This window comes from Macadamia integrifolia, chromosome 1, assembly GCF_013358625.1.
Source record: "Macadamia integrifolia cultivar HAES 741 chromosome 1, SCU_Mint_v3, whole genome shotgun sequence".
NCBI lineage: Eukaryota > Viridiplantae > Streptophyta > Magnoliopsida > Proteales > Proteaceae > Macadamia > Macadamia integrifolia.
Genome location: NC_056557.1, coordinates 20,642,646 through 20,706,136, shown reverse-complemented (window position 1 = coordinate 20,706,136; position 63,491 = coordinate 20,642,646). Strand labels below are relative to the sequence as shown.

The following is a 63,491-nucleotide window of genomic DNA, read 5'->3' as shown; positions in this document are numbered from 1 at the left end:
CTTTGTACTCTGATGGTTTTTGATGATTTCCTGTCTATACTTGGTATTTGAATCATATTCTTTTTGTGTATATATCATGCCTTCGGGCCCAAATGTATATAATTATTGTATCACAATTCGGGTATCAAGTATATGGGATTTATTCACAGGTAAAACTTAGTCTTCCGCTGATCTGATGAACTTATGTTAGTGTGTGTATGCTGTGGTGGAATACAGTATCTGATGATCCTGGCAGGTTTGGGTTAACCGGTGTTAACTCGGTCACCGCTCCGGTTCAGGGTGAACGGGGTGTGACAATATGACCCATGGAAACTCTTACTCGGGTTGCCCAAGTCAGCATAAGTGTTGGACCTCTTCCAGAGCCATGGTGTGGTGGAAGGCTCTCCCTTTTGCTTATCTTCCATAGTCTTGGCCTTCTGTACAATCTGGGCATAATCAATCAAATCCATAGCCCCCAATACCATACTAATGGATACCTTCAACCCTTTTAAAAACTTCTTTGCCTTCTCCTTCGTTGTTTTCATGTGTGGAGGGGCAAAATAAAATAAGTCCTCAAACTGTTGTTGGTACTCAAGGACAGACTTATTTTCCTGAGTTAAGGCCATGCACTCTGCTTCCTTCCGATCTCTGAAGCTGTTGGGATAATAATTTGACAAAAATAATTCCTTAAATTGTTCCCACGTTGGTTCTAGGTGGGTTGTTGTTAAGATGGGCTTGGAAGCTTTCCACCATGAGTTAGCCTCATTCAACTGTAAACCCTCACAAATGAGTTTCTGGGCTTCTGTGCATTCAACCACCTCAAATATTTTCTCCATTTCTTAGATCCACCAATCCGGCTCTAAAGGATCACTCCCCACCTTGGTGAAGACAAATGGCAAGTGCTTCTTAAAAGATTCCACCACCTTTGCAGTAGTAGCTGTCAGTGGGTAATATGGTGGATAAACCGGATAGTAAGAATACGGAGGTGGCATCATGTATGGAGGAGTGCCAAAAGGTGGGAACCGTGGAGTCACCACGGGAGGTGTACCCCCAGGTTGGTCTTGTGGTGGTACTGCAGGAGGTGTACCCCCTTGTGCATCTACAGGTGGTGCTCAAGGAGATGCACCCCCGATTGAACCCCGGCACCCGGCACAATAGGAGGATCTTGTGGAAGGGTTACTTCATAGGGATGTTGACCCATTTGCATAGGGTTCAAGTGTTGATGCACAGCATTCATAAAAGTTTATTGCTGCTGGAGTAACTGCTACCGAAATGCTTGTTGCGACTGTTAAATGAGTCACAATATAATTTAGAGTGATAATGGAGGAGGATCCGGAATTTCATATATATGTGGGTCCTCAAATATCTCTTCTTGCCTAGGGCTCACACGAGGTCGAGGCCCCCGAGAATTTGGTGGTCATCCAACAGGATGGGGACCATGTGGGGCTCCTCATGCATTACTACTAGATCTAGTGCGTACCATGATGCTTTGTACTTGAATTGCATCAAAGTTAAGTATTGATTAAGTGCTACATTTATTACATGTAAGCACAAAATCAAATGCACATCATGCCTCTGATCACATTATCATACTGCATTCCATCATTGTAGTGTGCATCCATAGCATTAACCTCCATAAAGTAACATAATCACCCCATATGAGCATGCATGAAAATTTATTACACAACTTACAATTCATGCAAAAGTGGGGTCTAATAGGCTTGGGGAACCCATTTCTAAATTTTGGGACATTTTGGGCCCAAAAACCCACACCGGCAGGTAATACCGACGGGTGGGCTGGGTTCAGGACCCGTTGGTTGTGCCCACCAGTCGCACCCGCAGTTCTGATATGAGGCAAGAAAGCCCTCATTTCAAACACTTCTCATTTTCTTTGTTTGCCCTCTCTTCTCAAACTCGTTTGAAGAATCAAGGAGAAGGTCAAGAAGCCCTTACCAAGCATTCTACTTGCCGACATTTGGATTAAAGTTCTCAACATTAACCTCAAAACTCAAGTAAGTGATTTTCTCTACATTTTTCTCTTTTACACCTTGGGATTTCGGTTGTTCTTGTTCCATATCCTCTAGAATTCGTTTCTCTTTTGATTCTTTACAACTAGAATGAATGTAGCTTGTGGGTATGTCATTTATTCCGTGATTCTCTTCTTTAATCACCACATTTGTCATTTCCATGAGTGGTTTAACCCTATTCTTCCCAATTTTGCTATTTTAGGGTTTTCTTATTTTCTCTCTTTTTCCTTGCACAATGTATGACCCAAATGAGTTTATCAACTCACATTTGGTTGCATAATAATTGTGAGAATGTCACATTGTACATATGCTTCACTTATCTCTCTTTGGTATGAATTTTTACTATTCTTACGTTAGGGTTCTTGTGAAATTTGGGGGTTTTTCCTTGTTTTGACCTCAATAATGTTAAGATATTACAATTGTATGATATGGAACCCTCCTTTACATACTATTGCCAAATTTCCTCAATGCTATGAAGATTAATGGCTTATGCTCTTCTCCATGAAATTTTCCCATTTTCCCATCTCTTGGAGATCTATATAATGTTTTCGGATTGATGATAGCTTTGGCATTTGCATGGATCTATGATTTAAGTAAATACTCCCACTTCTTGGATTTATTTGTATAATGTGCATCAAAGAATCATGACTCCATGATGTTCACTTTATCAATACATTGTATTTGTCAATACATTACTTTGACAATTTTTCATTCATATATGATCACACTATGACTATGGCATTGCACTATAGGGATTTTCTCCCCTTATTTGTCATCCAATGTACATTGCCCTTCACAACATACCCAATATGAGTGCCATTCACACAAATTTTCCTCCTTATGATCCTATTGCATGGATCCTCTTTTATCCCTTGTTGTAACCAATTCCTCCTGAAATCTTTATCAGTTTCTCATGTCTTCCTCATGGATTTTACAGAATGTCTTCACGCAAGGGTAAAGAAATTACCTCCTCATCCCAGAGTGGAAATGCTCCGAGTAGAAAAAGGAGGGTTGCAGCCTCGAGCTCTTTAGCACACAAGGCCCATGCAAGGAGGAGTACTCCGGTAGACCCAGAAGAGTATGATGAATGCCTGTTCCGGAGCCTTGATGCAGTAGTTTCCTGGTCCACTTTCTCCAGAAGACTCGTGCTCATGGAGAAGACCGTAGTGGTGGGGGACTTTGCCCAGGTACGGATGCTAGAGAAATTTACAGCCCTTGGTTGGCAAGTTATGCTTTCAGTTGATTCCCCCTACTATCCTGAGCTTTGATTACTATGACTGTGGCCTCCACGTCAACTCAAGGTCCTGTGAGGGAGAGGTCATAGATTTAGATGATGATTGATGGGACAAAAAGTTAGAATATTTTGATGTAATTTGTTTTGGGGAAACTTTTTTTTTTATTCTGTTCTTCTTCTTTTCTCTCCTTTTATTATATAACTTTCTCTTGTCTAGAAGCTTTTGTACTCTCATTTTGGGCATGCCACATGATGAAATTTTAAGTTTTATGTCATCATAGCTTTTATGTGAAGTCTTTCACATTTTCCCCAACCCCAATCCTATTATAGATTCTACAGGGTTTAATCTTATAAGTTGTGTGTGATTAGAGCATCGCACTCTAATACCACCATTGTTATGCCCCATTCATATTGAACTGGACCGGTAACCTAGTTCCCTCCGGGTAACCCAAAACCACCAGAATCATCTGATACAGTAATCCAAAACATAGTACGCCACACATAATCATGGAAGTATAATTATGAGATTCGGCGGAAGTCTTATCATATATAATTACCTGTAAATCCCCACTTACTCTTGATACCCAAATTGTTATACATAGTATATTTACATGTGAGCCCATAGGCATGATAATTACAGAAGAAATAACAATTTAATTATTGAGAGCACAATAAGGGGAGATATACCAAAAAAATAAAAAAGAAGCATTGTAATTGGAATTAGTTACTGTTGCTCCGCAACACAACTCTCGCACTTACATCCAGCTCTGTGACCAAACCCCTCGGGGACCCACCAATCTTCCATTGGAGATTCGTCGATGGACCCCGACACTTGTTCCTCTATGAAAAATCCTGTAAAATCATCTAAAAATGTGTGTACATGAGGGGTGAGCTCACTAGCTCAATAAATGGAAAGAAAGACTCACACAAGCAATTGCAATTCAAATGATACTATATGCATGAGATTCATTTTAGTCCTATCCACCTAAGCAACATTACTACGCCATAGGTTACATGCTACTGACAACCACAGTGTGCATATGCCCCTGGTTCGAGACGCGTTCTCCATCCTGTGATACACCCATAGGGTTGTCGGAGAAGGTCAGTCGTGAGTACTCGAAAAAGTAAATTGTGGCCGAACCACAACAGAAAATAAATACAGTACTATTGGCCCTCTGAATGTATCACCAAGGTTTCCAATTGTCCTAATGATCAGCTAGGCGTATTACTAACCACCACGGCGGTCCATGACCGACTCTTGCCCCCAGTGATAACCCAACACTTAAATCTATGTTGGGAAGGGTCGTACCACGAGAAAATGTTAAATCCTAACCACATGCTCCTATATGAGATAGTACGACTGCATAGTACTTCCATGTCCCATTTCGTGGTGTACCAATGTATTCATTTCCAAGCCGACTACAACATCTAATCTAGTCATTCAGTACATGCTCGACTAAGCATCATTAACCAATAATTTAAATAATCCATACTCATGATTCAAAACAAGTAGCAAGTATTTGGAAATGTAACGATTTTATATGACAATTAATATATGCATCCAGCAGTAGTCAAGCATATGCATGAGAATGGCATTCATAATGTCATGATAATATATATGAAATGAAGATGATGTCATAAACACTCACAAAAATAAAATCAACGTCCTGTCCCCACTTATTCTTGTACGAGAAAATGCACACGTGGTACAAGTAAGATTCGGCATGTGAAAATGAATGTCTCAAAACCTAATATAGATAAGAAACTTAGATTATGTCCATTTCAAGACTATAAAATGATGAACAATATGGTCTCAATGCATTTAATAGTGCAAAGGAGGTTGTCGATGAGTTTGAATTCAAACGGAGCTCATTTGAGCCACAGATGGGTTATACAGGTGGGTAGGAGGACCCACCTGTGCAAACTGCCCAGGCAGACAGCACTTAGACACACACCGACAGGTCTAGGTACTCACCAGTCCTACCCACTGGTAGGACCCCGGGGTAAACCCAAAACCAATGGGTTGCTACTAACGGGTACCAGGTCTGGTACCCACCGGTAGGACCCCAAAGCCTAGTCAGGACTAGTGGGTTATACTGACGAGTCTGGGTACCCATCGCTCTTACCCGCCTATAGGCTCCGAAGCCCAAGTAAGACTGGGGGTCACACTGGTGGGTCTGGTTACCCGCCGGTGCTACCCACCACTGTTCAGCGGGTTCTGCTAAACTTTTTCTCTTCTTCATTCCACCTCTTGGCAATCTAAGGGTGTTGTTCCAACCTCATTTTTCACACATTTTAGTCTTTATCCACTTGATTATATCATAGATCTAAGTTCAATCAAGGTTTTTGGGAACAAAATCATACCTTAGCTCAAGAAACCCCAAAAACTTAGGATCATTTTCCCCAACTCAAAATGTCACCAAGAATGCTTTCAAATCTTGGTTTCCTTCCTTAAACCTTCAAAGAAATCACATAAGGTTTCTATTAACTCTTTGATTTGACCACACACAAGAGGGTTTCATCATATTCCAAGGGTTTATGGCGTTACTTACCTCAATACACAGATCTTAAGGCACTGATCACTATTCCGACGATGAAAAGGTAAGATACAGCCTCGAAAATCAAAGGGAACACTTCTTCCCCCTTCCTTCTCTTCTCTTTCCTCTTTTCTCCCTCTTCTTTACTCCTCCACCAAACTCTTGCTAAAATCATGAATGGGAGAGAGAGAGAGACAAGTAAATGCTATTTATACCTTGGGTTATAAATATCTACTAAGGTCTGTTTGGTTTTTGTCCTTCTATGGTGCGAAACGCATTAAATTGTGATATCGGGCGAAATAGCCATCATTATCGGGGCACACGTGACTTCATTACAACGGGGAACCCGAAATAAGCGTGCTCACCCAAGTTAGGCTTGCTAGGGCCCACTGTTCCCTACGAGTGGGTCACACTGGGGGGTCGCACCCACCAGTGACTATCCACCAATTGGCCAAAACAAGGCCAACCGTGCTGTATTTTGGCGGGAAATGGGTTCTTAACGCATATCTCACACTCGCCACTCATCGTGGACCAAGTTGTCATTATCCAATACGATAACATACCTTCCCTACTCGTACATGGCCTTATGATACGTGCAAGGGCAGGACTTAGGTCTGTGAACCACATTGGGCACCGGTTCAATCTTGTCTGACCATCCCGCATTTGATGTCACCTTGCTGTCATATACCATAGGGTACCTGCATCAACTCTTTTTGGTTCGGACCCCTTTTCAGTTCGGACCCTGCACCACCAAACAGAACCAACTGGTCATTCGACTGAGTTTAGGGAGCAGTGCTCTACAACTCCTCTCTCAACTCAGGGTGTGGCATACGCACAAGTATCGCAATCAAGTTGGAATCATGCTCCTTAGGCTTTGGTGTCCACCAGTCATCGCCATACTCAGCTATGGAACTGAATGTATTGCTGCCCAACAGCACGACGGTACCTACATCATCATCTAAAAAGCAACACACACAAGGTGTGAGCTCCAATTAGCTCAGTGAGGGATGGGGTTCATGTAAACACACACAAATAGGCCATAATGCAAGAATGATGCAATTCATTTTACTTCAACCACCGAGCATACAACTAAGTTGGGTTCATGCTACTACGATGCATTAGGTTGTATCCTTGGTCCTGAAAATCACAGATCGGTCACCCAACGATACAAACCTTAGTCGTGATTAGAAGGATGTCAGTCCCAAAATACAACCTTCGGTCACCCAGAAAAACCCTGATAACCCCTTCTTGGTAATCACGACACCGAAATTACCATTAGACATGCCGTACTAGTTTTAGCCTCTGACAATAATTATATCGTACTGTAGGAGTGGCATTTTGGAAGGTTCATCGAACATAACACAATTGGGTTATCCAACACCATACAAACAGTTTAATATTGGATACACAGTACCGGAATTACCATCGGTCACACCACGTACCCATTTGTAAGTATGACTATAGCATACACAGTATTGGAATTATCATCGGCCACATCGCATATCCATAGCCAAAGCTAATTCTAATGCACACCGAATACATGATGCAATCATCCACACAACAATCATGATACTAGAATCCCCCTCAGCCACACCAGCCCCTCGTTCACACAATCAAATCATATATACAGTTCAAATTCAACAAAAAATGTTACACAATTCAAATATAGCATACAAGTGATTAAATTAAACAAACATGATTGCTACGATATGCATACAGTTCTAATAGTATAAAATGCTCCAAAAGAAAGTCAGACCACCACTCACCTTATCTCTTGATCAAGCGAGTAAAATTCCCAATTTGGATACCTGAATCAAACCCTGTTAGACCTCACCAAATTATGATCATCTATGTCCTAGTTGCAAGTGTAAACAAGCGTTAATACGTGTCAAAACTATCCATGGGGATCCAATAGGGGCTTACCCAAAAGTATCAAAAATGTCAAAATTGATAGCACAACAGACCCACCTGCAACAGGTCACTAAAAGGTAACTGTATCTAGCTAGTGGGGTGAAGAGAGGCCAATTTAGACCTCCAATGTCATCGGTCGCTGGTCACCAATTGGAGGTGGTTGACTAGCCCAGAAATTCAGCAACTTCACCAGACTTCTCCATCTCGGGCCCAATTGCTAGGGATCATTTCATGGGGATTGTAGGGATCTTTCCACCTTTCATCTAAACCTGATTGATCACATTTCCCGCCATTTGAGAGTTATGTCGAATAAACGGTCAAAACCCTAACTTTTTATTTTGATCAAAATAATTCCGAAGCTTAGGTAACTCACTTTGAGCTCGGGAAACATGTGGGGGAGTGCAATGCACACCAGCCCAGCTACCGGAAGTCACCAGTTTGAGACGTACCCCTCCAACCCGGTAAATACATGATCTACTACCTACCCAAAACTCAAAATGAGAAGGAAATGGAGTTAGGGAAGGTGCATGCTTACCTTTGGTGGCAACCAACAGCCTCCGAAGCAACCGAGAGCGCCCTTCCCTTCCTTCCTCTTCTTCTCCTCATTTCTCTCCCTCTCTCATGTTTTGTCCATGTGGAGACCAAACTAATTTAAGTCGATGGTCGAGTCACGTGGACCCACCACCTTAGACTCACAATGTGTGCAAGTCAAGAGGAAAGGTTCTATATAATGTGGGAGGATGGGTGGAAATGGCCACGACATGCACAGCAGGTCTCATGGGCAATTGAGGTAGTTCAACACTGCAAAGCCCACTAGATGTAAGCCATCGATAGGTGACTGTCCAATTGGTGGGTGTTATTGTGGCCTACCCAGTTGTTGTACTTCCAACCTTCAGCCCTCTTTTTCCAATAATTAGGGAGTTCTCTAGGGATTTGTGCAAGATTTTCCTGTCTCATTTTAACAAGGGGGTCGAATAGGGAAGTGTTAGGTTACTCACTATTTAGATTTGGAAGGTTCAAATCCTTTCCAATTTGACCGATAAACCTACATTGGCAGGTAGAGTCATTCTTTCCCTCGAGACAGTAGGTTTTGTTCATTGATCTCTTACTAGTAAATCAATAGCTAATGAAATGGCATGACCAAAAGGTTCCACTCAAGAGATGGAGTACAATGTCTTCTCCTTCAATATTTGGTCCTCTGTTCTCCACAATGAAAGGTTAGGATAAATTCGACTTGGGTTTATGTGATTTAGGAGAAAGGTAAAATAATCTACTCATATCCGTACTTAACAGAGACTGATGATAAGGGATCCGATTCAAATTGTCAATAATGTAAGGGGCGTTTTATTAATAGTGACGTTCTCTAAAGGGTGGCACCATAAATTTCCCATATATTTAAGAGAGATTAACAAAGAGTTCTCTGGGCCTATAGGATTTCACAGTCCTTATGCATTGTCACAACAATATTTTTTATTTATTATAAAAATAATAATAAAAAGGCAAGAGATCGTTGTCTAATCACATGGAACCTACACCAACATGGTGGCCAATGGGAGGGAATCAACAAGGATGAAATTTTTTATTTCCTGGAGGGATCATATGCTCCTATACCGAGCTCATGCTCCACGCAAACAGACCTCCTTTTCCTATATCAAATCATATGTGAGAAACGCATTGGGATTAAAGACATTTCCCCCTCCCCCACCAAAAAACAAAAATTGTACAAGGACTATTTATCCTAAGGATGTGAATTTGTAACAGAAATCGAACCAATCCGTTTACACCGAAACCACAAAACCGTTTAGTAAATGGTGCGGTTATGGTTTCAAGTTTCAGGCCGATTAGCTAAACGGGTTGGATCAATTTTAACCGCGAAACCCGTTAGTTTCAAACCAAATTGAAACCGTTTAAACAGAACCGTTTAAACTGATCCGATTAATCCGTATAACAATTAAATAAAGAAGGGATAGTAATCCGTATAACATTTAACAATAAAATTAAGTGCCCATCCTGCTTTGATATGATTTATTGCAATTCAATTCAAGTTTAGGCTTTAGATCATGAGCTTGTAATCCATATATGTTACTATGTTATTATATTATCATAGATGGGGTGTTTTGGCTGAACGACATGTCACTTTAATATTTTATGCTGTAAAAGGCTGGATTTGGATGTTGTATGATATTAGTTCTAAATGTTTGAGAATGGTCATGCAAAAAAATAACTCTAGATTATCAAATTAAGACATACCATCGTTAATATAGAATCTTTTATTTGTGGTTGCCAATTATTTTTTGATAAGCTTATGATCTTCATATTAGAGATGGTTGCAAGTTATAACAAACCGATTGTGAACCGTTTTACAAACCGTATGAAATAAACTGAAACCAAAATCGTTTAAAACTGAAACCGACACCGTTTAGAAACTGCGAAAACCGAAACCGTTTACTAAACGGTCACGGTTTCAAAAAGTGGAACAATTTAGTAAATGGTGCGGTTATGGTTTTAGTTAAATAAATATGAATTACATCAATCCGCACCGTTTAAACCGAGACCGAACTGATTAACACCCTTAATTTATCCCCTAATGGATTCGAAGTGACAAGTACTCAAGCCTTGGTTATGGTTGCAAAGTACTAGCCTTTGAAGAGTGTGGCGCTAACATTCCCCTTATTGCAATGTCCCTAGATATAATAACATTGTTGTTAGGCTGTGTAACATATGCTAGTGTCTTCTTGTATCTCTCTCTCTCTCCCTATTATAAAATGACATATATGCCCCTTACTGTGGGAGGAGAGTTATACACAAGGAGGTTTTATTTTACTTTTATTTTTTGGTAGAGAAAAGAACTTATATTAAAGAAGAGTTATGTACAAGACGGGACGAGCAACTGATTGAATATCAGCTATCAAATGAGGACAGCAAAGGGGGAGGGAGGATTCCCAAACATCATAAGTACCAGGATTACAACCATAAGAAGCAAAACAGTCAGTCAGAGATGTTTATATGCTCAATATGATCTCCATATACGTTAGTTTAACTTCAATGTAGCCCATGTATATTACTCACACTAGGGCCAAATATCTTCAGCAGATAGGGCCAAGATATGTCTGTACAAATCCCAACATCACTTCATGCCTCAAAAATAAGCTTTACCAAGCCAAGCATATCAAAACTTCATGGTAGTGGATGAAACCAGGCTGGGGCAAATCAGGCTCAAGTAGGCCCATCCCAAAAAGCACCCTAGCAGGAACTGTGATTAGGATTTGTCTAAAAGATAGATACTCTACTTGAGGGCAGTCATTAAAATGGAACCTAGTTTTCTTTCCATACCAAAGCAAAATTACCTTAAGGAAATCGAAAACAATTAAAGAATAAAGCAGCAATAGCATAGAATACCAGTACCTTCCATCCAGTCTTAGGTCACCCTCTTGCGCTTATAGGTCTTCCACTGTCTCAGTATAAATGAAACTCCTTCTTTCAGTGTAGCTTTCCTTCCTTCTTTGAAGTTCCACAGCTCAGATGTGATGTACCTTCCGCTTGGATTGTACTCATTTATCTCCTTCAGCGCTGTCGTAACAGCCTTGAAAACCTCATCACCCAAATCATTCTTCAGGCTTTTCAGTTTTTCATCCTCTTCATTGATTATTTCCTGTACTAACATAGAAAAACAAAAATCAAAATGTAAGAACTGCAGTGACAGGGACACTTTTCCTACATGGTCTGCTTGGGAAGCCCTTCCTACAGCAGACCCCTTCCTAAATGGCCCTAAACATCCACCATGTGGAAAATCAGATGTGATCCAAATTTTCTAGACAGGTAGACACATGGTCCCCTGCCCACATGTCAAAATTTCAGCCCAAAGGGAGGATGCCAACTGGAAAAATAGCAGGTTGAAATATTCTGGACCATGGGAGAGTACCATAGGCAAGCATGGTCATATATGGAGACGCACAAACATACATGGTCGGGTATTTGATTGAATTTTAGTGTGATTTTGTCACATGGCTAATCCAAACAAGTTGTTCTCTCTTGAATCAGAATAGCCACATCATTTGTCCATGTGGCTCTAAATGGTGGAGAGCTTTTGGGAAGACTTTCATAAACGAGACCGTGCAAAACGGTTTTTAGAGAAATATCGAAAGATGCTCAATTCATGTTTTCAAGTTCAGATAATAAAATGAACTAGCTAATAATAAAGGGTGTGATACCACCAAAAAAGAAGCTGAGGTTCTACAAAATGGATTGGCTTCAACATGTTATGAAGGCTCAAAAAACTCCGCCACTCCCTGTTATAAAACATGCCTAGACAAAAACCTAGTACCCTTTCTTGTTAAATCTTCCAAACTAGTCCCATAATCAGCCATCAGAACCACGAAGAAAGAGATTCTGCGTAAAAGAAAGCCATTGATGTTTCTCTTAGCAGTAGCAGATCCCGGTGGTTCTCAAAAGCCTGAAGATCTTCTTTCAGTCCAGATGGTCCAAAACTTGGCCTATTACCTGTAGTGGTTTGGAGCTTCTGAACTGGAAAAAGAAAATGAGATTTTGAATATCACGCAGACCCCACTTATACGGGCTCTGGAGGCTCAACAGCAAATGTCCTTTGGGTTTCTATATGTAAAAGGTTTTTGGATGTCTATTACAAATATTAAAAGAGAAACGAAGTTGTCACTAGTTTCCAGACAGGTTCTATAGCCTCTCTTTGGAGCTTATAAAATATAGTTTATAGTAAAGATTTTATAGAGAAAAACAAATAAATAAGCAGAATGGAAGGACCAACTAGCACATTCATATTTAAAAAGCACACCTGTGGTTTTCCATCAGCCGTGATGATCTTGAAGGGGTGCCATGCTGGTTCTCGGAGGTGCTCATCCCACTCTGAACACAGACCTGCAGCCTTTTCCTCTGCTTCTTCAGCAGAGTATTTCTTCTTGCAGGCATCAATAAATGGTTTGTTGTTGAGATCTCCCATTCTCTTGACTCCAATTTGAGCACGACCTGACAATTCTTTCAACCCCTATAAGACATAAGAAGTTAGTCTCACCCCCAAAACATGGAGGAAGATACATGTAAAATCAGGAAAATTTTGGGAAAAGTAAGGCTGGATTATAAAAAATTTGAGATACTTCACAGAAACTCTCTTATGTTCCAATAACATGAAACCTACCACAAGTACAGTGACTGTGTTGGCATAAGCACTGATAACTGCATATACTTGCATCATCATAGATTCAAAACTAAGAGAATATGGGATCTCGACTACATTATTTAAAATGGAAGCTCATGACCTAGTTTATTGGGCCGTCAAAGGATATAAAATGTTAAGATATCAACAAGCTTGCATCAGTTAAAATTTGCTTAAGATTCCACAGAAGCAAAATAAAAATTGTAAGCATTAAACTTCGAAAGAAAGACTTACATTAATTAATTCCTTACGAGCATCTTGCAGCTCATCATTGCTTTTGCGTTCCTTCACAATAAGAGTTTGGTTGAGTGATTCAAGGTCTTCCAAATCTCCTTCCTTATCCTCCAGCTCTTGCTTCATTGACTCCATCTTTTTCTGAACTTCTGCATCATCGTCACCCCCCATGTGTTTCATCACTTCCAATGTCCCCTTTAACCGTTCTATTTCCAACTCTAGTGCCTGTTTGGCATCCAATTGCTTTTCTAATTGAATTATTCTCTTGTGGAGTTCTTCTTTTTGCCTCTGATATCAAAAGTCACAGCCAAATAATGATATTTGATTCAAGTCACACAAAATTACATGCTTGTGGTAATCTTGATAACAAATTTAAACGCCCACTAAAACCAGACAAACCTGATGATCATCTGCCAGCTTCAGCACATTTTCGTCAGCCTTCTTCTGCTCTAGCGTTGCCTTTTGAAGGGAACTGTTTCTCATTGCGTTCTAAAAGGACCCATAAATAATATTATCAGCTATAAATATGAATGTCAAACACTTCAATAGAACATCATCACAAACTGCTGCAACTGCCGATGTAGTAGCCATGCAAATTTCAATATGTAGTATTATCAGAAAAGGGGAACAGTGATTGTTCAGTGAAAGTCAACTAGACTCGTACACAACACATGGGATCCATCTATTTTTTGTAGCCGCTAATAAGGATTTAGTAGAAATTAGAGAAAATGACAGTCTCCCTCTTCTCTCTCCTCGTTAAATATGTGGACCCCCGTATGATGCACCATGTTGCACCAAATGCACTCTTTTGCTGCTGGCTATTGGCTTGGCATGTAAGATGCCAATATAAGCCACCAGCATGTAGATCCCTTGCCCTAAATATTAGAAAGAACAGGGAAAATTCCGAAGACACAAGGTACCTTGTCCCTATCTTCCTGTAGTTTTCTTCTTTCAGTTTCATTTTGAGCCTCCCGCTTCTCCAACTCCTTGCCACGCTGCTCTAGCTCTTTCATCTGAGAATCTAAATTTCCCTTAATTTTTTGGTGTTCCTGAAATATTCTCTGGATATGGTTCTGTGCATCCTGGTGCATTTTTTGTATCTCTATCAAACATAAAATAAACATTAAGTAAGATTTTGTAGCTAAAAGGCTCACATGATATCAAAAAGGTGATAAAATGAATGCAATGAAGCGCATGAATAGACAAACAAAAAAATTATATATACATCCAACAGGATGCTATTCCACAGCCTTATGGAGATACATACTTTCATTATATTCTCGATTTAGCTCATCTTTCTCGTCCATCAAACGGCTGAGAGACAGAGAAGTCTCGGTGAATTTGCATTCCATTTCTTTCAAGTGCTTATTCTTGATTTCAATAACACTGGTAAGATTTGAAACAAGTTTCTTCTTCTTCCGTTCTTCTTCTGCCACAATATCGGAAATGGTTTTCAAATCTCCAATTTTTTGGAGTTCCTCCCCTATAATACCTCCAGATTTATAGTCATCTTCACGAGCAACCCAAGCATATAAACTGGACCCTTTGTGTTTCCTTCCAGACCAATCTCTTTTCCCATAATGATCAGCTTCATAAGCCTTCTCAAACGACATTGCATTGTTAAATCCAGGCCAATCTTTGTTGAACTCCACAATGGCAGTCCCTGAATGACCCCGATAATTCCACAAAGGACGGACCCTTACAGGGTTATATCCTCTCCGTATGAACTGCTCTCTCAGCTTTGAACCACTTTCCCCCACGTATCGTCTATCCTTGTAATCAGTTGGAATATTAACAACGATTCCTGTCCAAGGCCAAACAAATACATCATTGTCGCGACCACTCGGAGGTCCAGATACAGCCACATGCTGCAACAGAGAGCCTTCAGGGGCTATATCTCTTTCCATAAATTTTGCCAATGCCAGATGGTTTGCCTTCTGCTTGACACTCCTGGTACTCGACCCTTTACCCACCCCAGAAGCATGTTGGAGTAGTTCCTTGTAAAGGTAGTCTCTCTTTCTCTTGCCCAAGCAAAAAGGGCACCTGTAAGTGTCATTTGAGATTTTCACCTTGGGATCCCCACTCTTCAGCTTTTCATAAGACTTGTCTCCATATTCATTTATCTCAGACTCACTTAGATCTGAACTCTCGTCCATTGAACTTTCAGCCAGGTAACCTACAAATAAAATTTAACCAACACAAGTCAAAAGAGCAACATATCGGTCAAGGATGGATACCTAAGGTAGAGAATGTAAAAAATGTTACTCTCCATGAGTGGCATCTATATACAGATTCACAACCCATCCACACTCCCCACCAGAAAACTACATCAAAGCCACCTGGTTTGAGTGATCTTAGTAGTATGGACCCATGGTGTGGGCAATCTGCAAATTGGGTGGATTTGGACTTCTGCAATGATACAAAAAAAAAAAAAAAAAACTAGAGTGATAGATTGGTTTGGCAACTTATTTCGCTAGTGTGTAAGCATTCAAACATTTCTCAAATCTAGCAAAAAAACTTAAACCAGGATAATAAGTTTTAGGTACTTACCATACATGTGTATTTGTGGTTAGATAAGCATCATAAATAAGTCTCCCCTAAAGTTTCATTTTAAAATTCTTATGATTTCCCATAATTTTACCAAATTTCAACCATTTCGACAATTTATTCCCATTTCAGTGGGGAATATTTCAATTTCAACGCGGATCGAAATGACTTATCCTGTCGAAATCTCAAACCAACCTTGTGAGATGCTATAGGTGACACTAATAAAATTAATCTCGATGGCCCTGCTTGTATATCACATGTGCAACAATAGGGCAAAAAGATACTTTGCTGGAGTCCTTGTAGCTTGCATATTCTCCACAAATGAAAAAGAGAAAATAGTAAAATAATGTGTACTTACCAGAATAATCTTGACAATCGGATTAGAGTAGAACACAAGCAGCCAAACACCTGAGAACCTGAAATGCCAGCAATTTTGACCAGGATAAGGATTATATCTTGTAGTCTGAAATTAGATTTAACAAGCAAAATCAGAATTTTACTAAATGACAGAACATTCGTCTAAGATGACATGCATGACCAATAAGATGAGAACTTGAAAATGATCCAGGTCGAGAAAAAGCGGAGTAACATCATATGAACAGGGATAAACCTTCCCTTTAATACTAATGAAGAAATCAGATAAAACAACGAAAGTTAGAAATAACATTTTCTCCCTTCAAGTTTTGCTGATGGCTATACCCTCATGGGCACATAGCTCTTGAGTTGTGGCTCAGCTAGATCATGCTGGAAGGTAAGCTTCTCTTCAGCTTAGCTGTACTTATCCTATCTCCCTACTGAAAACAAATAGATATTGGCAAGTACAACTAAAGCAATACGAAAAAAAAAAACGTTTCCCTTCCTAGGCCAGGAAGGAAGTGAATGACGGATTGAAACCCCCCCCCCCCCCAAGGGATCCTGGACATGATGCAGGATCAATCCAGAGACAGGCCATTGGATAGTAACTATGGTTTAATTTTTTCTTCTATATGCCAGTTGGTCATTTTAATTTGTAAATGGTTGATTGGGCATTTAGACATGTGCTAAATACCAGTAATAGTTACTTGATGATTCGGTTTAGTCAGTGGAATCCGAGCCATAGTTGTCAAGGCGACACCTAGGTGTCTAAGCACACTTTGCTGGAAGGACGCCTAGGCATCTTGTTGGTGCAACCTTGATTTTATTTCCCTCCCCCAACACCAGGGTCACCTAGATGCCATGACAACTATGATCCAAGTTGTAGTTTCAGCTAATAATTAAGGGTAATTTTGTCCAGCCACGCAGTATTAGTATCAATTCAGTTTAGGTATCTTAAGAGTTGGTCCAAGTCCAAGAGGTGGTTATGAATACTGACATGTTTTGGGAGGAGTCCCTGCCACTGCCATTTGATGGGCAACCTCAGTCCTCTGTTTTGGGTACTGATTGAAGCTAATCTTGCTTTCAATCATGCAATCTCTTAGTTCTACCATTTAGAAAGTCCCTTATAATTGATTTTATCACTAGGAATCACTGAATTGATTCTTATCTTTGCTGTTTGATTTTATGCAACTTCTATATCCAATTTCTAATCTCGAAGCCTGTGCAATTTTGATGAAATCTTCATATCAAAATTCCATCTAACTTATTTTATAATTTCAATTCTGCTATCAGATTAAAGCTCTGGGGTTATTCTCAGAATCCAGAAAAATTGTTTTATTCTTTCAACCCTCTTTCAATAAATTGGGTTCAGATTTCAAGCAACTCCACTATTTGGTAATGTTTTTCAATTGTTAAATATTCTAGGTCATTCCAATCCATTAGCTTTACTGCTATTGTTGTGATTATGTTTAGAAATTTAGTCAGTTTTTCAACCTTATGTTGATTCTGGAGTTCCAACAGATCAAAAGCCTTTTCTATCTTGGGCCTGCACCAATGTTTTTTGTTCGAAGCTTTCTAATGCAGATTGATTCTGCATTATTGGCCACTGTTTTGCAAGCAAATGCACTTTACCAAAGGATTTTCTACAGTTGGCTATCATTGTGGGCCATGTTCACGAGTCAGCAATCATTCTACATCAGGATATCCCATTCCTTGATAGAGAATCCACCATATCATTGTATCATAGACCAACTGGCCAAGGATGGCACAAATGAAACAAGAACTTCAATCCAGAAGCCAGCGTCCAGTAATCTAAGACAACTCAAGGTAAGTGTTAAATCCACAAAGAACTTTGGCCCCATTTGGGTAGCAGGGAGTTGATGGGGTGGGAAGCAATAGTGTGGGAAAATTGCACAAACTTTCCTGGTAATACAAAAATAGGCCTGTTTAAATTGAGATGGGATGGGGGAGTTGGATTTCCAGTGTTATTCTTGTCGTTCCCTAAATTATGAGATTTGCTGGGGAGGTAAAGTTGTAACTAAGCCTCTTTCGGGTCCACCATCTCATCTCTCTCCTCAGTCCCTCTCACTGTTCTGCCTCTATTCTCTCCACCCCTTATCAGTTTCAAGAACTTGGTAGGCCACTGCATCAGAACCAAAGCCGCCAGACGCGAAGAGGTTATGTCGCTGAGATGGCTGAAACCGTTCAAACTGGGGTTAAGACTAGTGTTGGGAAGCCCAGAACCAGGTTGGCCATGAAGAATCGAGCCACTGCAGTTATGATTGTGATTCTGGAGAAGAACAGCAATTCCAGCCATAATTGTATGAAGGAAGCTTGAGAAGAAGGGAAAGGCCGTGGGGGAGGTCAGATTGCCAATCTAGGGAACAAGGTTTTGGCCAAGAATCATAATAAAGAAATGATGGGCATCAATGGTAGTGTTTTGAATGCCAACAAGGGTTTTAGGCAGCAAAATAGGTTCTTGAAGGCATCAAGCTTGGGGAAGCATTGTTTGTCAATGGGACCAGCCTTACAGTGATGGAATTCGATAAGGTAGCCTCAGAATGCTCTGTTTTCTATCAGATGGCTGACGGCATTGAGTTGCAAATTTAAAGAAAATAGGGATATTTTTGAATATTCAATAAAAAGTTGACTCTTTCTGTCAAATGAAATATTATCACACCCATTGGAAAATGGCAACCAAAAAGGCCTCGGAGTGGAAATTTTAACTTTTCCACTGCTTAACTATCCTTGCGATTCATCCAACCAACAGGTGGTACCCAATCCCCCAACTTTCCCACCCCACATTCCCTGCTAAACAAATAGGGCCTTAGGGTTATAGTTTGAGTATGAGAAATTGGGAAAATAAGTATGACCCGAGATTCAGGAAATTCAGAGTTAGAAGAATGCAAGCAACAATTGGGAGATTTTTGGGTGAGTAACGCAAGGGATTTGGGCTTATCTTGCGCGTAATATGACCATGCCTTTATCTAGTTACATCTGATCCATGAGATCTTAAATTCCTCGAATAAGGGAACTTTTCTCCTCATAGAAAAACCAAACAAGCAAATTCTGGGATCTGATAGTAAGGCCTAAAGCAAAGTGATGTTCATCGCACCCTGACAAAAACCCAGAATCTTAAGATGAAAAAGACAACTAAAAGTTAGTAATCAAAATTGACAATTTAAACTCGCAAAAGATAACATCAAAGGTGATATTACCGAACCCACCACCAAATACAAAAGCCAAATTTCCCCAATAACCCTACCATCTCAAATAAATATTATAAAATAACTTATCAATGGTTAGCACATTATTGAGCGGAGCATGACTGGAATGAACAGGGAACACAAACTGCTGCATTTGTTGATGAACTTTGAGAAAAGCAAGATTTCCTTTTCAGGACTGAAGTAAACAGCTTGCATTTGTACAGCTTCAAATTAGATCATTATGTGCTCTTAGTTCTCATGGATCTTCTCATCTCAGTAAAGATGCAGAACAATGCACATATCTATTACTGCTGATTTTTGCAATTTGTAGAAATTTTCCTTACCCCTCCTAAAGCCAAAAAAAAAAATAAGAACAAAACAAAATTCTTCTTCTGAAACAAATGAAGAAACTAACTGATTTAAGGGTAACGAAGATGTCAAATTGAACCCAATTTTTCATTGGAAGGGGATTGAAGGAGCAGCCAAAAATGTTTGGTTAAAAAAGAAGCAGAAAAAAAGAAGGCCATGTGGTAGGTGCTTTTATGTGTCCAAACCTACATGGAAAGGGCCATGATAATTTTTCTGTTAGTTCTCTTAAAATCGAAGAGATGACCCTTGGCTCGTATCTCTTCTTAAAGTACATCAGATAAAAAAAAATCACGACTTTCAAACCAAAAGGCAAAAAGAAATAGAAGAGAAAACTATGGGAAACAAGTACTATTTATTATGGGTTACTATAGATTCATGGCCAATATGATAACCGAAAATTGATCAAGCAGAAAGAATAAACATTATATGCATCAAACAGAGACTGCAAGGGAGACTGTGTAGGGAAAAAGAAACAAATACTTCAGAAAAGGAGTGAAAAAACTGCTGCTCACTATAAGATCAAGACTGGGAAAGTTGTAAGACACTGAAGCCAGGGAGTGTAAGAAGAATTTATATTTACAACTATCAGTTCTACCAAAACGCAAAATGCTCTAGTATTAAATATATACCTTCCAAAAAGCTTTTATATGAAACTGTAAAAGAAAACTACACTCTCAAACATTTTTGGCCGCTCCGTAAGGCTGGCTATTCTTCTCATCTACAGAAGATCCTGATAAGTAACAAGCACTCATGTCTTCCTTACTTCAAGTGTTCAACACAAGCCATTTCGGAACTTCCCCTAGTCCTTCTAACACCGTCAAACAGCAATGTATCACTTGAATCCATCATAAACTACATTAAATGAAACTCCAACCAAAATCATTGTAGTAGTAACAAGATAAACCATAAACAACACCAGAAAGCTAAAAGTTCACTGTTCTGTCAAAAACCCCTAACCAAAAAGAGGCTGAAGAACAAAGAAAAAATGAAAAACAATATAGGGAAACGTCTTTCTGAGTAAGCTCCTGTAGGCTACACAGAACCCTCTCTCCTCTCCACCCCATGTCGACGAACTGTGCCCCGCGCTCCCTATTTGCTGGCTCCCAACCCTGTCGGCTCAGAGAACCTTCTCCCATAATAATAACAATAAGAAGAAGAAGATGAAGATATAATTACCTTGAGAAGGAAAGATTCCCTACAGGAATTGAACTCTTCGGACACCACTGTTTCCACAACCATGAACAAAAGTAGAAGAAAACGATCAAAATTAATGAACGATTGAAATAATAAGAGCACATTCACACTCAACAACGCATGCACAAGGAACACCATTGTTTCCACAATCAATAACAGAAGTAGAAAAGAAAAAATTAATGAAAATATTGAAATGAGCAAACATTCAGTCTCACAAACGAATGCAAAAGTAAGCAAAATCAGTTGAAAAGAGAAGTAAACTAAAGATTGAAAAATATGAAAAGATGGGTATCATGGTGAGGGGAAAAAAAGATTCTACGTTTTCTTACAGTCAATGAAAAGGAATTCCCCAAACTGAATCAGCACTCTAAGACACTCGTCTGTGAAGCTCTCCGATGAAATTTCTTACTGAAACATTGAACTTTATATGAAGACAGAGAAACACAGAAATGCGGAGAGAGATCATCGGAGAGAGCATATGAAGCTTTCAAATGCAGAGAGAATTAAAGGAGAAGCAATTTGAGGGGAAAAGCTGAAACGGGCAAGTGGTATCGGCCCCACCCAATTTCCCACCGTCTTGGTGTCAGGCTATAGACGGTGGGAGATGGTATGGTCTGACAACGTATGGATGGTTGGAGGCCACGAGATCCTCTCTGGCAGTGCTGGGCGTCCAGTGAGCAACTGAGCATACGGACGCTGGGATTTTTTTTTTTTTTTTTTTTTTTTTTTTAAAGACATGCATTTCCTGATAATACTTGCATGTTGGGATACATGACTCGGTGCATCTAACTATCAAATGTGTGCTAGACACAGCTGAATCCGAGTCCACACTTTGTGTAGAGAAAATCAAAAAATTGTTAATAATTTCAGAAAATGATCTTCGCCAACACTAACAGGAGGTAAATAGTTGAACATCGAAGTCATTGGAGAAGAGGCAGATCCAATATTTAATGACTCTTTGTTTGGTAATGAATAATTTCAAATTCTACACATTTATATGACCCAACTAATACTTGCATGTTGGGATACATGACTTGGTGCATCTAGCTATCAAATGTGTGCTAGACACAGCTGAATCCAAGTCCACACTTTGTGTAGAGAAAATCAAAAAATTGTTAATAATTTCAGAAAATGATCTTCGCCAACACTAACAAGAGGTAAATTGTTGAACATCGAAGTCATTGGAGAAGAGGCAGATCCAATATTTAATGACTCTTTGTTTGGTAATGAATAATTTCAAATTCTACACATTTATATGACCCAACTCATTTTCTATTATTGTTTTAGGTCGGATTTGATATGATTTCTATTTCAGTTTCATGAGGTGATTTCAGATGGTTTGATTTTTACACCTTATTTCGGTAAAATAGAAATCAATTGGAATAGAAATCCTGAAATAATTGAGGAGTTGTTTCAATTTCAAAATTTATTTCAAACTTGCTCTTTATTTATTTATTTATTTATTTTTAGTAAGACTTTTATTTATTTTTTTTTTTTTTTTTTTGTAGAATTTTCATTGGGACTTGCTCTTTAATAAATACATCTAGGCCCAAGCTTGCTTCCAGAAATATTTGTTTCTGGCAAGGCTGACATATTCAAGTGAGGTTGATTGGTTCAACTCCATAAGTTCGAGAAGCGGATTATCTTGATGGGCAAGACAACAATTTCATTTCAAAGTAAAACATCACCCTTCTTCTTTTGATGGTCTCACCACCACCACCTACCCATCATCGCCGCCATCACCACCTTCTCTCTCAAAGAAATATAGAGAATTTATTCTTAGAAAGTGAACTAAAATGGATTTCTTATTCTTAAAACATTTCATATTGATGCAAACAAAACAATTTCAATCTCTTGACCAAAATATTTTTATTGGTTATTTTATGAAATCGATGCAAAATTGAAATGAAAATCATACCAAATATGGCCTTAAGTGGGGGGTGCAATCGGGTCGAATTTTTGAAAACCTCAGCCCAACCACAGGTCCCCTACCTCAATCCAGGCCAGTGTTATCAATTCGGCCGAACCGAATTTTTCCGAATTTTATCAAAAATTCGGACCGAATCCGAATTAAAAATAAAATTCTTTAAAATTCACGATTTTTTCAAAAGTGAATATAAATCGTGAATAATTCGGACCGAATCCGAATTAAACCGAATTATTCGGTCCATTTAAACATTATTTAAAAAAAAAAACCAAAAAAAAGAAAAACAATTTAAAAAAAAAAAACCCAATAAGCTTTTTTGACCGAATCCTTAAATTAATCGTCCGAATTATTCCGAATAATTCTCCGTTCGAATAATTCCCGAATCCGAATTTGCTAACTATGATCCAGGCCCACTCAGCCCTAGCTCAGGCTGAGATATCATAGCCTAGGCCCAATCCTATTGGGCTCAACCCAACCCAGCCCTAATCAACCTTGATTGACCCGAACTAGGGGCTAGTTGGCCTTGACATTGGTAGCCCCTATTTAGGTCTTTTCATGGCTGGGCAATGTCGGGGTAGCCATGTTTTTTGTCATTACATATTTATACATATGGGACCATGCAGAGACAGGCTCATCCCAAGAAGGCCCTGTCGAACTGAAGGCAAGCTCAAGCTCATTGCGCCAAACTTGCACCACTAGTCTCAAATCTATTCATCGGCATTTGTTTCTTCTTTTTTTTTTCTCCCACCAAATCTTCGAAAACTGCAAATATTTGGATTCTATTGAGGCTTGGTTTTCTCAATTTACTTATCTTCTTCAAAACCAGACCGATGACTCAGGGGAATCATACCTATAGTAGTGAGTCATGTTTTTTATTATTTTTGTGGCGTTGTCCGAAGTGAAAGATAAAAAAATTTAATAGAGATAGATCAAAGACAGAAGTGACTTAAGGGTTGCAAAATTTGTTGTTACCAACTCAATTACAAATAGATTTACCCTTAAATGAATATGAAAGACCAACACTATTGATGTGGGTTTTTATTTTAACAAACATCAAGCACGTAAACCTCCTTTTATAAAATGGAGGATTGATAATGCTATAGCAAGTTTTTTTCTTTTTTCTTTTTTCTTTAACGATAAACCCCTCAAACCTGCCCATTTTTATGGTTTAGGACCAAGTGTAAACCCCAATTATGAACAGTCACACCTAATCTGTGTAACAGATCAGTTGCAAGGAGACTCAAGCTAGAGACATCTGTTAACACACAATGCCTTTGAACCAGCAGAGCTACACCCAATGTGTAATGCTATAGCTACTTCTCTTGTTGTATAGTATGGTAATTATAGAGGAAATTTTATCCCCCTTCTCTAACTGTTTCATTTATCACACTCCCATCCCCTGTGAAGTTTAAAATTACAATTGTGCCCTATAGTGTTAACACTATTAGAGTTACATGTTAAATGACATTTTTACCCCTATCCCCTTTGTGTAAATTACAGAGGAAATTCAAGAGGACTCAACTGAGCGTTAGAAGGAATCCTCCCTCCCTGCTTCCCTGTGTCTCGGTTCTCTCTCAGCCCGATTTTTGCTTCTCAGGGTAAGACCTACGAGTCCCCCTCCCTCTTCTCTTACTTCGTTTTCCATTTTCTTGTGTTCTTCCTTCTTTAACCCGGTTCTGTTCTTCCATATGAGTTATGTTCTTCCTTCTTTAACATGGTTCTATTCTTCCATACCTGATTTTTTTCTTCCCTTGTTATGTCTTCCCTCCCTTTACTGATTCTGTTCTTCCATCCCTCACCTAGGTCAGTTCCTCCCTCCATCCCCTTGGTTTGGGAAGAAAAAATTGGAAAAAAAGCAACCAACATGAGTTCATCAGATAAACCATATTACCAAAGGAAAAAAATAACATATAACATACTTGAGTCCAGACCAAACCATATTACCAAAAAAAAAAAAAAAGAATACAGCAAAAAGAGTCCAGACCTTATATGCATGTGTGATAGGTGCCTGCATGAATCCAGACCTTGATTCATATGCTAGTATGAATCCCTAGTTATGTTCTTCCATATGAGTTCTAATTTTTTATTTTCATGTTCTACTAAGTTTTTTCCTTGTATGCTTATGTCACAGTTGCATTTGTGATAGGTAATGTCTACCTCAAGTAATTGCAGCACACCCGAAGTTATCAAGTACAAATCCATAAAATGTAAATGCAATCAAAAAGCGGTAATTAGGATCTCAAAGACCGTTGATAACCCAAATAGACTTTTTTATAGCTACCCAGATTATAATGGGTGCAAATACTTCGCATGGTGTGAACCCATAAATTTATCGACTACTGTTTGAGATTTTAAAATGTAACCGCAAGCGTACGAATCAATGTAGCTATGGGTCGAACACAGGGAGAGCATCTACTTTATTTTTTTCTTCTTTTAATAATGCAAAAGTGAACCGATTAATAATGGTTGTGATCTAATTCTAACTATCGTCCTAAACATATGTATCTAAAATAACGTCCTAACCATTCATCATCTAAGAATTAAGATACGCAAGACATGCAATTAAAATTAAATAAATAAATAACTGAAACTAAACACCCCACGCAATTAAAAAAAATAATGAAGGAAAAAAAATACTGAAATAAAAAAAAATAAAAATAAATGAATAAAGCTACAGAGAGGCTCACAAGTAAGTTTCTCTACTTAGCCCGAGTGATGCATCATAATATGAGCTTCCCCACTTGACCAGAGAGTCACTCTTATAAGGGTTACTCTACTTGGCTTTAGGGAAAGGGAGGCAATTAAAATAAAAACAATAAAATTATGGTTCTATGGCTAGGAGGGGCAAAGCCAATACATACACTGGCCATGAACCTTGGGGGAAAAGAAAAGCAATAATGTAATGACTGAAATTAAAATCCTAAATTAAAAAAGAAAGGATAGTCAGAAGAGGGAATGAGAGGGGGGAGAGAAGACTATTGAAGAAGCCTGCTTACTTGAACCTCAACCCTTGAACCGAAAACTTGATCGATTTGAGATACTATTAGTACTAAAAACCAAATCTAGAATAAACCAAATCTGAAATTTCTAGTATTAGAGAAAAATAAATCTGAAGAAAAAAATTGAACTTGAAAGACATGCTCCATAGCTTGTTCTTGTCATCTAGAACTAAGCCTAGAACTAGAACTTGAAAATTACAACTTCAATTGCTTAAACAATAAAAATAAAAGATTGAATAAAAAACAAAAGTGCTTGCATTAATTGAATAAAAAGAACTTACGAAAGTGTTTAAAGCATAAACCTAGAACTAAAGTTAGAGAAAGAGAAAACTAGAGAAAGAGATAGAGCAACTGAAAAAAAAAAACCCTTAAAGAAGAATGAAGTGCCTCCTCCCCTTGTGTTAATTCTATTATATAGAGAATGGGGGAGGGAAGCTAACGATTTTAGCTTCTAAAAAAAAAGATTTTTTTTATCTTGTTGATGAGGTGGAGGAGAGAGAAGAGAGAAAACGTGGAGAGAGATCTCCCATGATTTTTCTTGCCTTTTTTTTATTTAATTTTTTTATATTTTTCTCTCTTCTTGAGCAAGAAACCCCCATGGCCACTAACAGGTTCGAACTTGAGACCTCTTAATAAGCAAGGAATTTTGCACACCACAATTCACCAACTATGCTAGATAGTTGTTATTACCAAAAATGAATATTTAATCACTTAAGGGTGTGGTCTATCGAACCTTGTTGGCATTTGGAATATTCTTTATACCCTTGGGACAATTGCAAACGGGCTGATTCTAAATCTCGGTTCAGTTATGATTTATTATTTTTTTTTTTATCCGAAAAGAACAATCACTTGTATGGTTGACCAAACGAATGTGTACTTTTAATTGAACACATCCATCTTGCTCGGAATTTTGTCCTCTTTGCAATCATGAAAAGAAATAGGACCTCTTTATGTGGAAAATTAGAGATATAGCACCTGATAGTCCTTGATGCCTTGAAAATATAAAACCTGCAAAAAGAGAATAAAACCCAAGGTAGCACCATTCTAAATATGTAAAATGCATATTTTACTACCCTAGATTTCACACATAAATGTGCTCATCAAAATCCCCCCACTTAGACTTTGCTAGACCTTGAGCAAAACAAAAAGAAAAAGAATAAAAATAAAAAACTTAACTCGCTTTTGCAGGAATCACGGTTGCACTTAGCATGTGCAACAAGCCTTTAAATCCCTAGGTCACCCCTAGTGGACGAGTTGTGTCTCTTGGGTGTTTGCAGTTACTATACATGTAAAATTCAGAGTAAACAAATCCCAACCTTAGCTAAAGGTAAGGGCCATACCGATCTAGAGCAAAGATAATTCCTCTTACAAGGGACCCCCACTCTTGAACTTTTATTACCCTTTATCAATTTCAGGCACTAGTATATTTCTTAATTTGGAGCTCACCTCATCTCTTCCAAAACATCCTTATCTTAAAGCAAAACCACTTGTGAAGAAATAGGGAACCAATGACTAAGGCCTTGGAGTGTTTTAGACCAAACATGTTACCAAGCATTAATGACATTTACACATTTTTTTCTCATTTTTTCGCTTAATAAACTATATTCTACTCCACTACTTTCAGCCTAAATGACATGGTGGAGCAAACACCAGACACCCAAGTTATTATATAGCTTCACTTTTTGTATATGCTCACAAAGACAGTGATGTTAAAGTTCTTTCAGAAGTTTTCTCTCTAGGAATTTCGATCAAACCACCACGCTTCTTGAGGCGCAATACCTTGTCTAGTTCCAAGGGAATCAACTCTTATTCTTCTTTATACCACATTTCACACTTCATTTAAAATTATGCATTTGTCAACTCATGCCGAATTAAAAAGAAAGTCTCAACTCCAAATCAAAAGGACAAGGATCCCACAAACTTACATATGGTCCAACACCATAAAACAAGGGTCTCTTATTTTTCAAAAGAAAGTCCTATCTTAAGAAACATGCTTGTTTCTTTTATCTCAACAGGGTTTTTATGCGTTCAAAATGGGTACCTTAATCAAAACTTTTATTTTCATACATCAAGCAACCGAACGGTATGATCGTTAACCAAAAGCCAAAGTAGGACTTCATCCTTAGCAAGCTTAAAAACAAAAAGAAAAACAAACAAAACAAATTGGAAAAAGCAAAAACTGGTTTCCCTCCCCCACACTTAAGTCATATAATGTCCTCAATGCATGGAAAGAATTAAAAGCAAAGACAATGCAAGGGGGTCATACATGATTAAAAGTTAGTCATCAGTGTAAATAGATTCATGGAGATCCATGACCTCTTCACTACTAGTATTAGGAAACTTGAGGAAAGGTTTCAAACACTGACCATTAACCTTCGAAACTACCTCTGTTCTTGAATTCAGAATCTCTACAGCCCCATGGGGATATACATTATGGATAATAAATGGGTCATCCCATCGGGATCTAAGCTTACTAAGGAAAAGATGCAATCGAGAGTTGTACAGTAAGATCTTATCACCAATTACAAAAGATTTACACAGAATGTGCTTATCATGAAAAGTTTTAGTCTTTTCCTTGTAAATCCTAGAACTTTCATAGGCATCATTCCTAAGTTCCTCCAACTCAGATAGTTTGAGCCTACGATGAATTTTCACATCAGACAAATCAAAGTTGAGCTTCTTGATGGCCCAAAAGGCCTTATGTTGTAACTCAACTGGTAAGTGACAAGCTTTTTCATACACCAAATGGTAGGAAGACAGACCAAGGTCGGTCTTAAATGCAGTCCGATGGGCCCACAAGACATCAATGAGCCTAAAGGACCAATCCTTATGGTTGGGATTAAAAATTTTCTCTAAAATTTGTTTGATCTACCTATTAGACACCTCCACTTGGCCACTAGTTTGGAGGTGATAAGGGGTAGATAATTTATTGATGATTTCATACTTTTTCATTAAGACCTCAAAAGGCCAATTGCAAAAATGAGTACCTCTATCACTAATTATTGCACGTGATGCATCAAAGCGGGAAAAAATGTTCTCTTTGAGAAACTGGACCACCACTTTGTGGTCATTAGATTTATAAGGTATGGCCTCTATCCATTTAGAAACGTAATCAATAGCCAAAAGTATGTATAAATTTCCAAAGGAATTAGGGATGGTCCCATGAAATTGATGCCCCATACATTAAAGATCTCAACAACCAAAATAGGGTTGAGAGGCATCATGTTTCTCTTATTAATACGGTCAAAAGACTGACAAGTGGGACAAGCCTTACAAAAATCAAAAGTATCTCTAAAAAGAGTAGACTAATAAAATCCCATTAGAGAACCTTTGCGGTAGTATTCTTAGATCCAAAGTGTCCACCATATGCATGATCATAGCAAAAAGAGAATGGAATATTGCTCATGATCAGGAACACATCGTCGGATAATCTGATCTAGACATATCTTAAACAAATAAGGATTATCCTAGAAAAAATACTTAACTTGGGAATGAAACCTATACTTATCTTGGGTGGACCAGTGATCCGAAGTCACACCTGAAACTAAGAAGTTGACAATGTTAGCAAACCATGGTTCACTGTACACTGCAAATAACTGTTCATCTAGAAAGTTCTCATTGACTGGAGAATCGACAGTCAAGGAATTGGGAAGCCAGGATAAATGGTCTGCAACTAGGTTTTCAACTTCTTTCTTATCCCTAATTTCTAAATCAAACTCTTGCAAAAGTAAAACTCACCTAATGAGACGGGCTTTGGCATCCTTCTTCTGAATTAGGCATCTAAGAGCAGAATGATCAATATACACCACCACATATGAACCAACTGAGTAAGACCGAAATTTTTCTAATGCAAACACAACAGCTAAAAATTCTTTTTCAGTGGTTGTATAATTGAGTTATGTATCATTTAAGGTCCTATTAGCATAGTAAATGACAGTGAGCAAATTATTAATCTTTCGACCCAAAACTGCTTTAATGACAAAATCCAAAGCATCACACATCAGTTCAAAAGGTTCAATCCAAACAGGTGGTTGAACAATGGGTGCATTGGTCAACTCCTTCTTAAGTTGCTTGAAGGATTCTAAGCTCTCCTTAAAAAACTCAAAAGTTTGATCTTTAGCAAGTAATGAAGTGAGAGGTCGGGCTATCTGACTAAAGTTCTTAATAAACCTTCTATATAAGCCCACATACCCTAGAAAATATCGGACGTCCTTAACAGATTGAGGAGGTGGTAAATTATCAATTAAATCCACTTTGACTCTATTTACTTTAATTCCCTCTTTGGATATTATATGGCCTAAAACAATACTAGATTTAACCATAAAATGACATTTCTCCCAATTCAAAACCAAATTCTTAGATATGCACCTTTTCAAAACTAGAGAAAGATGATGAAGACATTTAGAATAGGAATTCCCATGAATTGCAAAAGTCATCTATAAATACTTCTAAGAATTTTTTGATTATATCAGAAAAGATGCTCATCATGCATCGTTGGAACGTAGCAGGGGCATTACAAAGCCCAAAGGGCATACGCCTGTAAGCAAATATTCTATATGGGCATGTAAAAGTGGTCTTATGTTGGTCCTCTAAAGCAATTGGGGTCTAGTTATAACCGGAATATCCATTAAGAAAATAATAGTATTCATGTCCAGCTAACCTCTTTAACATCTGGTCAATGAATGACAATGGAAAGTGGTCCTTTCAGGTTGCCACATTAAGTTTCCTATAGTCTATGCACACTCTCCACCCTGATTGGACACGGGTTGGAATTAGTTCAATATTGGCATTGGGAACTACAGTCACCCTAGATTTCTTAGGCACTACGTGAACTGGGCTTACCCATTAGCTGTCAAAAATAGGATAAATTATTCTATGATCCAAGCACCTTTGGATCTTTTTTTTAATGACTTCCATCATCACTGGGTTAGCTCTTCTTTGGGATTCTGTGGATGATTTGGAATCCTTCATAAGATGTATATGATGTTACACAAGAGAAGGGCTTATACCCTTGATATCAGCTATGGTCCAACCTAGGGTTTCCTTATTATCTTTTAACACTTTAAGTAACTCATCTTCCTGGCTAGAAGTCAAATTTGAAGAAATTATTATAGGAAGAGTCTGGTCAGGCCCTAGGAAAGTATACCTCAAACTAGATGGCAACTCCTTAAGATCTAGCTTAGGGGGCTCAACTATGGAAGGTTTGGAAATGGAATTGGAAAGGGGTCCTAAGGGCTCCACAAGTGTGAAAATTCAAGACTTCAGAAAAGAAGTTTTCACTACCATCATCCAACTCATCCATACACTCTTGGAATTTTGAATCAAAATCAATATCAAAGTTGGTAATCAAATCATCAGAAAAATCCAGAAAATCCTCAAGCATGTTGATTTCTTCTTTCATATGTAGTTGCTTGCCTATCCTAAACATGTTAAACTCAACAGTTTGGTTGCTAAAAGATAATCTTAGGAAACCATTCCGGTAATTGATTAATGCATTACTGGTAGCCAAGAATGATCTTCCTAGAATTATTGGGATTTCATCATTGGTTGAGAAGGGCTTGGTATCTAACATAATAAAATCAACAGGAAAAATAAATTCCCCCATCTTTAGTAAGACATCCTCAATTATCCCTTTAGGAATCTTAACAGACCTATCTGCCAACTGAAGAGTAGTTCCAGTGGATTTCAATTCTCCCAATCCTAGTTGCTTGTACACATGGTAAGGTAAAAGATTCACACTTGCGCCAAGGGCAAGTAAGGCATGCTCAATGTAGGTATTACCTATGACACAAGCTATGGTAGGGCTCTCTGGATCCTTATACTTAGCTACTATAGGCTGAGTAAAATTGGAACTAATGTTACCTGCCAAGAACACCTTTTTGGGCACACTAGTGATACGTTTGTGAGTACACAAATCTTTCAATACCTTTGCATAGGTGGAGATCTGGGATATGGCATTCAAAAGAGGGATGTTCACTTCTACCTTTTTGAAGACTTCTAAAATTTTATCCATGAAAGTAATCTTCTTTTTGTTTACCAAGCGATTAGGAAATGAGATAGGAGGAACATAAGGACTGTTAGGGATTTACTCTTTTCAGAAGAATCATTTTTCGTTTCCTTAACCAAATCATCTTTAATTTCAAAAGAATCTTTAGGTTCATCAGATGAACCTGGAACAAGAGTTAGGAATACTCTGTTAGTACTCTCTACCACTCCTAAGGGCATAAACAACATTATATTGGTTGGAGGGCCCTTGTTGGTTCTGACCTTGTACTACATTCAGTAGTGCATTAGTTAGTGCTTGTGAGCTAATAGGTTGATGATGCCTAGGGTTAGGCTTTGGTTGACTGAAAAAAGTTCTATTCTCCCTCTCACGCATAATTGAGACAAATTAGGCGAGTTCTCTCGTAAGATTTTGATGACTTGTCATGAGGAGGGTCATATTTTTTTCTATATCACTTATTCTACTTGCTTCTCCAGTGTTGGTAAACCCATGGGGTTGCTGATAAGATGATAGGAGAGGGGCCCTAGAAAAACTAGCCTGAGGTCCTACATTTGGCCTAGGAAAAGTATTTTAAGAAAAAGATTGTTGTGCAAAGGGAGGCCTCTGGGGTCCAGGTTGACCTTCATTATGGAAATTTGAAGGCCCTGCTTGGTTGCCATGATTCCAGGAGAAATTTGGGTGATTTCTCCATCCTGGATTGTAGGTGTTACTATATGGATTATTCTAGTATAAGGCATTAACACTATCATTAGAAGTGCCTCCAAAGGTGTTGGGGCATTCTTCTATGACATGTCCAGGGGACTGGTACCAAGCACAAATCTTAACCAAATTGTCTGATGATGGCTTTCTAGGAACAATAGCCTCAATCCTCTTGATTAGGCTATCCAAATGTCCTTCCTTGGCTACTATCCTATCTACAAAATATCTTTTCTCTCCTATGGTTCTTTCACTCTCTTGGGTTGATTCCCACTCACGGGTTTTGTCAGCTAAGCCAAGTAAGAATTCCCATGCCTTTCCTTCATCTGTAAAGGATGTAAATCCCTCAGGGCACATAGACTCTATCATTTGTTTAGTTGGATAATCAATACCTTAAAAAATTATTTGACATAAATGCCATAAGTCTAGGCCATGGTGAGGGCATTCTTGGAGTAGATCCTTGAATCTCTCCATAAGTTTGGAAAAAGACTCACTAGGCTCTAGCCTAAACTGAAGGGTATCACTTCTAAGCTTATTGGTCTTATGAGTTGGGAAATTTTTTTTAAAGAAAACAACTGTGTACTGTTCCCATGAGGTAATGGAATTTGTGGGTAACCCATACAATCACTTCTTAGCTTGGTCTTTCAATGCAAAAGCGATAAACCTAAGCTTAACAACATCATCAGAAAGCTGTTGGATCTTGATTAGAACACATATCTCTTCAAATTCCCTTAGAAATAGGTATGCATCCTTAGAGGTCAGCTCATGAAAGTGGGGCAACATAGTGATGTATTGAGATTTGAGTTCAAAATTATTGCCCTGGGCTTGTGGTAGAACTATGTAGAAAGACAGGGCTGTTCTAGCAGGGTAGAACCTATCTTTCAGAGATTTAAGTGGAGGGTTTCGCTGTTGGTCTCCCATATTGAAGGGTTTTAAAGAGAGCAAACGTATATGGTCACTATTTGTTGGATCTCTTCTTTCTAATCGATTCTTAGTATTACGTACCCACCTAACACTCATGCACCAGAAAACTACCCACAACTAGAGTAAGACAAGCACAAAAGAATGGATAGCAAAACTTTTTTTTTTATGATTTTTTTTTATTTTTTTGATTTTTTTTGGCTTTTTAGGAGCTTACAGGTAGGGATCCGGGGTTGCTTAGGTCAATTTCTAAGGTACTACTATAGGGCGAAACATATCTTTATCATACTGTGAGGCATGACGACCTCTATAATACAACTATTATTACAAATTATTCTTCTCAGGAATTCAATAAAAGAAAAGGAAAAACAAAACAAAGCAAACTAAGCACTCCAATTTACCAAAAGAAAGCAAAAAATAACATGGAACTATTTCCTCGACAACGGTGCCAAAAACTTGTTTGAGATTTTAAAATATAACTGCAAACGTATAGATCAATGTAGCTACGGTTCGAACATAGGGAGAGCAGCCACTTTATTTTTTTACTTCTTTTAATAATAAGAAAGTGAACCGATTAATAATTGTTGTGATCTAATTCTAACTACTGTTCTAAACATATGTATTTAAAATAACGTTCTAACCATTCGTCATCTAAAAATTTAAATACGTAAGCCACGCAATTAAAATTAAATAAATAGACAACTGAAAATAAACACCCCACGCAATTAAAAAAAATAATGAAGGAAAAAAATACTGAAATAAAAAAAAAGTAAAAAAAAAAAGAATAAAGCTAGAGAGAGGCTCACAAGCAGCTTTCTCTACTTAGCCTAAGGGATGCATTATAATATAGGCTTCCTTACTTGACCAGAGAGTCACTCTTACAAGGGTTACTCTACTTAGCTTTAGGGAAAGGGAGGCAATTAAAATAAAAATAATAAAATGATGGTTCTATGGCTAGGAGGGGCAAAGCTTCCCTACATACACTAGCCATGAACCTTGGAGGAAAGGAAAGGCAATAATGTAATGGCTGGAATTAAAATCCTAAATTAAGAAAGAAAGGGTAATCAGAAGAGGGAATGAGAGGGGGGAGAGAAGACTATTGAAGAAGCCTACTTACTTGAACTTCAACCCTTGAACTGAAAACTTGATCGATTTGAGATACTATCAGTACTAAAAACTAGATCTCGAATAAACCAAATCTGAAATTTCTAGTACTAGAGAAAACAAATTTGAAGAAAAAAATTAAACTTGAAAGACATACTCTATAACTTTTTCTCATTACCTAGAACTAAGCTTAGAACTAGAACTTGAAAATTACAACTTCAATTGCTTAAACAATAAAAATAAAAGATTGAATAAAAAACAAAAGTGTTTACATTAATTGAATAAAAAGAACTTACAAAAGTATTTAAAGCATAAACCTAGAACTAGAGCTAGAGAAAGAGATAGAGAAAGAGATAGAGAAACTAAAAAAAAAAAAAAAAAAAACCCTAGAAGAAGAATGAAGTGCCTCCTCCCCTTGTGTTAATTCTATTATATAGAGAATGGGGGAGGGAAGCTAACGGTTTTAGCTTTTGAAAAAAAAAGGATTTTTTTTATGTTGTTGATGAGGTGGAGGAGAGAGAAGAGAAAAAACGTGTGGAGAGAGATCTCCTACGATTTTCTTACCTTTTTTTTTTCCTATTTTTCTTTTTTTATATATTTTTCTCTCTTCTTGCGTATTTTTCTCTCTTCTTGTGTAAGAAACCCCCCTTGGCCAATTTTTCTTGCTTGGATTTGGACAATATTCTATTTTAATAGAAAATTTCATCCATGCCCTTGTCTTTTTTTTTCTTCTTTCTTATTTTTTCTCTTTATTTTCTCTCTCTTCTTCAAACTTGCGTACAACCATCTTGGCCGACCTCCTTCAAGTGATGAGTAAGAGAGAGAAAATATTCTAAAAAAACCCTCAACAAAATGGCAGCTAAGAGGTTCGAACTTAAGACCTCTTAATAAGCAAGGGATTTTGCATATCACAACTCACCAACTACGCTAGGTAGTTGTTGTTACCAAAAACGAATTTTTAATCACTTAATGGTGTGGTCCATCAATCCTTGTTGGCATTTGAAATATTTCTTATACCCTTAGGATAACTATAGATAGGCTGGTTCTACATCTCGGTTCAATTCTGATCCATTATTCTTTTTTCTGGCCCGAAAAGAGTAACCACTTGTACAGTTGACCAAACGAATGTGTACTTTTAATTGAACATGTCCATCTTGCTCAAAATTTTTTCCTCTTCGTAACCATGAAAAGAAATAGGACTTCTTTACGTGTAAAATTAAAGATATAGCGCTCGATAGTCCTTAAGGCCTTAAAAATATAAAACCTGCAAAAAGAGAGTAAAGCACAAGGTAGCTCCATTCTAAATATATAAAATGCATATTTTACTACCCTATATTTCACACATAAATGTGCTCATCAAATTCCAATTTTTTTCCCAATCCCACAACTAATTTACAAGAGTTGGAAGAGGAGGTGCGACGGTTACGAGAAGAAGTGCGTGAGTTCTAAGATGTGTTACATGGATTGCAGCAAGAGATGCATAGTGTGAATGCAACGGTGGATGAAACAATGAAATTTGCTGGATTAATGAAACTGTATTATAATTTTGTGTTAGTTTTCTTTGTTTGTGTGTTTGTAGCCGTATTTATCGGCCAAAAAATCTGAAAGTTTGATGTAATTAAGCACCCCTTTAAGTAATGAACTACATTGTGTATAAGGCAAAATATGAAAATCTTGGCAGAATTTTGGCAATTAATCTGTATAATTCAACATTATGACTTGCAAATAATGACAAGACTAAACATTCCACACATCCATTATCATCATATAAAAGACAAAACATTCCACACATCCATAAACATCAAACCCAAAAATGAAGAGCAGTGCAAGTATATGTCTCAAACTTCAATTCCATCAACTAGGAAAAAGGGTTCATAAACATCCAATATATAAAAATCCAAACCATAGAGAGGAGAAAAACATACTGATCAAGTATTTCAAAACATAAATCAATAGATGGTTGAGCACACAGTTCATTATGCTTGCAGGAACTTAAATGAGTCTAGATGTTTGGTCCAGTGCTTCCCGAGAAAACCAAACAAATCAAACTTGCCAAGAAGTTGTTGTCCAGATGTAATGATCTTAAATGAGTCAAGTCAAGTTGTTGTTGTTGTTGACCCTGCAATCTATTATTTGAAAGTTCCTACTGGAATTTCTTTTGAGAATCTATTCTAAGGCAATTCTTCTACAGTTTCTTGCTTTGGGGATTCAGAAAACTAGGGAAGCAAGTTGAAACCAATAATTATTCAACGATTCACCAACGAATGAATTACTACAACAAAAGACCCAAATTATTGTGATGATTCAGTGACAACAAAAGTATGAAAATTTATAAGAACAAACAATACCCAGGATAAATTAATCATTAGGAATCCCTTTTATGGCAATTCTACTATAGTTTCTTGTTAGAATTTTTATGTGAGCTTAACTGATACTGATTGATCTATTGGGCCTAAGCAATTATAGATCCACTCTAATTAGAAAACTCTTAGCCCAATCCATAGTGGAAATGAATTAGGGTTTTAGGGATTCTATTATAAATAGAAGCTAAAGGTCCTTGCAGCCATTACTTTAACACCTTCATAGTTTTGGAAGCACGGACTCCCCCACAAGAATAATGCATGTGAGAGTATTCCAAGGGTGAAAGGTTACAGAAGATCTTAACGGTTGGGACTCCATTGTCTAATTATTTGTTAGTTATGGGACTAATCTTCAAGCACATGAGAGAGAATTACGTGATCAATATTTATGCGACTTCGAAATTTATACACAGGTATTCTTCTACTCCCATTGATTATCATGTATGGGGTAAATCTATATATTTATGTATTCTTGGTTTAGGAACTACACTCATAGTTAATCATTTATGATTGGTTTATGATTCTTGTATTTTAATATCAATGGGGTTATTCATATAATTCTATGGTAAAGAATCCCTAACAATTGGTATCAGAGCCAACCCCTATGATGCTAAAATCAAGAAAATTTGATTTTGTATAGAGTTTGGGTCCCAAATCATGAAAATCATAATTGTATCATTATTTAAAGGTCTCAAATCAAAAAACTTTCTTCACTAAAGTTGTAAAGCATAAGAAGACAGTCATGGTGGTATGTCGCATGTCATCGGATTCTACTGGACACTCTGGCACGTGAGGCCAAAAATCGACAACCGGAGGAGAGAAAAAATAATTTTTTTTTCAAAAAAAAAATTAATATAATTATTAATGTCTATTACTTTTCTTTGAATTTTTTGTTCATAAGTTCCTATGGTGTTGAATTGGTTAGTGGGTTCTTTTCTAACCTATGGGTTCAAAGTTTAAGTTTTGTTGAGAGTAAAAGTTAAATAAAATTTATTTTTGACATGAATATGAATATCTCAACTCGGTTAGGGTTTTTGAGTTGGACTAGGTTGATTATCTAATGGATTGGTTCAACCCATTAGGTTAACCCATAGACCCAATGGTCATGTTCACTAACCCAGTCAAAGTTTGACTGTTGACTTTTGATCTGACCCACTGACCCATATATTTGACCCATGGACCTTGATTTTTGATCCATTTGTGTCAAACCACGACCCACTTGATTGAACCGGTTTGGCTCATCCCGTTTGGGCTGGTTCGATTGGGTTTGGTTCAAACCCAAAAGTTAAAAATCAATTTTTTTGCAGCATGCTTTAAATGGCTCGTACGGACAAACAGTGAGGAATTTTTTATCCTGATTTTTTGTATTGAGCCAAGTTTTTCATGCTCTTCGTTTCGATATATTACGAGCCTAGTTTTAGTCAACTTTTATAATCTATTTTATGAAAATTAAAAGTATGGGTGTTTTGTGATTGTTATTCATATTTCTCTTAATTGTAAGAAGTAAAAGGAAAACCAGCCCATATATTACTTATATGTCAGCATGTGAACTTGTTTATTGACTAATGATAGACCATGCCTTTATTTACATATATTTTTTGTTTTTGCTTAAATAATCCCACTTTTAGCTGTAGGAATGAATTTGTAAACTATTACAGTGAGGTTGGATGGAAATCACCTAAGTGGTAAAATTCAATCTTATTGCAATAGAATACAAATCAAAGGTCTTCTTTGACATAGAATGATAGTTGACGGCAAGGTTGCTAATATTCACCCAAAGGTGACATTATTAAAGAGAAGTCAAAGTTAAAGCAAGTAAAAACAGAATAGAAATTTCTCAACCTAGAGGATGCTATCCATCCAAAGATAGCAGTATTTTTCGAAAGTTAGAAGAAGTCTCGTAGTTATAGCAGAAACTTGAGTGGACCAGTATGTTTCAGACCCAAAGGTCAGAAATGTAGTTCTGATTGACAATCTTGAAGTAATTGATAATTGAACACTGTAATGTTTATTTTACTAATAGTTACATGCTTATTCTTTTATATATAAAATGATATTTAGTTCATGTTTAAATAATCCATAAATTTAAGTTGTCAGATATAGTTGCAAGCTATTACAGTGGAATAGATGGAACCCACCAAAGTGATAAAATCAAGATTACTGCAATAGGTTTGCAACTCAAAGGTTTTGTCTTATTTTCAAAGACATAGAAAATTGTTGGTAGGAATTAGGTAATGCTTGTCCAAATGTGACATTATCAAAGATAAGCATAAATGCAAGTGTACTATAGACAGACCTTAACCTAGAAGTTGCTATTCATTCAAAGGTGGTAGTAATTTTTGAAGTTAAAGAGCTCCCACAATCATTGTAGTTTTTTAGTAGACAAGTGCATTCTGGACCCAAAGGTTAAGAATGTAGTTCGATTGAAACTCTAGTTATGTTTATTAGTTAGTGATGTAATATTGGTTTTAATTATATTGATGTTACATGCATTAATTATATATTGAATGGATTATTCTTCCTTGAGTTGAACCATTAAATTGAATGTCATTAAAAGTGGCTTGAGAATATGGAGGTCTACATATGTCTCAAAGACCTAGTTTTTTATACTAGAAAAATCAAATCAATAGTTTGGTATTATGCTTTTAAAGCAAAGTTTTTTACCCTAAAAGATATTGGACAGTTGATCAATGGCAATAGGGTAGATAAGTGTTTCATGACTATGACCATAGGTTATAGGTTTATCTAATGTGTTATTTTTGTATTCTGATTGGATCAATTCAGATTGTGTGGGTTGGATTAGTATTGGTTTTGATCAATCCAATACAAAGTTCTCAAATACTGTCATTGTTCTTTGAAAACCTATTTATGAATATTAATTGATAAAAATGTTTGATTTTCTTTTGTTTTTAGGCTTATGTGAACAAGTTTATATGTATTTCACATTTAACGAATTATGTTCTTTAATAAATGGATTAATTTAAGACTGGTCAAACCAAGTAGGATGATAGAATTATGGACCTTAAGTTATTTTATGTGGCTAGACCAATAGAAGGATAAATTCGGTATACTGGGTTGCTAGTGGGAGGATAAATTCAGTGTACTATATTGTTTTTCATGCAAAAGAACTATTTTAAGTTTTGCATTGATTTATTATTATCATGTTATTGAAAAATTATTTATGACTGAAATATATAGTAAATTCATATTCATGTCATTTTGTACTTGTATGTTTTGTTTGAAACACCCTATGATGGATAAATATGTTAGAATTAAACCGGGTGCGAGTTTTCGCATATTTTATACTACACAGTACATTTATAGGAAGCTGTGAAAGGATTGGGTGTATTGTGCAACATAAAATATGCGAAAGCTTGCACCCAGTTTAATTTTAACATATTTATCCATCATAGGGTGTTTCAAACAAAACATACAAGTACAAAATGACATGAATATGAATTTACTATATATTTCAGTTATAAATAATTTTCAATATCATGATACTAATAAATCAATGCAAAACTTAAAATAGTTCTTTTGCATGAAAAACGGTAGAGAACACTGAATTTATCCTCCCACTAGCAACCTAGTATATCGAATTTATCCTCCCACTGGTCGAGCCACATAAAATAACTTAAGGTCCATAAAAAAGAATTACGACAGCGAGTCATCGTCAGGTAAACTCGGTGGGGTTTTCAAGTTAACCCGGAGGTGCAATGGGTCAACCTATGGCCAACCCTGTTTGACTCGATCAAAGGTTGATTGGGTCATTGACCATTTGACCCAAAGACCCAAATTTTGACCGAGATACTCGACCCGAAGACCTCGGATTTGACTCGAATTCTTAACCCAAAGACCCAGATTTTGACCTGGAACTAATATGTCCAACCGGATTAGACCGCTTGGCCAAACTGGTTGGTTTGGGCAAACCAGATTAATTTTGATCATTTTTTTCTGCAACTTCAAATGGCTCGTACAGGTAAACGGTAAAGAATTGTTTACCCTGATTTTTTACGTTGAGTCCAATTTTTCGTGCTCCTTGTTTTGATATATTATGAGCCTAATTTTGGTCCACTTTTGTGGTCTATTCTGTATAAGTTACAAGTATGGGTGTTTTATGATTCTGCATAATTTTTCTATTAATTGGAAGAAATAAAAGAAAATCAACTCATACATTACTTGCATATCAGAATATGAACTTGTTTATTATTAGCAATGATAGTTTATGCTTTTGTTTATAAATATTTTTTTTATTCATGTTTAAACAATCTCACTTTTAGCTGTCGGAATAAATTTGTAGACTATTATAGTAAGATTGGATGGAATCCACCAAAGTGGTGAAGTTCAACCTTATTGTAATAGAATACAAATCAAAGGTCTTCTTTGTTTGAAAAGACAGAGAATAATGGTTGGTAGCAAGGTTGCTAATGTTCATTCAAATGTGATATTATCAAAGAGAAGTTAAAGTTAAAGCAAATGAAAAACAGAATTGGGATTTCTCAACCTAGAAGATGCTGTCCATCCAAAGATGGTGGTATTTTTTTGAAAGTTAAAAGAAGTCTCGCAGTAATAGTAAAAACTTGAGTGAACCAGTATGTTTCAGACCCAAAGACCAGGAATGTAGTTTCAGTTTACACTCTTAAAGTAATTGATAATTAAGCATTGTAATGTTTAATTTTGTTAATAGTTACATGCTTATTCTTTTACATATATGTCTGTATGTTGAATAGAATATTCTTTATTGAAATATTTAATAGGATATCTTCTAGTTTTGGTGTACTTGATATTCCTAAGTTTACTGGGGATAATTTCAATAAATGGATGGAAGACTTAGAGATCTACATGATTCTCAAGGACCTGGACCTGTGTACTATGACCACCAAACCAGCTGAACCTACTGCAACCAGTACCTAAACTGATAAAGTGGATTATGACAAGTGGGTCATTGCAAATAGGAAGTCCTTAGCTATTATTAAAAGTGCTTTTCCTGAGTCTATCAAGGATAGTGTTGCTAAAAAAGGCACGACTTTTGAGTATTTGGTTAAAATAAAAGCTAAGTTTGATAGCTCTAAGAAATCACAGGCTCACGATCTCATGAGCCAATTGACTGGGGTTCGATTTGATGGAGTAAGAAGTGATAGAGAGCATATACTGGAACTGATTTCTCTGAAAAATAAGATCAAATGTATAGGTATTAACTTTGATGATGACTTCATGGTCACCATTACTTTGAACTCTCTACCTGAGAGCTACAAGACTCTTAAGACTACTTATAATACATTGAAGGATAAATGGGGTCTTGATGAATTTATCATTGTGGTAACCCAAGAAGAGGGAACAATTAATAGGACCAAAGTTGAAAGTACTAATTTTACTCAAGGTAAGACTTCAGCTTCTATAGGACCTAGCAAAGTAATCAAGAAGTTCTTTGAGAAAGAAAAATTCACTCCATTTAAAGGAGGGAAGAACAAGAAGGGAAAGTAAGATTTCAAAGAATCTAGGGGACAAAAAGACATGAGTGGCATAGAGTATTTTTTGTGCAAGACCAAAGAGCATATGAAGAAGGATTGTTTTAAGAGAAATATCTACCTTCAGAAAAAGAAGGATGATGGTATGAATCTATCCTTAGTAGGTTTTGAATCTTTTTTGATTAATGTACCAATTGATTCATGGTGGTTAGATTCTGCATCATCTATTCACGTCATTCATTCCTTGCAGGGGTTCCTAAGCAGGAGGGTGCTAAGCAAGGATGAAGTGACGGTGTTCGTAGGCAATGGAGTTAGAGTTGAAGTGGAAACCATAGGAACTATTAGATTATTTTTTCATTCATACTTATTAATTGATTTGAAGGATGTTATTTATGGTTCCTCTATGAGGAGGAATTTGATTTCAGTTTCTAGACTTTGTTCAGATGGTTATTCTGTTAATTTTAATCAAGATGGCTTTTGCTTATTACATGATTCAGTCTCTATTGGTACTGGTACTCTTGTTGATGGGCTTTATAGATTGAATTGTAATTCTTTATGAGTTCTGAATGTGGGAGTGAAACACTCTCTGATTGATGAGAAATCATCTATGTTATGGTATAGAAGGTTAGATCATATTTCAACCAAGAGGATGAAAAGATTGGTAAATGTAGGGATATTGAAAAATATTGATTTTCAAGACATGAGAACATGTATAGATTGCATTAAGGAAAAGATGACAATTTTCAGGAAAAAATGATGCTACTTGCAATATTGAAGTATTAGACCTCATTCACACTGACTTCTGTGGGCCTTTTCCTGTCCCTACACTCACTGGGCATCGTTATTTCATAACTTTTATTGATAATTGGTCAAGATATGGGTATGTCTTCCTTATCAGTGAGAAATCTAGTACTCTAGATGTTTTCAAGATTTTTAAAGTTTAAGTTGAACTTTTCCACTCCAAGAAAATCAAAGTGGTTAGATCTGACAGGGGTGGAGAATATTATGGGAGAAGTGGTGCTTTTGAGCAGTTGCTTGGTTCTTTTATAAAATTCTTGCAAGAACATGAAATAGCTCCTCAATATTCAATGCCTGAAACACCTCAACAGAATGAAATAGCAGAAAGAAGAAATCGTACTCTGAAAAACATTGTCCATTCTATGGTGAGCAATACCACCTTACCAGAATCCTTATGGGGAGAGGCACTTAAAACTACTGTTTATCTTCTCAATAAAGTGCAAAGCAAGTCTATGAATAAGACTCCTTATGAACTCTGAAGTGGCAGAATGCCTAACCTTAGACACTTGCGAGTGTGGGGATGTCAGGCAGAAGTCAAAGTCTTTAATCCTCAAGAAAAAGTTTTTGAATCAAGGACTACAAGTTGCTATTTTGTGGGATACCCAAAGATGTCTAAAGGGTATAGATTCTATTGTCCTGGCCCAGGACACAAAATTGTAGAGACCAATCATGCTAGATTTATTGAATGTAATGAAGAATCTAGAACACCTCGTAATTTCTCTTTTGAAGAGGGGGAGTAAGACACCACTGAGATAGCACCTGTTGAGTTGAAAAATTCACTTCTTGATCTCAATCCCATCTTGTCTGATGATATAGTCACTCAAACTCCAACTGAATATGATTTACAAGTTGTGATAGATATTGCTATTGCAGACCCACCATCACCTCCTGATACCATTGATATTGGCAGTCTTCCACTTGAACCTGTAAGAAGGTCTACTAGAGTATGCAAGCCTTCTTTGCACTCTGATTATATCTTTTATATGAATGAGTGTGAGTTTGACATAGGACAAGAAGAAGACCTTGTTACTTTTCTTCAAGCAGTTAATCATAAGCATTCAGACAAATGGGTAGAAGCAATGAAGGAAAGACTGTCATCCATTAGCAACAATGGAGTATGTGAATTAGTGTAAATTCCAAATGATTGTAAGGCTATTGCATCCAAGTGGGTTTTCAAAATCAAGACCGATTCTCAAGGTAAAGTAGAACGCTACAAAGCTAGACTCGTGGCAAAGGGTTTTACTCAGCGAGAGGGGATAGATTACAAGGAAACTTTCTCACCTGTCTCATCAAAGGACTCATTCAGAATTATCATGACCATTATTGCTCATTTTGACCTAGAGTTACATCAGATGGATGTGAAATAGCCTTTCTAAATGGAGAGCTGTTAGAGTAGGTGTACATGAGACAACCAGAAGGTTTTGAGAAAAAAGGTAAAGAGAACTTTGTTTGTATGCTAAAAAAGTCTCTTTATGAGTTAAAGCAATCATCTCGACAATGGTATTTGAAATTTGATCGAGTTGTGACTTCTTTTGGTTTTGTAGAGAATTCAATCGATCAGTGCCTATGTCTGAAGCTCAGTGAGAGTAATTTCATCTTTCTTATGCTCTATGTGATGACATTCTGTTGACTAGCAACAACAAGACCTTATTGATGGAGACCAAGGGTTTTCTATCAGAAAACTTTGAAATGAAGGACATGGGTGAAGCTAGTTATGTGCTTGGAATCGAGATTAGTCGTGATAAGTCACGGGGGCTACTTGGGCTATCACAACGGGCATATCTTGATAGAGTTTTAAAGAGGTTTAACATGTCTAAATGTTCTAGTGGTGAAGCAACCATCAGTAAATGAGACAAGTTGAACAAGCAACAATGTCCAAAGAATGATATTGAGAGGAGCTCAATACATGACAAGCCTTATGCCTTTTTCATTGGAAGTCTGATGTATGCACAAGTTTGTACTCGCCCTGGCATTGCCTTTACAATCAGTGTACTTAGCAGGCTCAATCTAATGCTGGTCTGGCTCATTGGACTGTAGCTAAGAAGGTCATGTGTTATCTACAGTGGACAAAGGACTTTAATCTAGTGTTCAATAAATCTTAGAAATTTAAAGTTGTGGGGTATTCTGACTCAAACTTCAGTGGGTGTACTGATGATAGAAAGTCTACTTTAGATACATTTTTGTATTGGGAGGAGGAGCTATTTCTTGGAAGAGTGCCAAATAAACTATTTTAGCTTCATCCACTATGCAAGCTGAGTTTGTGGCAATTTATGAGGCTACCAACTAGGCAGTGTGGCTGAGAAATTTTATATCTGAATTGAAGGTTGTAGACTCCATCTCTAAGCCTTTGCATTTGTGGTGTGACAATGTTTCTGCTGTTTTCTTTGCAAAGAACAACAAGAGATCAAGTAGCTCCAAACACATTGAGATTAAATATCTTCTAGTTCATGAGAAGATCAACACTAGGGAGATCGTTGTTGAGCATATTGTTACTGAAGAGATGGTTGTTGATCCTCTTACTAAAGCTCTTCCAGTGGGAATTTTTAAGACTTATGTTTCTCACATGGGTGTGATGGAATCTTTGATATGCTTGTTTAGTGAGAGTTTATTTATCCTTAGTGGCATCGTAATAAGCATTATTATGTTAGATCATACATTATGATTACTACCTATATTGAGGATGTTTACTTTCCAGTATAGTGTTTATTTATATTCTCTCTTATCATATTATTGTATGAATATTGTGGTTTACTTTGATATGTCACAGTTAATGGCAGTGTTTAGCCAAGTTTTGTAATTTATGACGATATTTAGCCTAAACCCATGGAGGTGGTTGTTAACCATAGGTTGTATGCCAAAGTGAGATATTAATACAAGAAAATGCCAGTTTGCATAAGTATTGATTAATATCAAAGTTCTCTACCTGTGAGGTTTTCAATGTAGGCTGATCTTTAGATCAGGCCGGACCTATAAGGAATGATATATCTTATGTGATCACAGTTATGATATAATTTCTATGTCTATGTTTTCAGGCGATTTGAATGGATAATTTTCTAGGCTGCAGAAGATCTCAGTACAAGGACCCATATTACATGGTTCTTCATCATAGTTCATGGTACAAGCGTCAACCTTGATTTAAGGACTTCATTGACGCTCAACGGGCATGTGATCGATTCCTTTCTATAATTCATTCTTATATTCTATACACTGTAGGTCATTCAAATGATTCTAGGATTTAGAATCACTATCAATTGGTATCAGAGCCTAAACTATGATGCTAGAATCAATAAATTATTTTAAAAAAAATTATGGGGTTTGGGTTCTAATTTAGGAAAATCATTGTCTTACTCTCGTTTAAAGGTCCCATATAGGAAAACTTTCTTCGCAAAAGTTGTAGAGCACGAGAAGATGGTCATGGAAGTATACCTTAAGTCACCGAAAACCTCTGGAAGCACTGGCACACACTGTCAAAAACTGAGAGGAGAGAAAAAAAACTACAACGGTGGGTCATCGCTGGGTCAACTCAGTAGGGTTTCCGACTTAACCCGGAGGTGCAGTGGGTCAACCTATGGCCAACCCTATTTGACTCGATCAAAGGTTGATCGGGTCATTGACCATTCGACCCGAAGACCCAAATTTTAACCTAGATACCCGACCTGAAGACCCTGGGTTTGACCTGAATTCTCCACTCGAAAACCCAAATTTTGACCCTGAACTAATATGTCTGAATTAGATTAGACCGCTTGGCCAAACTGGTTGGTTTGGATAAACCAGATTGATTTTGATCCACCTTTTTTTCTCTCCTCTGGCGGAAACCCTACCGAGTTGAACAAGTTTATATGTATTTCACATTTAACGAATTATGTTTTCCAATAAATGGATTAATTTATGATTGGTCGAACCAAGTGGGAGGATAGAATTATGGACCTTAAGTTATTTTATGTGACTCGACTAGTGGGAGGATAAATTTGGTATACTAGGTTGCTAGTGGGAGGATAAATTCAGTGTACTATATTATTTTTCATGCAAAATAACTATTTTAAGTTTTGCATTGGTTTATTATTATCATGATATTAAAAAATAATTTATAACTGAAATATATAGTAAATTCATATTCATGTCATTTTGTACTTGTATGTTTTATTTGAAACACCTATGATGGATAAATATATTAGAATTAAATTGGGTGTGAGCTTTCGCATATTTTATGCTGCACAGTACATTTATAGGAAACTATGAAAGGATTGGGTAGAATCCATCAAAGTGACACATCTTATTCTTTCATAGTTTTTTCAAGCGTAGCAAAATTAGTGACATTTGCCTAAAGGTGATGTCACCCAAGTTAAAGAAAATATTGTATGGAAAAGACTATAACCTAAAGGCGTCTAAGCCCATAGGTGACAAAAATAATTATATTTTCACAGTAAATTTGGATTTATAAGAGGACCAGTGCATTCTTAGCCGAAAGGATAGCAACGTAGTTACGATTGTGACTCTTGTGTAGTTTATTTGCTAGTTGAACATATTACATTTTCTAGTCCAGTTATTTGGTTTGCATATTTCATACCTAAAATTTTTGGGTTACTTGATTTGGTTTTAGCTCTCAAGGAACCCAAACATGTGTTGTTACTGATCAAAGCACAACCGAAGGAAAATAGGAACAATTTTATTACCCTAATAAGTTTATTATGATTTTGGAGTAATTTTGAATTGATTTTATCTTAAATTCTGTTCTCTTAATTATTTATGCACATTTATGCTTCATTTATTTGTGTTGTCCCTGATTGTGTAAGAAACATATTAAAGCATACACTTCTGTACATATATTCATCTCTACTGTGAAAAATATGATAGGAATGAATGAAACCCACCAAAGTAATACATTCAGTTCAATTGTGTGTTTTCCAAGGTAAAGATAACATTTGCTCAAAGGTGATGTCGCCCAAGTTTATCAACAAAGTACTCAAGAGCCATGTTTTTTGACATTGGTGTTACTCAGGTTTTTTATATGCTTGATTAGTGAGAGTTTTATGATCTCATTTAACCAAAGATATGATGGTGGCAAAAGGCAAAGTTAAAGGTTGTGCTTCTAAGGTTTGTTAGCAGTGTTTAGCCAAAGTAATTAACGATAAGTCAAGGTAATTGACGGTATTTCGTCAGGATTTGTGATGTATGGCAGTATTTACCCAAAGCTTATGATTTATGGTGATATTTAACCTAAATCCATGGAAGTGACGGCTAGCCATAGGTAGTATGCCAAAGTAAGATATTACTTCAAGAAAAGGGCGATTTGCCTAAGTATTGATTAATATCAAATTTTACTACCTGTGAGGTTTTCAAGGTAGGTTGATCTTCAGATCAGGAAAAGACCTATAAGAAAATGTATATTTCATGTGATCACAGTTATGATATCAATTCCTTATATATATATATATATATATATATTTCCAGGTGATTTGGATTGATAGTTTTCTATTGTTTATAACACTAGATAATATGTCGTGTATTGAGGTGTATTTTCTACTATTGTTCAACAATAGAGATTATTGATTGGATCAATGTTTGTTTGAGTGGTGTTTAGTCTTAGGATTATTTGGCCAAGTGTCAATGGAAAGACATCAGTATCAGTGTAGCACAAGTGGAAGATTATTAGAATTTTTATGTGGACTTAGCTGATACCGATTGATCCATTGGGTCCAAGCAATTATAGATCCACTCTGATTAGGAAACTCCTAGCCCAATCCATTGTGAGAATGAATTAGGGTTTTAGAGATTCTATTATAAATAGAAGCTAAAGGTCCCTGCAACCGTTACTTTAACACTTTCATGATTTTGGAAGCACGGATTCCCTCACAGGAATAGTGCATGTGAGAGTATTCCAAGGGTTAAAGGCTGCAGAAGATCTTAACGGCTGGGACTCCATTGTGTAGTTATTTGTTAGAATCTTTATGAGACTAATTTTTAAGCACATGAGAGAGAGTTACACGATCAATACTTATGGGACTTCTAAACTTATACACATGTATTCTTCTACTCCCATTGATTATCATGTATCGGGTAAATCTATATGTTTGTGTGTTCTCGGTTTAGGAACTACACTCATGAATAATCTTTTATGATTGGTTTATGATTCTTACATTCTAACATCAATGGAGTTATTTATATAATTCTATAATGAAGAATCCCTAACATTTCTTGCCTTGGAGATTCAAGAAACAGGGAAGCAAGATGAAACAGATAAATATTCAAATAAATTACCCACGAAAGAATAACTACAAGAAAATAACTAAATTATTGCAATGATTCAGTGACAACAAAGACAACAAAGGTATGAAAATTAGATTAATAAGAACAAACATGACCCAAACTAAATTTCAACCGCTAAGCGCAAAATAACAAAGCATATCTCCAAAATTCTGTGATGGGTTGTATTCACCTTCCAGAGAAATGACAGGTTAGGAAATGCGAATAGAACAGAGATAGAGAGAGATGGAAGAACGGCTTGGAGCTTCAGAAGGCTTATATAAGAACACTCGTCTTTGCAAAACCGCTGCAATGGAGTGATCGATCAACAACGGCTCAAAGGAAATCGCTACTTCGCAAAATCTCTGCAAAACCCTTCTGAAATGGAAAAAAAAAATCTTAAAACGAAAATGCAAATCGATCTTCAAATCTTGAGTTGCAAGACTTGATTTTTCCAAGTGAATGATTTGCTACCTAATTGAGTCAGATTGATAACGGAGAGGGAGTATTAGAGAAGCGCGGCGATTTGCAGAACCCTAAAATCCCAATCGATGAGAAGTTTTCTTCAAAGAAAAAGATGAAGCTAATGGTCAGGGCAATGAGATAATCTCCATTCGACTAGAGGTATTTTGGGGTTTAAATTGTAATTGTACATCATACGTCATCAATTCATAGTGGGCCACTCACAGTCAGAGTACGATTGATAGAATCGACAACATCAGAAGGATACATGTGTGATTTTAAACTTCATAGGGGATAGAAGTGTAATAAATGAAATAGTCAGGAAAGGGAAGTGAAATTTCCTCAGTAATTATATGCTCTAAAATGCTTGGTCCCTTAAATATTTAAACAATTGAATGTATATTTCAATAAGTCTTTGATCAATCTATCTTAATATTTCAACTCCTTTCCCATAAGAAAGTCAAAATTTCTAACATGAAAAAAATGGAATTTAATACACGTGGCTTACTAAGGTATATATGGACCAGAATCTTGCCATCTCTTATAGATGATAACACAGTCAATCAATCAATATCTAAACTTATCACCCCCCCCCAACTCCCCATCCCAAAAAAAAAAAAAAAAAATGCAAGTTAGAAACTATAACCATGGACAGGTTCTAATTAAGGAATCAAATGTTTTATCTTTAAAATTTTCAGAGAAAAGTTTGTCTTTCATACTACCTATATACTACCTATTGCACTTATTTTCACATTAATCACATAAAAATAAAGGGCAGGGGGTTGAATTCATTCTTCCATGGATTAATCGGCACAATTAATTGTAATCATCTTCCCTGAAGTTTTGAAGGGTAAGAAAATATGTAACTCTATATAACATGGCCCTAAACCCTTATTAGTAGATTTCAACATATCAATCATGGCTAAGATAGGGGGATAAATAAGTTATTTCCTTCAAAATTATGGGTTGACCATTTCTTTTTAAGTTGAAATCAAACATTTGAATTTTAAGTTACATGGGATTATAGTTTTTTTTTTTTTGGGGGGGGGGGGGGGTTGCAAGGGATTATAGTGGGGTGCAACGACACTTCTAAGAGATATAATATTAAATTTTTGAAAAAGTTTTCTTTCACTTGTAGAGAACGATTCACAAACCCCTATAAATTTTAATGTTTTCCCCAAAATATCTTCTCGATACCCCTTGCGTCTAGCTGAAGTGCCACAACAAATGAATTTTCATTCACCATGGCCTTAGAAAAACTTGATCTTTAAATTTTATTTTAATATTTTGATGGGTCAAATGATTAAGTTTGTTGGTGAAATTTGATATATAGGCAAGCTAGAATATTCCTTAGATATCTAACAACTAGATTTGCTACACCATTCTTTCACAACGTAAAATAGACTAAAAAAAGAAAAAAAAAAAGGAAAAAAGAGAAAAGAAAAGGAATCTTAAGTAGTAGGACCAAGCCGATGACACACAGATAAGCTTCTCATAGAGCAAGCAACATTAATACCTTTTGACGATCGGTCTTTTTTGTTCCGTCGCCTGGGTTCTGTACCTAATGAGACCAGGAACTCCGGCGGGTAGCTCTACGGCATGAGAAGGAGGCCAACGTGGAATTGGCACACTTTACGAATATACTATCAAAGCGATTATTCTCAATGAGTACGGTGGTGCAGTGAACATTGGATGACTGAAAACATCTGAACACGCATTTCAAGATCCTTTCGACCATTTAATGCTTATCGCACCACCGCATTCACTATAGAGGAACTTCCCGCGTCGTACCTCTACCACATGTCTACAATATACCCTACAACAATCTACTTTCATTCTGGTAGTCCTGATACCGTACATACATACGACAACGGTACAGATATTGTTCCCCAACCATCACCAGCATATCGGTCTCTGGATCACCCTCTCATTCAAAGTCTTTCAAATGATAATTCATCAGCATTATCGTCTCAAACCTCACCTCTTCCAAGTCCTACCTATTGACCACCTGGCACCCATCCCTTTCGTCTCAATGTTAGAGATTCTTAATCCTAGAATCATTTGAATTACCTATAGTGTATAGAATACAAGAATGAATAATGGAAAGAAATCAATCACATACCCGTTGAGCGTGAATAAAGTCCCTAAATCAATGTTGACGCTTGTACCACGAACAGAACCACGCAATATGGGTCCTTCTACTGAGATCTTCTGCAGCCTCTTACTATGGGATCTTCTCTCTGTCTCTACACTAGTTCTGTGAGAAAACAGTGCTCCCAAAATATTATTATGAAAGTAATAGCTGCAGGGACCGTCAGTATTCTATATATAATAGAATTCCTAAACCCTAATCCATTCCCACAATAGAATAGGGCTAGAAGTTTCCTAATTAGAGTGGTCCTTATTCTCTTGGGCCCAATGGGTCAATCAATATCAGTTAAGCCCACATAAGAGTCCTAACAATCTCCCACTTGAGCTACACTGATACTGATGTCTTCCCATTGACATCTGGCCAAATAATCCCAAGATTGAATACCACTCAAAACAAACTTTGATCCAATCAATAATCTCCATTGTTGAACAATAGTAGAAAATACACCTCAATATACGGCATATAACTATCTAATGTTACAGACAACAGAAAATTATCAATTCAAATCGCCTAGAAACATAGATATAAGGAATTATATCATAACTGTGATCACATAAGATATATCCTTCCTTATAGGTCCGTTCCTGATCTAAAGACCAGCCTACCTTGAAAACCTCACAGGTAGAGAACTTTGATATTAATCAATACTTAGGCAAACCGCCATTTTCTTATATTAATATCTCACTTTGGCATACAGCCTATGGTTAACAACCATCTCCATGGATTTAGGCTAAATACCGCCATAAATCACGAAACTTGGCTAAATACCGCCATTAACTGTGACATGTCAAAGTAAACCACAATAATCATACAACAATACGATGAGAGAAAATATAAATGAACACTATACTGGAAAGTAAACATCCTCAATATAGATCGTGCTCATAATGTATGATCTAACAAAATAATGCTTATTACAATACCACTATGGATAAGTAAACTCCCACTAAACAAGCATATCAAAAGATTCCATCACCCCCATGTTAGAAACATGAGTCTTAAAAATTCCCACTGGAAGAGCTTTGGTCAGAGGATCAGCAACCATCTCTTCAGTAATAATATGCTCAACAGCGATCTCCCCAGTGTTGATCTTCTCACGAACCACAAGATATTTAATCTCAATGTGTTTGGAGCTGCTAGATCTCTTGTTATTATTTGCAAAGAAAATAGCAGAAATATTGTCACACCACAAATGCAAAGGTTTAGAGATGGAATCTACAACTTTCAGTTCAGATATAAAATTCCTCAGCCACACTGCCTGCTTGGTAGCTTCATAAAGTGCCACAAACTCAGCTTGCATAGTGGATGAAGCTAAAATAGTTTGTTTGGCACTCTTCCAAGAAATAGCTCCTCCTCCCAATATAAAAATGTATCCAGAGGTAGACTTTCTATCATCAGTACACCCACTGAAATCCGAGTCAGAATACCCCACAACTTCAAATTTTTCTGATTTACTGAACACTAGCTTGAAGTCCTTTGTCCGCTGTAAATAGCGCATAACCTTTTTTGCTGCAGTCCAATGAGCCAAACCAGCATCAGATTGAAACCTGCCAAGTACACTAATTGCAAAGGCAATGTCAGGGCGAGTACAAACTTGTGCATACATCAAACTTCCAACGGCAGAGGCATAAGGTTTGTCATTCATTGAGCTCCTCTCAATATCATTCTTTGGACATTGTTGCTTGTTCAACTTGTCTCCTTTACTGATGGGTGCTTCACCACCAGAACATTTAGACATGTTAAACCTCTTTAAAACTTTATCAAGATATGCCTATTGTGATAGCCCAAGTAACCCCCGCGGCCTATCACGACTAATCTCGATTCCAAGCACATAACTTGCTTCACCCATGTCCTTCATTTCAAAGTTTTCTGAAAGAAAACCCTTGGTCTCCATCAATAAGGTTTTGTTGCTGCTAGCCAATAGAATGTCATCCACATAGAGCACAAGAAAGATGAAACTACTCCCACTGAGTTTCAGATATATGCACTGATCGATTGGATTCTCTACAAAACCAAAAGAAGTCACAACTCGATCAAATTTTAAGTACCATTGTCGAGATGCTTGCTTTAACCCATAAAGAGACTTTTTCAGCATACAAACAAAGTCCTCTTTACCATTTTCCTCAAAACCTTCAGGTTGTCTCATGTACACCTTCTCTGACAGCTCTCCATTCAGAATGTTGTTTTCACATCCATCTGATGTAACTCTAGGTCAAAATGGGCAACAATGGCCATGATAATTCTGAATGAGTCCTTTGATGAGACAGGTGAGAAGGTTTCCTTGTAATCTATCCCCTCTCGCTGAGTAAAACCCTTTGCCACGAGTCTAGCTTTGTAGCGTTCTACTCTACCTTGAGAATCTGTCTTGGTTTTGAAAACCCACTTAGATGCAATAGCCTTACAATCCTTTGGAATTTGCACTAATTCCCATACTCCATTGTTGCTAATAGATAACAACTCTTCCTTCATTGCTTCTACCCATTTATCTGAATGCTTATGATTAACTGCTTGAAGAAAAGTAACAGGGTCTTCTTCTTGTCCTATGTCAAACTCACACTCATTCAAATAAGAAACATAATCAGAGTGCAGAGAAGGCTTGCGCACTCTAGTAGACCTCCTTATAGGTTCAGGTGGAAGCCTACCAATATTAGCAGTATCAGGAGGTGAAAGTGGGTCTACAATAGCAATATCCGTCCCAACTTGAAAATCATATTCAATTGGAGTTTGAGTGACTGTATCATCAGACAGGATGGGATTGAGATCAATAAGTGAATTTCTCAACTCAACAGGTGTTATCTCAGGAGTGTCATACTCCCCTTCTTCAAAAGAGAAATTACGAGGAGTTCTAGACTCTTCATTGCATTCAACAAATCTAGCATGAGTGGTCTCTACAATTTTGTGTCCTGGACCAGGACAATAGAATCTATACCCTTTAGACCTCTCTGGGTATCCCACAAAATAGCAACTTGTAGTCCTTGAGTCAAAAAATTTTTCTTGAGGGTTAAAGACTTTGGCTTCTGCTTGACATCCCCACACTCGCAAGTGTCTAAGGCTAGGTATTCTGCTACTCCAGAGTTCATAGGGAGTCTTATTCACAGATTTTCTTGGCACTCTATTGAGAAGGTAAACAGCAGTTTTAAGTGCCTCTCCCCATAAGGATTCTGGTAAGGTGGTATTGCTCACCATAGAACGGACCATGTCTTTCAGAGTACGATTTCTTCTTTCAGCTACTCCGTTCTGCTGAGGTGTTCCAAGCATGGAATATTGAGGAGCTATCCCATGTTCTTGCAAGAATTTTGCAAAAGGACCAAGCAACTGCTCAAAATCACCACTTCTCAGTTTGGGTACTGGTTGCAGTAGGTTCAGCTGGTTTGGTGGTTCTAGTACACAGGTCTAGGTCCTTGAGAATCATGTAGACCTCTAAGTCTTCCATCCATTTGTTGAAATTATCCCCAGTAAGCTTAGGAATATCAAGTACACCAAAACTAGAAGACATCCTGTTGAATATTTTAATAAAGAATATTCTATTCAACATACAGACATATATGTAAAAGAATAAGCATGTAACAATTAGCTAAATTAAACATTACATGCTCAAGTATCAATTACTTCATGAGTGTCAACCGGAACTACATTTTTGACCTTTGGGTCTGAAACATACTGGTCCACTCAAGTTTCTGCTATTACTGCAAGACTTCTTCTAACTTTTGAAAAGTACCGCTTCTGAGTATTTGGCTGCTATAAAAGCTAAGTTTGATAGCTCTAAGAAATCACAGGCTCACGATCTCATGAGCCAATTGACTGGGGCTAGATTTGATGGAGTAGGAAGTGCTAGAGAGCATATACTGGAATTGATTTCCCTAGGAAACAAGATCAGAGGTACAGGTATTAACTTTGATGATGACTTCGTGGTCACCATTGCCTTGAATTCTCTACCTGAGAGCTACAAGACTCTTAAGACTACTTATAATACATTGAAGGATAAATGGGGTCTTGATGAATTGATCATTGTGGTAACCCAGGAAGAGGGAACAATTAATAGGACCAAAGTTGAAAGTGCCAATCTTACTCAAGGTAAGACTTCATCATCTATGGGACCTAACAAAGGGATCAAGAAGTTCTTTAAGAAAGGAAAATTCACTCAATTTAAAGGAGGGAAAAACAAGAAGAGAAAACAAAATTTCAAAGAATCAGGGGTACAAAAAGACATGAGTGGCATAGAGTGTTTTTGGTGCAAGGCCAAAGGACACATGAAGAAGGATTGTTTTAAGAGGAAGACCTACCTTGAGAAAAAGAAGGATGATGGTATGAATCTATCCTTAGTATGTTTTGAATCTTTCTTGATTAATGTACCAATTGATTCATGGTGGTTAGATTCTACGTCATCTATTCACGTCACTCATTCCTTACAGGGGTTCCTAAACAGGAGGGTGCCAAGCAAGTATGAAGTGACGGTGTTCGTGGGCAATGGAGCTAGAGTTGAAGTGGAAGCCATAGGAACTATTAGATTATTTTTTTATTCAGACTCATTTATTGATTTGAAGGATGTTGTTTATGTTCCCTCTATGAGGAGGAATTTGATTTCAGTTTCTAGACTTTGTTCAGATGGTTATTCTGTTAATTTTAATCAAGTACACCAAAACTAAAAGACATCCTGTTGAATATTTTAATAAAGAATATTCTATTCAACATACAGACATATATGTAAAAGAATAAGCATGTAACAATTAGCTAAATTAAACATTACATGCTCAAGTATCAATTACTTCATGAGTGTCAACCGGAACTACATTTCTGACCTTTGGGTCTGAAACATACTGGTCCACTCAAGTTTCTGCTATTACTGCGAGACTTCTTCTAACTTTCGAAAAGTACCGCCATCTTTGGATGGACAGCATCTTCTAGGATGAGAAATCCCTTTTTTTTTTTCCTTGCTTTAACTTTTCTTTGATAATGTCACCTTTGGGTGAACATTAGCAACCTTGCTACCAACCATTATTCTCTGTTTTTTCAGACAAAGAAGACCTTTGATTTGTATTCTATTACAATAAGGTTGAACTTTACCACTTTGGTGGATTCCACCCAATCTTACTGTAATAGTCTATAAATTCATTCCGGCAGCTAAAAGTGGGATTGTTTAACCATGAATAAAAAAATATTCATAAACAAAAGCATGAACTATATTACCAAGAATAAACAAGTTTATATTCTGATATGCAAGTAATGTATAAGTTGATTTTCTTTCATTTCTTCCAATTAATAGGAAAATTATAAAGAATCATTAAACACCCATACTTGTAACTTATACAAAATAGATCATAAAAGTTGATCAAAACTAGGCTCATAATATATCAAAACGAAGAGCACGAAAAACTGGACTCAACGTAAAAAACCAGGGTGAAAAATTCTTCACCGTTTTCCCGTACGAGCCATTTGAAGTTACTATTTTTTTTTTTTGAATCAAAATCAATCCAATCCAACCGGTTCGGGCAAATTAGTTCCGGGTCAAAGTTTGGGTCAACGACCCGGTCAACCTTTGACCGAGTTGGTCATGAGTTGACCCACTGCATCCCGGGTCAACTAGGTAGGGTTTCCGAGTTGACCCGGCGATGACTCGTCGCCTTTTTTTTCTCTCTCCTCCGATATCTGATTTCTGGTGGCACATGCCGGCGTGTCCAGAGGTTTTCGGTGACGTGCGACATACAACCGCGATCGTCTTCTCGTGCTCTACAACTTCCATAAAGAAATTTTTCCCATACAGAATCTTTAAGTGAGAGTAAAATAATGATTTTCATAAATAGAAACCCAAATCTTTTTTTTTTCTTACATAATTTCTTAATTCTAACACCATAGTGTAGGCTCTGATACCAATTGTTAGTGATTCTAAATCCTAGAATCATTTGAATTACCTATAGTTTATAGAATACAAGAATGAATAATAGAAAGAAATCAATCACATACCCGTTGAGCGTGAATAAAGTCCCTAAATCAAGGTTGACGCTTGTACCACGAACTATGATGAAGAACCACGCAATATGGGTCCTTCTACTGAGATCTTCTGCAGCCTCTTACTATGGGATCTTCTCTCTGTCTCTACACTAGCTCTATGAGAAAGCAGTGCTCCCAAATATTATTATGAAAAGTAATAGCTGCAGGGACCGTCAGTATTCTATATATAATAGAATTCCTAAACCCTATTCCATTCCCACAATAGAATAGGGCTAGAAGTTTCCTAATTAGAGTGGTCCTTATTCTCTTGGACCCAATGGGTCAATCAATATCAATTAAGCCCACATAAGAGTCCTAACAGGTTGATCAATCTGGTCAATGACCTAAGGTTGATAGTATTTGTTATAGTTTTATAGATCGATTAGTATGTGCATAAGGCAGATGAGAAAAGGTGAAGTAGCAGATTCTTCTTCATTAATTGGTCCCCATTAACTTTCAATACTAAAGGACAAATTTTCTTGACAATATTTATGGTCCCACTAATTTATTGGCCATTATTTTAACTATTATTTGTTTCGGAAGTAATTTCATGTGTGATAGGTACCTAATGTTTCTAGTGGTCACGATGAGTTACATGAACAAAGGATTTGCACTTTAGCAAGTCTTAATGATTTTTCATCTCAACAAGGTTAAGTGATATACAACTTGTAGTTTTATTACAAGTATGTAATAACTGATTGTTAAATATCTAATTTTGTTAATATTAATTACAGGAAGTACCTCAAAGACTTAAATATAGTCGATCAAGGTGGTAAGATCTTTGCAAAGTTGCCCAACAATATAGAGCCTGGGAAGTTCGAACACAGTCAAGGCCCAAATGACAAGGAGCATTCAATAGCTATTAGTTTAGTCTAGTGGAGTTGAGTTTTCTAAGATAAGACTGTTGATGCATCAGGTATTCTGGATTTAAGTGATTCAGATGATCAACATGATTTTTATTTTAGATGTACTTTGAATTCAAGTGATTTGGGTATACAGGATTTAAGCATTATATGTATTTTGGATGTCAAATTGTTGTTATATAATGTATATTGAATGATTTTTTATTTGAATCTTATTATTTATTGTATGGGTTCAAGAAACAGGTACAGATGTGCATAAAAATACATCAGTCCTAAAAAAAAAAAAAACCATTGTCATATATTGTTATTTACAAAAAAAAAAAAAAAAAAAATCATAAATTTTCTTAACAAAAATCTATGGTTAAAATATTTGTAGTAATAAGTTTCACAAATGAAAAAAAAATACGTGACTAAAATGAGTACAAATCCATATTAAATGTTTTTATAATATTTTATCTGCATCTAAAATCCGTAGTTTATAGATTTTGCTACACAAAAAATCCGTAACTACAAAATCATAGCTACAAATTTTCGCAGCTAAAATATGTAGCTATAGATTATGCCGCACAAAAATTCCGCAACTTCAAAACCACAGCTACAAATTTTGGTGCACAAAATTGTGTAGCTAAAATCCATAGCTATAGATTTGCTGCGGAAAAAAATTCACAATTAAAAATCCATAGTAACAGATTTACTGCTGAAACATTCACAGCTACATATCCGTAGCTATAAATTTGCTGTGGAAAAAATTCACAGTTAAAAATTCGCAGCAATAGGTTTACTACGGAAATATTCATAATTAAATATCCACAGCTATAGAATATCTTGTCTCTACGGTGTGAAATCCGCAGCTACAAACTTAGCGACATCACTCGTAGTTGCGGATAGCAAACCGCAGGTAATCCGCATCTATATCTATTGCTGTGGGTTTAGATCTTTTACTGTGGAAAAAGTCGTAGTTATAAGCCTCCTTTGTTGTAGTGTGTGTTCGTGTAATTGATGCTAAATTCAGACTAACAGGAAAGAATTCTTTATTCAGGATCGTGATCTTTGCACCATTGCATAGGCCAATAGAAGTACATGTAAAAACATAAACATGACAAATATTATCGACTTTTATAAGGGGTGGTACAATCATTTTGCCCCCATTCGTATGGGTGCAGTACCACACTTCCTCACAAAAACCATTTCCCAACAAAAGATGTCACCCTTTTTAATCGATGAATGATAGATGGGCAATTACCAAAAAAAGAAAAAATAATGATGAATGAGCATCTAAAAGCGACTAAATTTATGTTTTTCTAGGTATATATACATATATATATATATATATATATATTCACCAATTGAATGAAAAAAAAAAAAAAAAATACCGATTAGTACATGTACTATTCATGTAAAATCAGGTGTTGACATGTGTTCTTTTTCTCCATCGACTCTTAATCATCGCATGGAGGGGCATTTATGAAAAGCGAAAAACATGTCAATCACTTAACCATATGTGATCCAGATTCAAAGAAGATTGTATGCATCAAGAACCTCAGTTTGTTGATCTAATCCTTATCATTGGATTCTTCTATTTTCTATCTTCTGCTCTTTGTTTATAATTAGCTGCAGTAGTTTTTCGATTTTTTGGGTTGTTGACTTTAATTGACATAGGAAGTCTACAAAAGGTGGTTTAAGAAGTTGGACAACAAATTGTATGTACAAAATGAAGAGTTTTTTTTTTTTTTTTTTTTCTTTGGAAAATATATTGAAACAACGAAAACACAGATACACTAGATAAAAGCTTAAATTGACTAAACAAGGGCAAAGGTCCTATCCATCAGAAGCCAACCTAATAGGCGCGGGACAAAACAAGCCATCCTTAAGAAAGGAACGTGCCATGAAACCAAAAAGGTGGGGGTGGGGGGGAGGGGAGAGAGGAGACGAGAGGGGAGGGGGAACAAGCAAATTAAGAAGACGGGAGAGCATGAAAATTAGGAGTGAGGAAAAACAAGCAAAGAAGAAGGGGGAATAACAAAATGAAGAGAATTACATTAATCCTCTAAATGGGGTGGATCAGTTAAATAAAAAACACACAGACCAAATGCATAGGCTGAAAATACATGCATATCTAAATATATCCACTTAGAAGAGTTTAGCAGCTGGCCATGGAAGCTCCCTATATGGATCCGATTCAAAACCAACTGATTTACCTATGGAATAGGAGAGAGGAAGAGAGTTTGAGATATGGGTGATCCAGATAAAGAAAGAGGGAAGGAGAATATTATTTTGATATGGCAAAAAAGATAGGGTCAATATTTTTGAGCTCTTGTTGGATAAACAGACTAGAATGGAGTATTCTTATCCAACTTTCGAAGATATCACATGTTATAGGGAAGCAAGCACTATGGCAGATTATCTTGCTGAGTTAGTGGCAAAGTCTGAAGTGTCGGGTCCTTTATCTTAGTGACCCTCGTCAGTATTACAGGAACTGTGCGTTGATAGTCAAGGTAGACCCTAGTTTAGGGTGACTTAGGTGGCCCTATTCGTCTAGAAGTAGTTTGGTCCTCTGTTCTCTAGCCCTGCTCATGCTGATGGTAATGCCAAAGGTTTTTTTTTTTTGGGGGGGGGAGTGGGGTGGGGGGAAGGGGTGGGCGAGTTGATTTTCTATGTATTTGTTTTTTGACGTGGTCCATGCCAGCTTGTTGTCTTTTTTCTCTACTTAACACAAATGACCCTTTAGTGGAAAGAAGATGTATGAAAATTCTCATTAAAAAGATATTTATAATATAACATTATATATAAAATGTGTTTTTGTAGTTTGCTACTTCCATTTTGTGTTGTGGTTATCAGGAGATTCAGGACTGATTGAGCGATTAATTGAGAGAGGGAGAGAGGGAGAGAGAGATTTTCCTTCTCCCTCCCATTGTGGTAGAAGAAAAATAAATAAAATATAAATTTTTGTGGGATCCACATGTAAAGATGGAAAATATTTTACACGAATACAAGCTTACTAAGGTGGGAAACGCTTTATATAAGGTGTGGAAAGTTTATATAGGTGATTGGCATCTTGGAAAATCTGAAATGTGGAATCCATGAGGCTGCCATTTTCTTCGTTTACTGCGAGTGAGAACTGAGAAGAAGAAATGGGACTTCTCATCCTTCATGACTTCTGCGACAGTTAGCTAGGGTTGTTGTTCCTGTGATAAAGTGAATTCCAATCTGAAGAATACACATAATTAATCTCACCAACTATTCTTAATATTTCATTGTTGATCAACTGCCATAAAGACATAAAATCTTTGGAACTGTTTGTTACAGTGTTAATGTATATTGCATATGTCAACACTCTCCTACAAGTGTAGGTCAAGATTCCATGATCCTTGTAGCATCAAGGAAGAAAAAATGTCGAGAAACCTCTTTCGATGCACTTTTTCCATAGACTCAAGTGTTTTACCTTCGTGCTCTAATACCATGTTCACTAGTCATTCACCTAAAAACTCAAAACCATTAATAAAAAGTAGCTTCAATTTATACATCAACAGTAGCATGATGTAATCAATCCTTAAGATTTTCATATTATGTCGTAACATTGTGTTACAAATTAGATACTAATCTTTAATCTGTCAAATTTGCAGACTCATTTTCGTTAGGCTTTGATGAGCAATTCAGCCAACCACTGTATAATATTTCTTCACTATTGTGCTGGTTGTCCTGATACAAGAAGAATTAGATACCTGGCATCATCTTGGGACCTTCTGTTATTCTCTCCCCAAATTTTGATGTATCATCTTTTTTTTATGTTTTGGATCGCTTTCCTTCCTTTATGTTATTTCATCAATTTGGATTTGTCTTATTTCTGTCCTACCCCATTTTCTTATTCCTCCTTCTTCTTGCTTGTTTTATTGGTTTCCTGTCTTGATCTTTTACTAGGGTTGGCTTGTTTAGTCCCTCGCCTATCGGGCTGGCTTCTGATGGGTAAGGCCTTTGCCCTTGGATAGTTTATTTAGGCTTTCTCTATTGTATCTATTTTTCGTTTATTTTTAATATATTATCCATTCAACAACCAAAAAAAAAAAAATAATAATAATAATAATTCAATACTAATTATCAGCCATCCTAATAGTTGATTAAATCTCATTATTTTTTGTTTTCTTGTGTTTATTGTTTTCCCCACTTTGGAACTTTTATCCAATCAAATGCAACAGATAAAGTTTCAATCGGAAAAACAACAAACTCAAAAATAAATAAATAAATAAATAAATAAAGGCAGAAAGAAGAGAGATAATGCATTAAAAAAACAAGGAAAATGAATTGATTCCACAATAATACTTAGGGAAAAGGTTGAGTATGCCGCCGATATCAAGTATGCTAGCACCCATTGTGCCTATCTCTCTCTTCCTTTTTGCTGAAATGACCCTCATATCCTTCCTGAATGATACTCCATCATGTGTTCTTATTGGTGTTATCCGCTAGCATACTTGATATCGGCCGCATACCTATCCCTCTCCCTACTTAAACGAATCTTGACAGTGAATGCATAGCTAAATCCCACCATCTTTACCAAAAAAAAAGAAGAAAAAGAAAAAGCTAAATCCTACCACAAAACCAACAATCCAATATCATTTTCTGATCACTGTCGATGTATAGCTATAAATAGTACATCTAGGCCCCTGCCTTCTTCATAGTGTCAATTCCATTTCTATAAGCTCTTTTAATATTAATTAGAAAGAAGAAACGATAT

At 36.8% G+C, this 63,491-nt stretch overlaps 1 protein-coding gene and 1 non-coding gene across 8 annotated transcripts; one reads left to right on the top strand and one right to left on the bottom strand.

The window, feature by feature from the left end:
• Positions 1-3,878: 3,878 nt before the first annotated feature.
• Positions 3,879-21,379, bottom strand: LOC122081353 (protein INVOLVED IN DE NOVO 2-like). 7 transcript variants are annotated; one of them, XM_042648490.1, is made up of 10 exons: positions 21,107-21,379; positions 20,760-20,806; positions 16,013-16,070; positions 14,375-15,283; positions 14,028-14,209; positions 13,507-13,596; positions 13,108-13,395; positions 12,496-12,705; positions 11,094-11,340; positions 3,879-4,092 (listed from the first exon to the last, which is right to left on the bottom strand). In XM_042648490.1, exons 4-9 carry the CDS (start codon positions 15,261-15,263, stop codon positions 11,107-11,109), a joined length of 1,893 nt encoding a protein of 630 aa, XP_042504424.1. In that variant the 5' UTR covers positions 15,264-15,283; positions 16,013-16,070; positions 20,760-20,806; positions 21,107-21,379; the 3' UTR covers positions 3,879-4,092; positions 11,094-11,106. The 7 variants fall into 7 exon arrangements, with proteins under 7 accessions (XP_042504424.1, XP_042504416.1, XP_042504393.1 ...); XM_042648482.1 differs by having other exon boundaries at positions 4,082-4,104; XM_042648459.1 differs by lacking the exon at positions 3,879-4,092 and adding an exon at positions 10,558-10,931 and having other exon boundaries at positions 14,375-15,516; positions 21,107-21,375.
• Positions 21,380-32,830: 11,451 nt separating this feature from the next.
• Positions 32,831-32,937, top strand: LOC122086850. Its single transcript, XR_006142545.1, has one exon. It is a non-coding gene; the product is annotated as a small nucleolar RNA R71 (small nucleolar RNA).
• Positions 32,938-63,491: the final 30,554 nt, after the last annotated feature.

Excerpts from the sequence above, each read along its gene's own strand:
- LOC122081353 (XM_042648490.1), bottom strand. The coding sequence starts at position 15,263 with ATGGACGAGAGTTCAGATCTAAGTGAGTCTGAGATAAATGAATATGGA. Across the intron at positions 13,396-13,506 it reads AGCTGGCAGATGATCATCAG|AGGCAAAAAGAAGAACTCCA; the intron begins GTTTGTCTGGTT and ends TTTTGATATCAG. Across the intron at positions 11,341-12,495 it reads CGGCTGATGGAAAACCACAG|GAAATAATCAATGAAGAGGA; the intron begins GTGTGCTTTTTA and ends ATGTTAGTACAG.